The sequence below is a fragment of the Lepisma saccharinum genome, chromosome 2, assembly GCF_977018435.1.
Source record: "Lepisma saccharinum chromosome 2, izLepSacc3.1, whole genome shotgun sequence".
Lineage (NCBI taxonomy): Eukaryota > Metazoa > Arthropoda > Insecta > Zygentoma > Lepismatidae > Lepisma > Lepisma saccharinum.
Window position 1 is genome coordinate 170,326,560 of NC_139230.1, and position 72,089 is coordinate 170,398,648.

General features: G+C 37.7%; 1 protein-coding gene across 1 annotated transcript; it reads left to right on the forward strand.

The window, feature by feature from the left end:
- The first annotated feature begins 8,172 nt into the window (after window positions 1-8,172).
- On the forward strand, window positions 8,173-50,982 carry LOC145980587 (uncharacterized). The gene is made up of 3 exons (XM_083113624.1): window positions 8,173-8,416; window positions 37,904-38,058; window positions 49,937-50,982. Exon 3 carries the CDS (start codon window positions 49,938-49,940, stop codon window positions 50,727-50,729), a length of 792 nt encoding a protein of 263 aa, XP_082969750.1. The 5' UTR covers window positions 8,173-8,416; window positions 37,904-38,058; window position 49,937; the 3' UTR covers window positions 50,730-50,982.
- Window positions 50,983-72,089: the final 21,107 nt, after the last annotated feature.

Here is a 72,089-nt window from a genome sequence, read left to right on the forward strand (position 1 = left end):
GACATTCTGTGTTCCCTAACCAGTTAAATATTTGGGCTTTAATAAATGGAATTATATTTATATAAATAATCAATTTGTTTTTATTCTCCAGGAACAATCATTCGTTTTAGTGTGGTCAAATATTTTTCTTAATATTCTCCTATCAAATCTTAAAAGCTTCAGTACCTAGGTTTCTCTGGTCTAAAAATTTTCCAATATAATTTCAGTTTTGACTTATTTGACAGAAGTTGATTTTCTAACATATTTCTGTTTGCATACATGTACTTAGTATGTTAAAAGTAATAAAAATGTTAGGTTGGTGTACGGAAAGCTAATTATGTAGATCATGTTAAGAAAGGGAATTTATTACCTTACTGAAATTATCATATACTACATGCAATAAGAAAAAAACTCTCTTCAGAAACAATTCGAACATGTGATATTTAGATGAGAATTGTGATTTTTGAATACATGGGAAAAGGCAATCAAGAAGTAGTGTAAAAGAAAATACAGATATGGGTAGATTGATGCGAAAACTACAGAGCATTCCCTGACATTCGCTACGAGACTCGGCGGCAAGCGGGCCGGCATCAGCCCTCGTCTTTCCCGGTGAACGTTGTCCGTGACAGTCGGCTAGAGTCGGCTATTAAAATTACAGTTTTCATATTGTGTACTAACCTTGACTACAGAAGGTGTTGAAAATGATGTCCCTCTGCTTCAACACATTCCTGGCATCTCCGAAGGAGATTTACACGTGCAAGTTCGTCTACTGTAATTCTCCCGATTTCTCGTACAATACTCTCTTTTAACTCACGGATGGTGTGCGGATTTTCTTTGTATACTTTATTTTTTTAGATTTCCCCATTTTTCTTTCCACTTTTATTCAGAACTGACCCTGTTACTCTAAACTTTTTTACGAGGTTTAATATAGTGGTCCTATGTGGAACGGTAACACCAGAAAATTTCGTCGCAATACGTCGTCGCACTTCTCTACAATTCCTCTTTCCGAACCCGAAGTAACACTCGACAAGATAAATCCTTTGTTGTAATGTAAACTTTTGTGGTGCCATATTAAGCCACAATCTTCAACACATGGACACGACACAACACAACACAACTTCCGAGGGAGGATTATACTGGCGTCAGTCTGCAACGTCAACAGAAAGGGAAAGAGAGCGAAGGCAGGGAGAGTGAAAAAAAACAGACTGTAGCGTGCTACTATCACAGACCCCGTTCACCGGGAAAGACAAGCGCTGACACCGGGCCGTTTGCCGCAGAGTCTCGTAGCGAATGTCAGGGAATGCTCTGTAGAAAATGTATGCTAAGGTGAAATCAAACCACCTTACGGATTGGGCTTGAGCGATTATGAAAAATTTAAATGTGGAAATGTAAAATATCATCAATATGGAGAAATGTTCCAAAATACGGATATGGATGAAGTAGCTTAAGAAGTGGAAAGACTGTATGTAGAGATTGCCGTTTTGGTTTTAACAGGAAGTTTGCTACTAATATATGGTGACATTTTGGAGGGAATAAATGGTGTACGTTTATACGGTACTATGCATTTTTAAGTAAGTTCAAGTCGGTTATTTTCCATGTGCGTTCTGATGTACAACAATTTCTCCCAAAAGTTTTGCAAAACTCCCAAAAATGTTTATCGAATGGTTAATTTATGATAATTTTGTTGCTTTGCGCTCTCGCTCTCTCTCTCTCTCTCTCTCTCAACTAACTCCTGTGCACCAGAACGATAATCCCGAATAATTCCTGATCTGAAGTATGGGATTTCGACTGCTAAAAGCATTTGCTACTTGGTATTCCTAGTGCGTTACTAGTACCGTACGTAGAGCATTCATAACACCAGCATGACACGCAAGTTCGTGTACAGTTGTACTGCATGTTACTGACCTTGTGAATTGGTTACTTAGTACAGTTCATATGTGCATTTCCGAATGTCCATTATTCTTTGGTAAATATCTTAGTTTACGGGCAAAACACTGCATCGCTGGATACGGCTTCACACTTTTCCTATTCAAAAATAAGATACCGTACCAAGAACAGATACTTTTGTATGCAAGAGATGTTCTCAATGAAAAGACAAACATACTGAACGAGAGACATAATAAATACCTTATTGGGTAACGGGACAAAATTCCTTTGGCGGTAATTGAAACGTCTTTTTAAACAAGGTTGCCACCTATTCGTTTTCTGAAGGAAGGGTTGAGACTACCCTTTTTATATATTCCAAAATTAACACTCAATTCATGTATAGGTTAGATCTACACTTTTAGTCTGGATTAGTATTGCATAAAATTGATAGTCCTTAATTGTAACCGTGGCTGTTCTGTTTATACAGGGATGTTATAGTTGTGCGGTGAATTTTTGAAACAGCATATTGTAGTGGTGCTCTTCCTAGACCCAGAATTCCCAAATGAAGGTTGTAGTGACCTTATGAAGCTAAATTAATTGGGTATTTGTAAAAAGAAGTGTTGCGATAAACTTGCGAGGGTGTTGGGGTGTTTGAGGACGAATATTATACAAATGCTACTACTTACTATTTTTGGAAGGAAAGAGAGGATGGGAACTGTAAACTTTTCATTAAACGTATCATCGTAGCATCCACCTGGGACAACCACATGCAAGCTTTAGTCTCAGAACGGGCCAATCATGACACTTCCATCTGCGACCGACACAGTGAATACTTGGAGCCTTACCTATATGCTCGTATTTGCTCCAGATGAATTATTTTGTTATTGTAAATGCTTACATGGTGCAAGTAAGGTGGTAAAATAGGGTTCATTGTACAACTAATTGTTGAAATACGTATGTCTTAAGGAGAAATTGCACGTGGCGGCCTACAGAGGAAGGTGCTACGAAACCATGGGTCCTTGTTTAGAAACTGAATCGCGAGCGAAGCAAGAAGTTCCTTTCCTGTTGTTCTCTTTCGTAATCAATCTTGTTCACGAAGCAAGTATCGTTTTGTGCTTTCAAACATCATTACACCAACACATCTGACTATTGTGAAACTGATTATACTCTCAGCTTATAAAAAAATACTAAAATACCTAATCTAACAAGAAAATATAATCTTGTTTCGTCAGTCTCAAATTAAATACTTGCACAAAGAGGAAGAGCCCATGAACTATTTACGGATGTACTTATTAAATAATCTACAAATGTTAATGTAAATATTGGTGCTATTAAAACAATTATTGCTTTTGAACGATGGACCTAAATAAACAAATGATGCAAAATACAGTAAAAAATTATGAAAATTAAAATTCAGGAGAGCCAGAGATAATATCGTATGAGGGAAAAGCGCTCGCAAGACATACTTGTGAGAGGCAATTTGATTGTTGAGTTATTATAACTATTATATTCATGTATTATCTCGTTATTGTTAATAATACTAACAATATTAACACAATAATATGCCTTTATCTCCCCACAAAAAAAGTGGATATCCGTGCAAAATATAACATTTGCACTTCTGTTTATACCTGTATCCAAATGAATGCATCATCCCAAAAATGCAAGTCCTCCAAAAACGGCCTTTTGTATCCCATGCGTATAAACGTACGCGGTATAGATGCATGGTTGCTGACAAAAATACTGGATAAATGCTATGCAGTGGCGGCGATTGGGTTCCAAAACCGGAGAGGCAAGGTGCCAAAACTGGTGGGGGGGGGGCAAAAACTGGCGAAAAGTGGGACGGCAACTGCCCCCCTTGCCCCCCCCCCCCCAATCGTCGCCACTGATGCTATGAATATATAATTGATGATATACGCCAGCTCTTTACAGACTTTAAGCAGACATACAATATAATCTTTCGAAGAAAATTGAATGAGGCAATGGAAAAGCTAGGACAATGGCAACACTAAAAGTGGGCATGGTGGGCCACGGCCCTAAACTTCTTGGCTTCCAATACGCAGAAAACTTAATCAATCAAATATATTTGATGCAGCAGAAACGCATCGATTGGTGCACTAAAGTGTGTTGTTTGGCCCTTAGAGTTTGATGCATTTTTGTGCTTGAAAAAGTGCATAATTTGATGCAATCGAGTATTTCTTTCCATGTCGAGCTGTATTTTTAATGCATCGATTTATGTGCTTTTTTGATGCACCTTCTTGCATCATTCTCAAAGTTGCACTTAAACATTTAGTCTGAGCTACAGACTTTATGCATTTTTTTTTTAACTGATGCATCTACCAGTTTGTCCCCCTACAACCCTCTACTTTTTTATGGCGTCCCTACCGAAAGGAATCTCTAGTAAAGTAATAACACCGGTTAGAATTGCTTCAAGTGGTACAAAATGAATTATATTTAACGAGAGAAGATATATTGAATCAAGGCTTAAGGCAAAGAGATGTGCTTTCCACGATATTGTAAAATGTCATGTCATGAGGACTAGTTTATACTAGGCAACCGTTCTTAAACAATTGAGTCAAAACCTAGAACATGGACATGATGCCTCGAAGACTACAGGAATTGAAGTATGGACTCGAAAGATGAGAATACAGCAGGTAAAATAGAAATCCAGGTAAATCAAGCAAAGACTAAGTACGGGTTTGCAGCTCGGGAAAGGGAATTTAGCTAAGGCTTACACATACAGCTTAATGGGTGTGCTTGTGAAACACGCATAAGTTTTAAATTCCTGGGAATATATCATAGTAATGGAGAAACCAAAGAGAGGATATCTTAAGGTAACCGAAGCAAGTGTTCAGCTAAGTGTTCAAATCTTGAAAGTCTGAGCAGAAGCTTGGTAATGAAGGTATATCGGTAGAGGTAACGCTAGTGGCGATATATGGAGCGGAAACATGGCCTCATGTTCAGCCAGACGAAGAGCTTTAACGAAAATGGGTAAGAGGAATGGCGAGGAAAGCACTAGGTGCATTAAATGAAAATAGCAAATAGAAAATAAGAGAAATGATGAAATCAGGGCACTCGTGCAGGAAACCCAGTATTATAAGCATGAGACTGAGGTAGCAGGACCATTCAAACAGAATGCATGAACAAACAAGAGGTCAAGAAGGTCTATGAAGGGAAGCCAGGATAAAGATGATTAACAGAAAGGATTAAGAAAATATGATTGGAAGGAGTTAAGGAGGATCTTAGTACAATGGGTGTAAGAAGATGTTCAAAGTAGAAGCAAAGTAGAAGAGAGTAGACTATCATTGTGAGAGCAAGGCACTTTAAGGGTGTAGAAGCAAGGAGTAGGGAGGAAAGTAGAATGTGTGGCAAAACATCGTCGACGGGACGCGTCACCCAATGAGAACCTAACTCTCAAAGGGTTTTCACGCCACGCCCACAAATGTAATTTATGTCAAGAATAGATAATATTAGGGTGAAAAATCATTGACGACTGGTAAGGGAACAAGAACTTAACCTACATACACGCGCGCACGTTTTTTAAATTATTATATGATATACATATACATAATGTTATTAAATATAAAATAAATTACTAAATATTTAAAATTATATTATTAAATAGATAGAAAGAAATTAATTTATTACTTTTATATATATATCAGGTATTTATGAAGTAGCAAACTAATTCCTTTACTGAGCCTCCCGATGGCGCAGTGGTAGCGTAGTCGCCTTGTAATCAAGGGGTCCCGGGTTCGATACTCGATGGAGGCACAAGTGGTTCGGATCCCACTTTAAACTGTAGGTTCAGTCCCGATTAGCCTTACTGTGCATAAAGTGAACTTAAACAACATATCAATCAATCAATCAATAATTCCTTTATTAACTGGTTAAAGATGTCATTAAATTACAAAATAGTTGCAATCGTGGTTTTCTTATTGCTTTCTATTACTGTAAAGCAATTAGATTTCATACTTATATTTGTCTTGCATTCTTGTTTTACTTAATTGGTATTGGTGTAGATCTGTTAATGATCTCTTTAAAGAGCTAGTGTGTGTTTTCAATATTTTTATTAGTAAAGTTATTTGAAGTCAAAACTAATTGCTTACCTTTTTTTGTTAAAACAAAAACTCTCCCCCTCCGGAATTTTTGGTGTGGGGGTTGAGGCCAAGATTGTTTGTGGGGGGATATCCCCCTTCTACCCTAAAATTTCGCACCCTAGATAACATCGTAATGAATAATGAACGTATTCATAACCAAAAAATCACTGCAAGAATCATTTCCAGGAAAGTAAATATACTGGCGAGTCAAATGCTTATTTATCTTTTGTTGCATTTAGGTGCAATTTGATGACATAAGTGCAGAACTAAAGTAGGATACGTAACACACGTAATGGAAGAGGTAAGTAACTTTTTCTTCACCTGTTATGCAACAGCAAATACGTGCTACTTTAGAAGTAACGATGCATGCTGTACCTGTACAGAAACTGCCTGCAGCCAGAACCAGGCACTTTATCGATTCCAACGGTCTCTGTCCTGTGCAAACATAAAGACAATTAACTTCTCTCGTTTTAATGGTGGCCAGATGTATCGAAGTTTCTGCCTTTATATAAATATTATTTTAAATATATCAATATATTCGACAAAGTTCTTGCAATCGTTGATCTCATAATTTTATACTTGTAAAACAGCACATTTTTGGGTCTCTAAATTTTTGTACGTTTCGAGTAATTCTGCTACATTTTCATGTAACTTGCCTTGTTGACGAACTCAGTTAACTTCAGGAAGTAACTTTCCAGAGACTACACCTCGAAGATATTGGAAAATCCGTAAGGAACTGCGCTACAAAACTAATCTAATTCCTAATTTTGAATCCTCAGAAAGTCATTACTTTTTTTTAGTTTTATCTTTCTTATTTTACGTTGCTTCTTTACCTATTTAGGACGAGGATGACCGATGAATAGATGAAATTACTGAAAGAACACTTGCAATGGAACACCGATGTTCACACACACGATGTTCACCATCGGGAGCGAGACCCTGAATCCAGCGTACTCAGCAACGAACACGATTGTTTTTTGTCTCTCTGTCCGCTCCTTAATCATTTTCGCAAATTCATCATTAGAGATAGGATTTTTTTTGACCAATTAATTACAAAAAATGCCGTAAAACAATACATTTATGGTCTAAAAACTTTAAGGAAAGATCTAAAAATAATTTTCTCATATTAAATATGCTGAAATTTTGAACCAGCACACTCATAATTTATTATCTAAAATGTAAGAAAATGATTCTCAAATCATAGTGATTCTGTTATTACCACTGCAGATACTTTAGTTGCATCTTAGCCTGAGTTGCATCTGAGTTCAGTGTTTAACTTGGAGTTGCAAGATTTCATGGCGGGTTAATAAACAGTGGACTTCTATTTCCAGGATGGTCGGCCCATCAGGCTAGATATAGGAAGGAAATTCTATATTTTAATAAATCTTTAAATATAAAAATAATTGAGCTCCAGAAGTAAGAAAATGGCCAAAAATTACAAAAAATGCCAAAAAATACCATATTGGACCAAAACTGCTTTAAAAATGGTCAGAAGACAGTCTATTCATCGTTCAACCATTCATACTAGCCCCCAATTAAAAGATAACCCAACAAATTCATCTGAGAACCTTTATTTTGTCCGTCGTTGCCTTGTAATCAATGGGTCCCGGGTTCGATACCCAGTGGAGGCACATAGTGATTCGGGTCCAAGCCCCGATTAGCTTTTGTGCATACAGTTGACTTCAAACAATTCCATTGTATTCCTTTCCTTTGTCATAAAACAATTAAATACTAAAACAGGTAGGTTCCTGAATTACCAGAAAGACAATCCAGAATCACGATTAACGTAGAAAGGCAGAAAATACCCCAAAAAATGTTTGTCAATTTTATGCACATAGCCCCAGACTGGACCTGCAGTGTCAAGTCTGGTACGAACTACTTCTAACCCGGGACCCTTTAGTTACAAGGCATCTAAGCGATGTAAAGTAACCAACATACAAAACCAATTTGCCAACCAAATCATGAGATGCAGATGGCCATCCACCAGAGCTCATGTTTTGAGCTCTTCCATTGGACAAACGCCAAGCTCTTCACGAAGCGTATTGCTTACGGCTGAAACCTAAAGAATGAAGTGGAAGGGGGGAAAAGTCGGCTCCTGTCTAGGTCACGCAAGTTAGGTAACCTCAGCTTCCCTCCCCCTAGCCATCCGAGTCACGTGACTTATCGCTCTCGGCCAAGTTCAAGGCAAAGTGGAGAACCTCAGCGTTGTCCAGTTGGTCACTGATCATGGAGTGTTGGAGTCGCGTTATCTCAAGAAGTGATGTACGACATCAGTGGTAGGTGCCCCCAGTTTCCGACAGCTGCTGGACTCCACGAGAAGTACCAAGGTGTTTCTTTAGCCAAGCTTGCATTGTAGTGTTTTCTAAAAAAAAGTGTGTCGTAGACGTCTGCCAGTGCATTGATACGATACCGTGTGATTTTTTTTAAAGAGCTTCGCAGCCGGCGTTAGCATGGCATCTCGTAAGACTTAGGTAACGTAAAAAATTATGTATTTTACTTATAGTTCACTACCAGAAAATAGTTTTAACTTTCCTTGCATTTCTTGTTTCAAGTCCACTTTATACACAGATAGGATAGTCGGGAGTGAACCTACAGTTTTAAATGAGATCCGAATCACTATGTGCCTCCACCGGGTATAGAACCCGAGACCCCTTGTTTAACTTTCCCATGTAGCTACATATGTACTGATGATGAAACAAAAATAAAACGATTAAAGTACGACGACTGGAATTTTTGTACTTTTTGAATTTTAGTGTTAAAAATTAATGTGTATACTATTTGATCCCTGAATATGAAACAATTCCCTAATTCAAAAATACTACATTAGCAGTCATAGATTTCACAAAACATATTTCGTCGTCGCCTGTAGTGTTGCCCACGAGACGAGACTTTGGCCTGTCTCGTCTCGTGGAAATGCTGTCTCGTCTCGAAAATATTCGTTTGTCTCATGACGCATAGTCAATCTCGTCTCGTCTCGAATTTTTAAAATCCTGTCCCGTCTCGTCCCGTGGACAACACTAGTCGCCTGGTAATCAATGGGTCCCGGGTTCGATTCCCGGCACATAGTGGTTCGGATCCCACTTTAAAATGTAGATCCAGTCCGGATTAGCCTATCTGTGAATAAAGTTTACTTGAATTTAAAAAAAAACTCGACTCGGAAAACAACAAAACATATGGATAGTAGGGCACACTTAAATAAAATTATGTCAAAACAACTCAGTCAGTTTTTCCAGGAGTTCCACATCATAATTTCGGCACGTTAATGAGGTGTTACAATAACACAAATAAATTGTTTCGATCGACACCATTTCCATTTCAACACTACTAAAGTTAACATTGACCAAAATGTGGTATGAATCTTATAGGACCACGGCCTGTGTCGTTTTGTACAACCCCCTTTATTTTACAGTGTACAAAATTACATTATAACCAATTCTCAAACTGAGCAATCAGTGCGTTGTCCATGGATTGTTATTGAGAGCTATGATGTGGTCTTTAGTCCAGTTTTCCTAAAATTACGTATAATGCATGCGAATACGAATGCTGAAATGGGCTAAACGTTTAATGAAAGCTGTATTTATTCTTTTTGGAGACTTGATCAATCTTCGTGTTCATTTTTTTCCTGTTTGAAGTCTACTTTGTGCTCATATAGACTAATCGGGACCGGACCTACAGATATAAGTGAATTCTGAGCCACTGCGAAATGTGCCTTTACCTGGATCGAATCAGGTACCCCTTAATTACAAGACAACAGTGTTGGCACTACGCCGTCAGGGAAAAAATGCAGGCTGATTCTGGTCGCAAGGGATAACTTTACCGTTACCTTCAAACATTCTGATACTTATGATACAAAACAGACGGATTTGATTGACACTGTAGCCTCCTCTTGGAAAAGCTGAGTGGGGGCTAGCTGTTCCAGTTACGCAACGTTGACAGAAACTTGCAACCAATTTACTGGATGCGACATGTCAATGGCGTTTCCACTTGGGAAGAGATATTTTTGTATTAGGGCTATTTGCCACACACGGCTGGTTGTCATGGACAGGAACTTATTGTATGAGCTGAGTAATCCGAAATCCGGTGTTCAAATCCCTTATTTTCCTTTCATGCACCTCCTCTTGAAAATCAATGATTACTTCTATTGTCCTAGTCACCAAGTAGTAGAAGTTAAACCATAGAGCACTAATAGAAGGCAAGACAGGCTCTCAGCAATTTAAATATATCCTAAAAATTTTGGTTTATTATTAAGATGTTTTTAGCATCACACACACGTACACACATACAGAAATATTATACAGAAATATTCGTATTAATTCCAGGTCGAAAGCACAGGATGTCACCTTACAAAACCGACAAACTTGCACAGCGTGTAGAGGACATCAGGAGAAACAAGTATCTTGATAACGTTTTGCTCGTTGTAGTCTCGTTTCGACATAACGAGCCCCCGAAATATTGCATTTTCTATCCGGAGTGTATAAAGCCATACAGCACCGATTCAGAGTTGCCACTGGCAGTTATTTGTTTCTGTTGGGAAACTATACATTTTTAGTGTGCTGAGGACAAACTGTGTTAACAATCAATGTAATGGCCACCATGAGGAATGTGAATACCTCTGAAGAGACCTTACCAAGCCCTTTTGAAATGCAAGAATATGATACATATTTATGGATGGATTGAGTTGAATCAGAACTACTGCGCATTCCAAGTGATTTCCAATCCATTCAACATTTTCTCAAACTACCCTCTGAAACTGATGTTATCTACACCTCCCCACTATCTATCTATCAGTAACTGTCTTATATTCATATAGTGTGTCTGTCTGGGATATATACTATTCCATTTTTTTTTTTGTTATTTTACGTCTTATTTCTACATCTTGGGTTAATCGCGACGATGAGAACGCTAAATGATGATTGGACAAACAAAATTATATAACAAACACAGTTACATAATATGTTTCCGAATAGTAATAACTTTAACAGTTTTGTTCAATTAATTTCCTACATGTAAATTAAATTACGTTGAAGTAACTTTCGAGAATCTTAAATCTGGAAAAGACATTACAAATTTTGTGCAAATTTGCAAAGGTCTTCAAACTGCGTCACACGGAAATTCCCAAACACGAAAACACCTCTACGCATACGACCTAATCGGAAGTGCAGTTTTGGATTGATGCTTTAAGTCCACTTTATGCACAGTAAAGCTAATCGGGACTGGACCTACAGTTTAAAGTGGGATCCGAACCACTATGTGCATCCACCGGGAAACGAACCCGAGGCCCCTTGATTACAAGGCAACAACGCTACCACTGCGCCATCGTGGAGGCCTAGAAGTGCAGTTTGAAACACTGGAAGTTTACAGGGAGATTCGAACCGAGAACGCCTTTCTTCGATTCCAACTATTATGACAATTACGTAACACAGGAAAAAGGAGGACTTTGCCGTGGAGCTATTGGCTTAAACTCATTTTCTTCATTCTTAAGCATTCTTTTAACTGTTGTTCAAACAAGGCGGACAAATCTAACGGGATTCTGTGAGACAGGTTATTTCATTACGTACTGGCTTTGAATTTCAAGTCACTTTTATTGGCAGTGACTCCAATGCTCGGATGTGACGGCATCACAGACCCGGTGGAAACCAACAGTAATGTCCTGGCAGCTTCAACCCGAAATTCGAAAAACCTGTTCCTCACTTTTATCTCCTTTTGGCATTGACCTTAAGCTCTTGCTCAACTTCTTAGGTATGTGACCTGGCCTTTCAGTCAACACCTGTTCCATCGGCAATCGATTAGGTTTCCAATATATTTTCCGTGCACAACATTCATTGCGCAAGTTTGAACCCGGCTAGTAACTGATGATATATAATTTAAACGACATATGCTAGTTAATTAAAAAGCTATCGCTACTTTTGCATAACTTTCGGTACAGCCCGTACGTATAAAGCTATGATGTGCGTGTGTATCAAATATACTGTTGCAATGGGAAATACATATAGTGCTTTTTTTTCTGGCGGTACGCCAACCGGCGCTTTTTTACTGTTGGTGACAGTAAGTCTAACATCATTTTATTTTAAGGAAAGAAATGTGTGTGTATGTGTAACTTAAATTTTTAACTTTAGGGGACGGGTCGAAATCGTAAGACAGAAGTGTGTTGAGGGAGATAGAAAAAAGGCAGATAAGAAGTCACAGAGGGAGAGAAATAGGAAAGCGAGACAAAAATATGTAGGAAAGCGAAAGAGATAAAGAAATAGAGAAGGAAGGGATAGATAGAGAAAGAAATGAAACTAGAAAGAGACAAAGAGAAAAATAAAAAGTGTGTGTGTGAAGAAGAGAGGGAGAGAGAAAGATAAGAAATAGCGAAGCCAAAGAAAGAGAGAGAGAAAGAAAGAAAAAAAATGGAGAAGCCAGAGAAAAAGAGCGAGAGAAAAAGATAAGAAAGAAATAGAGAAGCCAGAGAAAAAGAGAGAAGGAAATAAAAGAAATAGAGATAACAGAAAGAGCAGTGGTGTAACCACAGGGGGGCATTGCTCCCCAACCTTGGACGGAAATAGATTATAGGGGGGCAAGGGGGGCAATTATTGACGATCAAGGGCACCTTCAGGGGGCACAGAGGGGTAATTGCTTACCTCGATTTCAAATTGTATGCAGAAATACTATTCGTAAATGTTATTGTTCGCTTCGCTCGCAATGTCTCATTTTCTCAGTGTTATCAAGTTCAGAGTCGTGGCTAGTGGGCGGAGTGGGTCGGGCCTGGGTGCTGAACGATCGAAAATTTAGATCATTCGGCGCCTAAGCCCGACAATAGGTTATTAAGACACAGTAAATAAATTTTCGAGCCCAACTTCGCGACTCACCAAACGCTCCCTCGGGACCCACGTCCCGAGGGGGTTGAGAAGCGATGCTCTAAATGAAAAAAAATATGAAAGAGAGAATGCTATAGCGCCCCGTGAAATTATTTGCATCCTATTAAATCAATATCGTTTCAAGTTTGCAGAAAATTTAATCCAAAAATTTTCTTGATCGCTTCGCTCGCAGTTTATCGTTGTGTTCTGTAATGCATTGCACAGTACCAGAGAGAGAATAATTTTCATTTGTTTTAAATGCATGAACAATTGTTTGGAGGAAAAGGAGCGTGCACATTTGAGAGAATTTATATAATTTATGCTGTTGATTTATTATGAGGTGGATGAATCGATTATGTAGTGTATTTAAATTATATATGTTGTATACATAGTTTGAGTTGGTGTTTTAAGTCCACTTTATGCACAGTAAGGCTAAGTGGGACTGGACCTACGGTTTAAAGTGGGATCCGAACCACTGTGCCATGTGCCTCCACCGGGTATCGAACCCTGGACCCCTTGTATACACAGTGTTAAAGAAACTTTGAATAGGTACGCAATTTAGTGTTAGAAAGTTGCATATGAATTTTCGTATTTTACGTTGCTCCATGTTGCATATGTGTAAAACATATGCTCTACATGAAAGAATTATATTCAGAATGTATATATCATGCATTTCCTGTCTTTCAAAAATACAATTTTGTGTGCTTGTTTTCCATTATTAATGTGAAATTTAACGTCTTGAAAAAAAAATATTTCAAATCATTTGTTCCAACACAAATGCTTCAGCACCAACCTCGACCCCTTTTTTACGTAATATTACGATAATATCGTCTTTGATACTACTACTACTGCTACTACTAATAATAATGTTGTTATTATTACTGTTATTATTATTATCATCATTGCTATTATTATTATTATTATTTTATTATTATTATCCTGGTACTTGCCCCCCAGACAAAAATTCTTGGTTGCGCCTCTGAAAGAGAGAGAGAGAGAGAGAAATAAATAGAAGAAATGGAGAAGACAGAAGAATATATATATATATATAGGTTAGAGAATTCTGAGAAAGTGAGAGAGAGAAAAGCGAAAAAAGATAAATATAAAAGCGGCAGAGATAGAGAAATAAAGAAGAAAATAGAAAAACGAGAAAGAAAAGAGAAATACAGAACAAAATCAGGCAAAAAGATAGAGTGAGAAGAGATGATCGCTAGAAAGATAAAATAAAGAAGAACTGACAGAAAATAGGAGGGAAAGCTAAGAAATAGAATTGGTTAAGAAGAAATTAAGTAAACTCGAGAAAAGGTTGAAAGCTAGAAAGAAGATATAAGAGAAGAATGCAAGAGGAAGCAGCTACAAGTAAAAGGGAGGGAAGGAGGAGAAGTAGGTAATTCCAGGGGGGGGGGGTCAAGCGGCTTCCACTTACCCTCCCTGCGGACGTCTACAAGTTCTTATGATGAACAAAATAACAAGCCAACCTAATAACAAACCAAGGTGAAGAGTACCGGTATATTTCTTCCCAGAAAAAAAGCACTGCGTACACATTATCTTTAACATACCGTTAAGTATAAAAGTAAATAAGGTTCTTAAAAATCGAATTTGTCTCCAATTCTATTCATTCCTTAGTATGCGCAAGGGGAAAATATCAAGTAAAGTTACAACCGTATGATTCGGTAATAATAATGATTTCATTAATTCTTTGTTTGTTAATGACTATTTGGATACATTCAATACATATTCAATGTGAATGTATTTACCGGACTCTGAAGTATTATAAAGAAACAAAAAGGATGTTAAATAATGAATATAAATATAAATATGTTCATACCATGAAGGGCTTTGATATGACAATTTCATAAAGATATGTTGTGATAAAGTAATATTGAAGCAGAGGTTTAAATTTTACATTACGCCTTTTGTGCCCAAACACGCATTTACATTCAAATAAAATATATTTTAAGAGCATGTCTAATTGAGATGATTGGATTAAATAACACTGCTCTCAAAAAGTACATGATTCGATTTCAACTGAAAGCTTGGAGTCATTTGAATAATAAAGAAGGACAGCATTTCAGAAACTACCGTACTTTTGTGATTTTGCATTAAGAAATAGCGCACCAATAGTGTTACAGAGTGTAGCAGAAACCAAATTTAAAATGGAAACATGTTTGAGTATGAACATAGCCAATGAAACTGTTTCATAAGCGTTCAAAAGTGATCAAGTAGTTGATAGGAAATATACCAAAAAAAAAGTGCTTATTGGCAGTAAAAGTATACTCTGGTCTCTCCGAAAGCGTAGTAGGAACGCTGTCGACTTGTAATCCAGGGATCTCGGGTTCAATGCCGATGAAGACACATTGCACAGTGGTTCGGATCACATACTAAACTGCAGGCCCAGTCCGGATTAGCCTATCTGAGCATACAGTGGACTTAAGATAAACTTTGACAAACGTATACTGTACATTCCAAACTTTGACACAACTATGTTTTAAATGTGTGAAATTCTGAAGCTGAGATTAAGAGAAAACTTGTCAGTCATGATGATGATGATGATGATGATGATCACACTCGTTCGCCAGTGTTTAGCAAGGTGAGGCGTGTGCATGTAACAATGCATTTCAGGCAATGTGCCAGAGTTCATACAGTTGCTGGGGCAAAGCTAAGCCCCAAGGCTAGACGGTTGAGCTAGATTTCAAGGAATACATTGCCGTAACTAATGCAAGACATGCTGTGAAGGGTACTATTGGAGAGAACATAAAATACTTTCACGTTTTAGCATTACATATTTGCATAATTTTGCTCTTGGAGGCTATGAGTTAATAGGATACAAAATGGGATCTCATAAATTATACTAGATGAAATAAAGTGTTAGAATAGAGAGTGGAGCGGCCATTTCTCCGTCATATTCTGTTATCCATGAACAATGCACTGTTCATATGCATAACAGGAAGTCTAGGTTTGGTTTTCAATATTATGTATTGGTTACATTAATTTTTAATGATTAGAAAAAGAAGAATTTGCATGTACTCTCATAAGCAAGTTTTCCTTTCATTTCTCTTCGCAAGTAGTTTGTAATTAAGCCTAAAAGTAAAAAAAAAAAAAAACATCTAAGAAACATATCCAACATCAAGGAGATGGTAAGGGAGAGTTTTTTAAGGACTCTAATGGGGATTTGGTAAGACAAGAACTGTTTATCAAAGGAGTACCACACATTGCAATTATGTCGTATGTGGAGGCTAGACACTGCATTATTTTTGTTTGTAATTGATTCATTTGATTACTTCGCTTTCCTGTCAACTTTGACTAATCGCAAAAATGGATATGAAAAGTGATAAGGTGTAAATGTACTTGTTGTGAGTCCAAACGCCAGAGCCTCGTTAGTCTGCAAGAATGCATTCCAGACTGCTTTCGAAGGCACTATTATTTACTGCAGATATTTTCTCGATACTGACTAAAAAGGGATCCCTGATATCGAAGCAGTGATAATTGTAATCAAGGGGTTCTGTGTTAGATTCCCGGTAGAGGAACACTGCACAGTAATTCGGATCCCACTTTGAACTTAGGTCAAGTCCCGATTATCTTATCTGAACATAAATCGGACTTAAACCTTGACTTCTTCAACGAATCGAGTTCGATGAACTAGGAAACGGTTCATAGATCGACCTTCTCTGACATGTGTTCATCTTCATATCATAGGATTTGTAAGGACTTTGTGCCGAAATCGAAGTTAAATTCCTAACAAACGCAAGTCTTCAAAACTAATATGCATGCATACTAGATTTTTAATTTTCTTGAAAGCTTGTGTTGCTGCAGCATAAACCTTCGAGTTTTGGAATGCTAGAGAAAGGGAAAGCGAGTGACTTTTTAGTATACTTAGCGTATAATTTTGATATCCTTACTTCACTCGCACGATGCGTGTTCAGGACTGTTATTAACAGGAAATTTTAGAGCTTTACTGTATTTATTAGTGTACATTTATTATTTCAAGTTTCCTAACTTTGCGTAAGTGACGAAAGAATAAATATTTGAAAATATAGTACGTAAAGAAAAGGAAAAAATGCTCTCCCTTAAACAACTTTCTCCAAACATAACTTATGGAGGAAAAATACAATCAGCGTAAATTAACACCAGTGGCTCGAACCCTGGGTCTTCAATATCGGAAAATTTACTTTGAGAATGGGGTGCTGGACATCATTTCATTTCTATAACGAAAAGCAAAATAAATCTACTTGTCATTCCAAGATGTCCCTTGATTTTGGATTTTTATATGCATTGATTTCCTTTGAACGGCACCCGCCTTGCAACTGAAAAGCTCCTTAAAAAGTAGAAACCGATTCTCTTTCACAGAAGTGCATTATATCGTACTGTTAATTTGAAGCGTAAATAGCTGAACTTTCTATGGTCGAAGGTACCATTAGCTAGCATCCACGGCATTGGGTAAACCAGTTACGGGGCGAAGCGCTGGTGTGGTGTTCGTCCTGATTTCGTCACAAGTACCGTAAACCTGACCTCCATACCAATCTTTGAAACAAACATCTTCCATTGCCTGGAAAGAAAGAAAAAAAGCAGTGGTTTCGTGGTGTGATGTAAAGGATCTTGAGGTGCATCGGATGACGCAAAGGAATTCCCACTTCTTGCTTCCTTCCTTTCCACTTTGAAGGGTGTGTATGCTTTATTCCATTAACCGAAAACAGAGTGTGCAGTTGACGAAGCTGAGTTAAAAGCATCACGTGCTGGACTCCTTTTAAAAAGGTGGGTGAACGATTAATTGAGGAAAATGATGATAGCATGAATGTAGAATGCGGAAGACGGCCTCACGAGAACTAATATTTGAAATCCGTACAAGGCAAATACCTTAAATGTCTTTCTCTTGAAATGAGTTGAAATATGGTCACGACGACTGTTAGGGTCAACATCAGATCGTCAAGCTCTTGGTCGAAAGACTCATTGTCTGGTGATATGGAGATCCGACATTCGATTCCCGTAGGAACTTGTCAAAGTTCATTTTAAGCTCACCTTAGGCTCAGATAGGATAATTGGGACTGAACCTACAGTTTAAAGTAGGACCCGAAGCTCTGTGTAATGCGCTTGAACTGGGAATCGAACTTGTAACCCTTTGATAAAAGAAAACTTCGACAGCCACTACACTATTAAATTAATGTACCATTCCAATTCAGATAATAGCATCACAAATACGTCAAGCAAACAAACAAAATTGATTAGTTCCTTTATTGAAAGCTTGATCACACACACAATGCAACTTCCCTTTATAGTTCCGGACTCATGAATATGTGGAGCTTTACCTCCATAAATATGGATGTGAATTCCGAGTCTGACCTCAGGTAAACAAGAACTCATAATTTGTATTCCGATTATGAATCAGTGGGGTTATGATTGATTTTGAACTACAGGCGTAAGAAAATCTTACAATTCCTGCACAAAATTTCATCAAATATAAAAGACAATGAATATTCCTCACGAAAAGGTCTTGAAAATTGCTGTATATTGGCCAGGAAAGTGTATTTGGAATTCTAAGAGAAATTTGTGGGATTTGAATTAATCTATTTAATACAATTATTGTATAGAATTATGAAACTTGTTATTCGGAGACTTTTTCCAGATAATGCCGCAAGCCAGTTTTCTGTATTTGGTGCATGTACGTACACACACACACACACACATATTTGTTGCAGTGAACTCGTCATTGTGGTTTTTGTGAGTCACTTTGTAAGAAGATCTTGGCTGGATTCCAAAAGAGAGACAGCCAACAGGATTTTCCTTGTTCTTGATCTACTAACTTTAAACACTATTAAGTAGTTTTAATAAAAAGGAAAACAAAAGTTAATCAGGAACATAAGGCTTAAAAAAATCGAATTTAATATTTTACGCTTTTGCTCGTGTGCTTTATTAATTTTCTACGACAGTTTTGTGAGAGTACAAAATCGGTTTCAATTTGTATCGCTCGTAAGGAGAACGACTTGAAACATGTAGGAGTTGAGGGTATTTAGTTTTACAAACAGGTATATTATTACAGTGGTGGGCACAAGGGCATGCATATATATGACAGCTACTGTGTCAAAATAAACAATGTGCATGAAAAATTGTTAATATTCTTTCGAAGACCCCGAGAGGAAAAAAATAATTCTTATTGCTCAAAAATGCAATTTCAATTTTCTTCTTCACAATTTCATGGGTTTGCTTTGTACATTTTACCTAGGTATACACAGATAGGGTAATCGTGACTAGGCGGGACTAGGCCTACAGTTTAAAGTGGGATCCAAACCACTATGTGCCTCCAACAGTTACCGAACACGGTACCCCTTGATTACAAGGCGACGACGTTACCACTACACCATTGGAGAAGCCCTGTACACAATTTCTAATAGGTGCAATTAAATCAAATTAATGTCCATCAATTTTAACCTGATTTGTTTCTACAGAATTATGTTCTTACCGTACACGAACAATTTAGCACTTCTCTAGTATATTTGCAATTTTAGTTAACATAATCATACATATCTATTGTTACATTAATTCGAACGATGAATACCATAAACTTGAATTGACTTTAAAAAACGTACATTTGTCCTTTGTAAGACAATCTTGCCATACTTCATTTGCAAAGAACTTATGATAATTTAAAACAGTTGCGATTTTTCCTTTAAAACGTTTCTTCGTTTGAAAATCTCCCTCTCAATACAGATGAAACGTCAAAAACATAATTCTTCCAATTCGTTAGATTATAGAAGCTGCACAGAGAAGCTACATTCATATAAAATCATTGCAAAATATTTGTAGCCTTGAACAAATTAACTGCATCAAATATACCATGCGCAGAAATATGTATTAGTACTTTGTAGTAAGTATATAATAATGTCAAGTGTTTTGAGGAATTTCCTTTGAGACATTACAAAATTGATTCCAATGGTTCAGTTTTACACAAAAATGGTTCCTGTGTAGTATAGGGGCAGCTCAATGCTTTAAACGTGTTATATCCTCTTTCATTCTCTCACTCCGTATCCGATTGCAGCGTAACCATTTGGCTTACTGCCTTAGCACTAAGAATGCATTTTACACATTTTCCTATAATTATATAATGTAAAAACTTTATTTATATATTTTAAAATTAGAAAGTTTAATATTTTAAGTATTAAATAGAGTGGTTTGAAATTTGAAATGACGGGTTGCTTCTTCATGAAAATCACCGTATTCGAAACATACGTGACGATCTGAACAGGCCTACTAGAACACATTAAAATTTTGTATGTAATTTGACGTTTGACTAACTAGCTTTAGAGTTAGAAAAAAGTATCCCACTTTAAAATTATTTCCTTCTATTTAAGTAAGTCGTGTCCGAGTTTGAGTATTAGCAGACACGCAATCTTGTTACTAGTCACACCACACGCTTCTTCTTTTATTGCATCTGGGGTTTAATTGCAATAAGGTCGCAATAAGGTCTTGTATTTTGACACGCTAAATGCTTCTGCAACACCAGTTTCAATGTCGTCTCCCCGTGGGAAAAAGTCACCACACAATTGTGCAGTCGCACAATCTTGCTTATTCTTCTTCTAAATCGCATTTCTTCTGCAACTTTTCTCTCTGCAGCAATAGAGTGGCAAGGGAGATTATATATATATATATATATATATATATATATATATATATATATATATATATACACACACACACACACACACACACACACAACACACAGAGCATTCCCTGACATTCGGTACGAGACTCGGCGGCAAGCGGCCCGGCGTCAGCGCTTGTCTTTCCCGGTTAACGGGTCACGACAGTCGCTAGAGTCGGCTATTAAAATTACAGTTTTCATATTGTGTACTAACCTTGACTACAGAAGGTGTTGAAAATGATGTCCCTCTGCTGCAACACATTCCTGGCATCTCCGAAGGAAATTGGCATTTACACGTGCAAGTTCGTCTACTGTAATTCTCCCGATTTCTCGTACAGTACTCTCTTTTAACTCACGGATGGTGTGCGGAATGTCTTTGTATACGTTATTTCCCCATTTTTCTTTCCACTTTTATTCAGAACTGACCCTGTTACTCTAAACTTTTTTACGAGGTTTAATATAAGCGACTGTCGCCGACACGTTCACCGGGAAAGACAAGCGCTGATGCCGGACCGCTTGCCACCGAGTCTGTGGTAGCAAATGTCAGGGAATGCTCCGTATATATATATATATATATATATATATATATATATATATTTTATTATTATATTTTAATGCATTTCACTAAATAATGCAGCTGGCAAGACTCGATCTGCATATCCAAGATGGAAGGAATTTTGGTGGTCAAACACAAGTACTCATTTTACAATGTTATAAGATGGACGATGAAATTCAGTATGTTCCAATAAATGCCTGCTTTGAGTGTTAATACTAATTTTCAGTGCGCATATTAAACGTTTTGCTTTAAAGGGGGGATACATTTCTAAATTCAGGTGTAAACTAGAAATGTGTATTCTTCTGCAGTAGCTACGCCAAGGGTCCCGGGTTCGAATCCCGCTCGGGCTTGGTTGTTTGTGAATGTCCATTCATCAATTTCATCATTTCATCACTCATCCCCATCTTCGCAAATTAGCCAAGAGGCACAAAACGCGAAGTAAAATAAACTAAATCAATCAATCAGTCTTCTGTAGTAAAATTTCACCTTTCTCTTCCCGGCACCAATGCATATGTGGGGTGCGTGTTCTCGCTCATATACTCATTATTAACAGATGATCGCAATAAACTGGAACTAGATACCGTGTGTGATTCTCAAGACTCTCCATTCTAAATTTGCATGTGTCCAGTTTCATAAATTGATTTCCAAAAACAGAAATTGCTTGAAACAATTCACAGTAAGAAGAAATATAGATATGTAGAAAAACAAGATGACGGAACCGATGTTGTCCATCTACTTCTACTTAACATAAATTTTCGTTATGAATTAATTACATTCCTACACATGAATCTGTAATGTTATGTACAAAGTAGTGTTCGAATTGTCATTTTCCCCCGCGTCCTTGAAATTTGTTTCAGAAATGCCTTACCATCTACTGCAGTTTCAGTGTAGAGCTGTGGTTCTCAACCTTTTTCATTCCGGGACCCACCTTGAAGGATATTACACTTCATGAGAACCATAAGCATGTGCGCTGGCAGAATTACTTCTAGGGGTGTGCACCCAGTTTATAATCATATTTTTGCTAAGATCGAGTACTTTAAGAAGCCCTCTTTTACACTTGCTTAAACGAATTACACATACTTCATTATGGAAAAACAATAATTTAAAAGACTAATTTACTCTAGTCTAAAACTACAGATATCCGATTCAGTTGAGTTAAACATCAGAGATATACCGGTAAAAAAGCAATGGTAAAGCGTGAATAACAGAAATGTAGAGTTTAGGCTATGTACAATATGGGCTGAATTAAAATTTTTCAAACAATATATATTAGTAATTTAAATGTAATAGGGTTTTAAGACCCAGTAAATGAATTTTCGATCCCAACTTCGCGACCCACCAAACACCCCCTCGGGACCCAGCAGTGGGTCGCACCCCATAGATTAAAAACCGATGGTGTAGAGTCCATAATAATTATGGTGTTCATACATAGTACTTTGTCGGGTCGAGGCCAGGGCTGTTAAAGGTCAAGGAACCATAAATTATAATGGGTTCTCCTGGGTTTTGTAACAGAACCGGAACCTTTTTTCTCGCACAATTTAATTTCGGTCCAAGTTGCGTATTGTTTCATTTCAGTACCGAACTTTGACCGTATTTAAATTGATCCAGAAAAAAATGTTCCGGCCCACCGTAATTAAGGTTCTCTACTCTACCTGGACCGACTTAAACTTGCGATCTTAAAGGGTCCGCGAGCACGTTTTATATTGGAATGGCACACACCACGGTTGTAGAAAACGCAGCGCAGGGAAGCAATGACAACGCTGTTATTGTCTCATGGACCACGTTCATAAACCTTCCTTGGTGAAGTATTAACGCAGTGAGTAGATCTGATGCAACCACAGTTGCATGAGACGAAGAAACGATACTTTCGCCAACAGACTGGACCGGAATTGAATTTTTTTACACGGACGGTAATAATATATTTTCTCAGTATTACGGTACCACATTTTACAGAGAAATAAGTTAGTACCGAATTGAATGTAACCTTTTTTGGACTTTTTTATTTTTTGCGTGATATTTTTGTTTCGGGACCGAACTCAAATGCTTTACAGATAAAAAAGTTATTTACGGTCCAGAACCCATTTCTTCAAAAAATATATATTTTCCGCTATTGGTGTGTTCTGATTTTTTTGTCACAAATTGTTATTGTATTTTGCAACACATGTAGCCATTTTCTTGTATTGCAACAAATGTTTAGAGCCAATGTTTACATTAAATTAATATATTTTGATATTTATATATTACTCGCTGAGAAGAGTTTGTTGTTACTTATTTATTATTATTTTGCGTTCCTTTTCATACACTCTGGTTGATTGATTTAATTATTTTACGTCGTTTATCTGTCAGTTTTAGCTAATCGCTACGAATAGGATACGTGATGATGAAATTGATCAAGGGACACACAAAGAAGACCCGTGACCTAGCTGGGATTCGAACCCGGGTTCTGGGGTACCGGACGTCATAGCGCGCTGTGTTAACCACTCAGCCACGGAGGTTGACTCTTCCACTCTACACTTAGAACGGAACATCTATGCCCAGAATGGAACTCGAACCCGAAACCTTGGGTGGTTAGTTTGCGAGTCAACTTAACGAGCTTGGTCAGCGAGTCAGCACTTATGGTTACAAGAATATATCCTCTTTTAATGCCAGGAGATGCCAGTGTTTACGTTATCTTTACACTATAGAATGTATATACCACTGCATTGATTCTAAGCTTTTCGCGCTTCCGTACACTTAGGTGGAACTACCAAATCCCACTTACCTGAAACTTCTGCAAACGTATGACATATGTCATTATGTGTGTGATTGTAAAGGTTTGTGTGCGAGTAAAGAATAGAGGAAGACTAGCAATTTCCTTGCACATCATTTATAATGGCTCTCGTCCATTGCGAACTTCGTCAGGCGCACACTGTAATTTATTCTCCGCAACTCGCGTGCAGCTGCAAAGAAAACATTACGTACGTAGTGCCAAACAATAGACATTCGTGAGAATTTCTTGCCCAACTTATCCATTTTACTGACTGATAGAATGCAAGTCAATGGTTACTTAACCTTTGTTACATTTGATGCTTTGCCCGATAGTTGTCCACTAATTCGCAAAGAGAAATGATGCTAATTTCTGTCATGCAAATACACGTGCCTGAATAATGTAAATGTTTCCTTTGCGTCAGGTAATTCTTGTTGTCAGAGGCGCAACCACGAACTTTTGTCTCGGAGGGCGCAAGTACCAGGAGGATAAACGTGTCAATAATAATAATTGGAATAAAAATAATGGCATTATTATTATTATTATTATTATTATTGGCATTTTATTCTGGTATTTTTTTAACACGTTCATTTTCACGTTAGCTAATAATGAAAAACAAGCACACAAACGGTATTTTTGAAAGAAAAAAATGAAGAATATAATTCTTTGTACATATGACATGCGTAACTTCCATGTAGAACATATGTTTTACATATATCCAACATTGAGCGACGTCAAATAAGAAAATGCGTGTGTAACATGTTAACACTAAATTGTGCACGTATTCAATGTTTATTTAATACATACATACATACATGTATATACATATACATATATTACATTACAAAATCAATTCATCCACCTCATAACAAGCTAACAGCAAATATGATGTAAATTGTCTCTCACATGTGTGTATTCCTTTTCCTCAAAACAATTGTTCATACATTTAAAACCAAACTGTTTAGCAGCAACAATATGAAGTACACGTACTCTGGTAATTTACAGTGCATTACAAGAAACAAACATACTGCGAGCGAAGCGATCAAGAAAATTTTTATATCCAATTTTTGTAAACTTAAAACAATATTGATTTAATAGGGCGCAAATAATTGCAAGTGGTGCATGGCATTCTCTCTTTTACAACTTTCTTGAATTTAGATCGTTCGGTGATCAGGTCCGACTCCTGCTGCCCCCTAGCTATGGCTGTGAAGTTGATGAGACTGTAAGAAAAGCAGGCATTACGAGAGAAGCTAGCAAGAAAATTTCACGAAACTTACTTTTATAAGGACAAAATTTGAAATGGAGGAGGCAATTGCCCATCTGTGCCCCCTGCAGGTGCTCTTGGCCATCTGTAAGAAAAATGCAAGAAATATATGAAAACTAATTCAATCTTGAGTATCATTTTGTCCTGCTACTCTTAGATTCTGCTAGCCTTGCTTTTCTTTACTTCATTGTTTTCCCCTCCCCTTGCGCCCCCCTAAAATTGGTTTCCGTCCAAGGTTGGGAGGGGGCAATGCCCTCCCTGTGGTTGCCACTGCTTGTTGTACGTACATAGCATAGAGCTATATGAGACTTATAGAGCGTAATCAGTGGGCTCTTAGGAACTAGAAAATAGGTTACAGTCTGTTTGAATTATTCGATTTATTTTACTTCACTTTTCTGCCACTTTTGGCTAATCGCGAAATTGGGGATGAATGGCAATAAGATTAAATGGATGAAGAGACAATCACGAACAACACACAACACGAACCCCAGGGGGGGATTATACTGGCCGTGAGGCAAGACGCCAAAGCCTGAAAATTGGTTATGTAACATCTCAATTAATTTTAATAGTTTGAGAAATTTTGAATATTCAATCATCCTCATTTTGTGTTTTACTCAAACACATCTTCTTGAAGAGAATAAAATCTTAACAAGAAAGAAAGACTATAATTTGAGCTTTAATTTTTTAGAAAAAGGATCAGTAACATCCAACAACATGAATTTGAGTAATTAAATGTGAAGTCTTCAATTTTTTGCGTTGTCTTTAAACTAAAAATTAATTGTACACTAAAAAAAATACAACCTTTGTTGAACTGTAGCTATTTTGTTTAGATGTATCTCATAACATTATATGTCGATTCATAAGATTCCAAAACTAGATCATAATCATCAACAACAATTTGGTTTCAAAACTTTACGTTTTAAAACGTAATATTGATGGAACCTTTTACACTTTATCCCTACATTTTATAAATAAAGTAAGACGGGGTGTAAATTTTTACCTTGGCAGCCACCTTCGTGTCCGTTCGTTCAACTTTGTCATAGTTTTCTGTTCTCTCACTGGATGCTTATTTATTTACTTATTGTATTCCTTTCTTTCAGAAAATCTTCTAAGGTTTTGTTTTCATGTTAGCGAAATCTGTGTGTTAGAATGTCTGTGTCCGTGTCCGAATCGCGTCGTCACGTTGTTCCCTGTCGCTTTCCTTAGTAGAAAAACCTACAGACAGACATGTATGATGTGGAGTGTTGAAAAAGCCTCGTAGCGAACTCAAAGAATTGTACCGCCCGACATACATTGTCGCAAATAATCTTGCACCTCGACTCGCACTTCTTTCTTCCTTTGTTCGTCATGTGATGGACATTTTTTTCACACGAGGACAGTTTGCCATAATGAGCAATTTATCTCTACGCCTGACACACCGTATTGTGGTCTCTTCTTTCACACGAAAATCATCACCTACACAGAGAGCACGGCCGTCGCGCTGAGACATATACCCTGTGACCACTGACCATAATTCTTAATTTTCACACGTAATATATCTTTTGGTCTCGCCACTACGAGTTTACACTGTTCCATTCTTTCCTAACTGTCATCTTTCGTTGATCGGAAAAGGTTGGTCTCGTTTCGCTCTCTTCAAGTAAGATCTTTCTTTCTAAGCTACTACAAGTCGACTTAAAGCAGTGCATGTCAAGAGAAAATAACAACAAAGGCTATGGTTTGACTACAATTCGCATCACCTATTGGTTTGTTGTGGGACCTTTTTCAGAATCAGACTTTTATGAAATTACATTGTATTTTGCATTCTTGTTAGCATTCTCTACCATGTTTGGCTAATCTCAGCGATGAGGATGCGTTATATGATATGATGAAGGGAGTCGCAAAGAACACCCATGTACACGCCGTGATTTCAACCCGAGAACTTCGGTGGCAAGATAGAAAGTCGACCACCGAACCGACACATTGTAGATTCTCCTGAAATTTTCTCTCGATTGAAACTTACCGCGCTTTCCAGAATTCACCAGCGTGCATCAGACTGGTGCACCAAAAATGACGTCAAATTCGGTGAAATTCCGAAAGCTTCATACTGAAACAAGTGAAAGTTAAATTCGGAATGCGCACGCATATCTGTGTTTATAAGGAAAAATTCACCATCAGTGACTAAATCACAGAAGATACTTCATGAATATTATATATTTTCACTTAACGACATCTTATTTTGCATGTACAGTACGAATTTAAGTGATATTCTTTTGTAACGATATCGAATCTTGCAAATGGATGCATTCCTGAATGTTGCAACAGAATATGGACGCATGTTTTGTTGCATCGGCATACTTTATTTCACTTTGCGTGCAAGTGAAGGAGTAATAGTATTTAAAATGTCGACATTTTATGTCTGCATCCAGTTTATTCGCCCTCCGTGCAACAAAATTGGTGTGACATTCCGTACTATTGCCTACAGAACGCATATCACGAATCAGAAGCAGCTTCAGTGCAGACGACGCCATTTTGATTCACCAGGCGCACCAGCTCTTGAGGCTGGTGTAAATTGATGACGTCATGGTTTAACCTGGTGAAAGCTAGCTCTGGTGCGCCGCGGTGAAAAGAAACGTTGCACTTCTTTTTTTTTTTACCTACAGTTTCAGATGCAATACTGAATGACCATTTTATACTGAAGCAGTAACAGCAGGAAAACAACAATTGTTGTAATGTACTGCTTGCACGCGTGCACACACGATCATATCATAGAATCCTGCACACAGAACAGGCTAGAGAGGCAACAAGGTCTAACGAGCCAAATAAAATGCAATCGAAGCAAAGAGTAAGCCAACGACGCGATACACAGTTAAGAACATTGTTAAATATCGAAACATCTGCTAGAGATAAAATAGCAGCGATCAAGTAAAAAATATTTACCACGAGGAAATGTAGGGAACGAGGTCCAGAACAATTTATCTGGCGAAATTTTAGCCACCGTGGCTAATAACAAGTTACGTACGGGAACAGGCTAAAGAGGCGACCAACAAAGTGACGGGGTACAGAAACGATTACCGAGTCAAATAGCAGCTACAGAAGAAATAGAGGGCACGGATACACTGAACATTCTAAGCGAAATAGAATCTAACGAGACAAATAAAAGCCTACTGAAGCGTAATAATTCTCCTGAGGTAAAATACAATGTAACGAGGCAAAAAGCATTAAGGAGGCACAATATTGTTTTAAAAAATATTGATTTGTATATTTGAGTTGCTTCTTGATCATTAATTTAATAAAACTGATATTCATTTTTCAATAGATGGAAATAATTAAGATACACTTACAGAGAAACATTCATACTTAGACCGAGACTCGAACCTGTAGCCCTTGGTGACGAGATCCACTGAATTAGGGTTAAACAAGCTCAGTACCGACTGCTGTGGCGACATAAAGTTAACAAGATGGACATATTACCGAGATGGAAATAATAGCAAACAAGAAGAGAAGCTAGCAGAGGTGATACACAAGTAAAGAGAAACAGACAATGAGGCAAAAAAGAAGCTGCCAATGCGAACTGACGGTTAAAGAGGGGAACAGGACAACCAAACAAAATATAGAGAATGAAGTGCAGCGATGCAAAATAAGGCTTTGGAGTCGAAGAAGCTAGCAATGATGCGAAACGCACGCCACAAGTAGATGGTGAAGGCCGTCACATCATCAAGGTTCCTAGTTTCGAATAGCGGGTAAAGCACATGCATTTATATGGCGCATGATTTATTTCATCAGTATCATCGCCATTAACTAAGAGCTACAGATAGACTATGTAAAATACTCAAAATAGAAGAATATTCCATTTTCTTCCTAGTGTTTCACATGGAACCTCACTTAAAATCAGAAAATTGCACCTCTCTCACTATCATTCTCTCAAAAAAGAACCTGTTAGTCATCTTACTCCACCTCTGATAATAACATCTTACAACAATTTAGGCATTACATTTGACCAATAATTATCAGAATAAATTGAAAGTGGAATCGATTCTTGAGAGATGAATGGGAGACGCCATATGGGAGAACAATTGAAGACTAAAATTGGTAAACGCTGTAAGTGCCACAAGAATTCAAACACCGTTTTCCACGTTAAACTGTGAAATGTGCCATGCTTTATAATGTGGTAAACGTGAAAAGTGTCTGGTAGCCCTCTAAGTAGTTCAAAGGGCGTGTAAAGAGGCACTAGTGTGAACGTCCTTATGGGCTGATGTGGTGAACGATGCGATTTCCCAACACTTTCGCTTTTGGCACTTACAACGTTTACCACTTTTAGTCCTCAATTCTCAATTATTATGCTGATGAATGTTTTGAAGTTTAGTTTTTCAGATGAGGGCTGAGATATCACTAATTTCAGTAAGCCTAAGAGAGGCATAAGCCTTATTTGTGGTGCAATGTATTCTTCAGGTATGAATTAAAATTCGACTTTCACTGTGTGCAGGGGTGATCATAATTCAATGGTCACACGGTGTGTATGTACGTATATACAGTATATATATATCATAAATAATTGAGGGGTTACAAAAAATTATTGCCAAGTAAACTATTGAACTTACGTTAATGAAACCAGTCCAGAACAATCGAGGAATGCAAGCAGTTTGTGTGTGTATGTTTTGTTAAGCTGACAGTTCATATCCCTGCCGCTAGGCGACACTCAAATCAAACACATCACTCACAGTGTTTTGCGCAATGTTTTGGTCCCCAAAATCACTGGACCTTACACCGTGTGACTTCATGGGGTTTCATGAAAGACAGGATATTCGTCTCACTGATGCCGCGTGATATCGCAGCCCTAATGGAGCGTATCATCGCAGCGATGGACACTATCGGCAGGCCCATGTTCATGCGAGTGGGGCAAGAACTACACTATCGTATAAGTGTGCCGTGTCATCCGTGGTGCACACATTGAACATTTGTGTAAAAAAAATGTTTGCGTTCCTCGTTCGTTCTGGACTGGTTTCATTAACGCAAGTTCAATAGTTTACTTGCAATAATTTCTTATAACCACCTCAATTATTTATGAAACACCCGGTATATATACATACACACACACACACACACACCAACATAGCATATGCCGGCCTCCGTGACGGAGTGGTTAGCACATCACTCTACGACACCAGGGATCCCGGATTCGAATCGTGGTCTGAGCATGGATGTTCTTTGTGAGTGTCCCTTCATCAATTTCATCATATCATCACACTATCATCTTCGCGATTAGTCAAAAGTGGTTATATACATACATATAGAAAGCCACGTGTCCTCGTAGGACGACATTCTGTCGAAAATTTCCGCATCCTGCGAGTAGCAAGAGAAGTGTAATTGTGCTCCTGGCGGTATGCCTGCTAGGTGTCAAGACATCCTTCTGACTCAGCAGTTCCTGTTGCAAGAGAACGGGAAAATGTTCCAGTTCACGCCCCTCCACGGCGGGCTATCATTATTAGCCATTAGACAAGTATCCAGACCTCCGAGGAATACTCTTGAAATGGAAAAGAATGTTGCATCCGCTCAACACTTGTCTTGCTCTGTATCTTTGACTTGGAACCATGGGTGCTTACCGCAGACGCACGCACGCCTCTAATTTTCTTCTCATGATGCCATCAAAGACAAACCTTTCATAGGAAACTAAAGGTCTGGAGGAAACGCCAGTCTCCGTAGCTGAGTAGAATAACGCAATTAAAAGATCAGACAATTCTACCTTTAAAATATGTTGTGTTCCCTGAGAAATAATTACCTTAGTTTAGCTACTCGTGCGAGATTTTACCTAATACGTGGTCACATTTTGTAACTTGCCTTTCGTAATGCTATTCTGTTCTGCTTTGTAGGATTTCTCCAAACAACGTAAGGGTAATGCTAGCGCCTTGTAATCAAGGGATTCTGAGTTCGATCTCACGTAGAGACACGGTACACAGTGATTCGGATTCCACTTGAAACTCTAGGTGCAGTCCTGATTAGCCTTTCTGAGCATAAATTGCACTTTTCAAAAAAGCTATTACTATGTGTGTGTGTCCTACTTTTTACTATTGTCGAATACAGTACGTACGTTACACTGAAGAGAAATATCTCAAAAGTGCTGAGTTAATTAGTATAAAAGTGCCTTTGTCACGTATCTTTCCTCTAATGACGAAACAGATCTTATCAAGCGTGTGTATGAAAACTGCGAGAGACAATAGTTTTAACTTACTGGTGCCACGTAGCAAGAAGTTTCCAAATTTCATCTATAACTTGAAAACACGTGTGTAGACGTTTCACAAGAAACGTCAGATTGCTTCGTTACAATAATCAAGGGTTTGCCAGGTTCAATTTTCAATTGAGGTGCCGTGTACTGTGGTTTGGATACTACTTTAAACTGTAGGTTTAGTCTCTATTACTTCATCTGAGCATAATGTGGACTAAAACTTTCTAATCCGTTAAAAAGTTACTTGTGTAATACTTTAAACTAACCGTGAACGCATATAGTAATACAGGCCTCCCCGATGGCGCAGTGGTACCGTCGTCGCCTTGTAATCAAGGGGTCCCGGGTTCGATACCCGGTGGAGGCACATAGTGGTTCGGATCCCACTTTAAACTGTAGGTCCAGTCCCGATTAGCCTTACTGTGCATAAAGTGGACTTCAAACACCAAACTCAACTCAACAACAGCATATAGTAATATAGTTATAATAGTAGTAATAGCAATAATGCTCGTGAAAAGTGATGGCAAGTTTAAAATCGAATCATTTCAACAAAGTAATTTTCAGAAAATAACTTAGAAGTTATAAAGATAGAAAGAGTATATACGCGTATATGTTTCGTCCCCTGTTTCTTCTTTGTCCATAACCCAATTATTGTTCACCTTTTCAAAATATAAATACCCACCAGTCGGATGGTTTAATGCACTCAAAACTAGTCTCCAAGATAAGGAGTCATACTAAAAGGTAGACTGGACTTTTCCCAACCTTTTCCAGTCACTGGATAGAACCAACTCCAATAATCCAAGCGTATCTTCAAAGAAGCACACCGGAAACCCCCACTGCTTCGGCAGCTACTGCAGTTACACCGCCTCCATTTCACTTGTTCGACCTTGCAAACAAATATGATACCATGGCCAACATAATTCGTCACTTAAAGGAAAACTTTACTGTCAAGCAGACGCCTGCCATGTCGCCATCCAATGTTGATCTATAGATATTTCGAATTATTTAAATCCTACTGTGACACCCATAGCATCCAGATCGCCCAGATAAAGTCGCCCTCCGTGGTCAGCTGATTGATATACCTGTCACCGCTATCCAGAGTGAATCTTCGACCTGGGTTGCACAGTTAAGTGGGTCATCCACATTCCAAGGCCGAATATGAGAATGTGAAGATACCCATCCCACTCTTCTTGGCTGATCTCCGGACGGGAGACTGGAAAACTACTTAACAATGGAGTGATCTAAACTTCTTAAGATTAAGGCAGAAGCCTATCGCTTTGCCACAATTCCACTGTGTTCTAGATGTTAGTAGCTCGGTGTCATAACTCTGAAACCTGCAAGGTTAATTTTAGCTGCGCGAACTGTGAGTAGAACCAACCACGTCAAGACAGGATGTCCCAAGAAGGTCCCAAATACCCACCCAAGTGTGCACTCCGCCGCAGGATAATCAAGGCAATGAAAGCTGCAATAAACAAATAGGCAAGATCATCTCAACTGCATCCGTCCCCCGTGGCGGAGTGTTTAGCACATCGCTCTACGACGCCAGGGCTCCCGAGTTCGAATCCCGGCCTGGGCATGGATGTTTGTGAATGTCCATTCATCAATTTCAACATATCATCACTCATCCCCATCTTCGCATATTAGTCAACAGTGGCACAAAAACGAAGTAAAATAAAGCAAATCAAGTCAATCATCTCAACTGCAATCTTGCCCCCGAGAGGACACCCAGATACCGGTCGATTCTGCAGACTTGCAACAACTTGAACTCGCAGAAACTCGAGATGAGATTCGACGAGTGTAGCGTCGGGAAGATTCGCTCCACACCCTCCATCCAGTACCGATATCACGCCATAACCGCAACACCCTCCACACTGTCCAGATACTCCGCTGGAATATCTCACCTCTCACCACTAAAGAGGTATCAAGACTCCGGACACCTGCATCCAGGAGCAGTCATAAAGGACTTCTTACTGCTAGAGATGACCTGGAATAGCTGTTTAGCTTCTTCCTGAGAGCAAGCTTCCAAATTATTTAGCACAGCTCAAGCAGAGATTTCGTGCAATACCTGAAGCTTCCAAAACATCAGCAATGATACGCGATGTCATCATGGAAATTACCATCAATGTAACCTTTAAAAAGCATGTATCCATTGTGGCTGAATACCAACGCCTCGAGCAGCAGTTCATGACGCCACCTTCACAGAAACTAATTGGCATCAATCACAGTTTTGTTCTCCAGATGTCCTCAACCACCCTAAGTTTGTGCATAATACGTACTATGCATACAGAGTACTACCCAGAGAAGAAACAGACAGATCAAGTCTCTGAAACCATAGAGTAAAAGCAACAATGGTGGTACACAGCTCGATCTCATTATGCATTAAGTATATAAGTTGAATATTCATTGAATTCATTTGCTTCACGTAAATTTATTTTTGTAAGTCATTTCAACAACTACAGTATATTACCCAATGTAACAACAAGACCTCTTTGCTTCCAATATTACTGGATTTTTAAGTATTTTCTTTGGGTGGAGCTGGAGGGGGGGGGGGCAACGAATGACGTGTTACTTTTTTAAAAGTCTTCTTTTTCTGGGACGCACTGTAGTAGATATCCATTAGTTGGAAGAATATTTTTGTAACTTCGGGAATAATATACCCAGAAAATAAACCAAGAGCATTTAGGGCGTACTATTACATTAGCCATTGTATGATGCTGCTTCATGTCACTAACCTCTTTTTACAGAGTTCAAAGTAACGAGGACAAGCATTTGTTTCTTCACGGTGCAAAATTGATATCCGTATTGCGGAGGCAAATTGCAAGTCATAAACCAAGAGCATAGTTATGTTCGTGCGTCACATGTTTATTCTTCAAGTGAGGCCTTATGCATAGCTCCTAATTGTGATTTTTATGTCTCTAAAGAAGGACAAGTCCCACCCAATATCCTAATGCCTACAATCTTCCCTAACCTAATTTTCACATACTATCTGTAACCCAATAAGATTGAACTGCAATCCTCATATTTTATTTTTTAAGTAAGCCATTCTCTTTGTAGCCACACTACCAAATATGTAGCACCCGTATTTTTCATGAATTATGTCATTTTCTGATGAATATATTCGTTGGCCTTCAGTACATACGAACGATTCGTACCAAAAATGCTATGTAGAAATTTTATTTGGACTAAAATTGTCCATTTTGGAAGTTAGTGGTATTTTGAAGTGGCATTCAGAGGACAAATTAAAAGTACAAAACCTACAAAAAGGCACTGGGAAAAGTGTTAAGCATTACATAATAACTTTAATCTACCGTGTGCAGAATTGCAGACAATTCCAATAGCGACGTGTTTTTCTTTTCATTTTTAAAAGTTATTTATGTTTAAAATAAGTCTTGCAATTCATTCATGTGCATTTTTGCAATCTTGGTTAGTAACTCCCAAATACTAAAAAAAAAAGGGATAGGATACCAATGCTAACAGAAAGGTTACCAGGAGGAAGCTTTTCTTTCTTCAAACAGAAAAACCAGAATCCATTATATGTATACCCTGTACCAGCTAACTCTGGAGCAAGGCCACGCATGGCGTCAGAGAAGGGGAGGAAATCGAGTGGGTAGAGCAAAGCAGTACACGTTGCTGAGAAGGCTGGTAACAGCAGTCGCTTCACCCCCTCCACGCAATCGATTTCTCTCTCGCGTGTTCATTGGTGGGCCTGTCTCGCGTCACTACTTGCGCATTGACTTGTTTTCGTTAGCCTGCTCCTGAGGTAGATGGGACATGGTATAGCAGGGTTGATATGGGAATAAATCCCCTTCAGTGAAGTGCTTGCAAGCAAATATCATGAGATGTGCGTATCAAAGAGACACGCTCAACAGATTCCAGATGCATAAATGTAATGATTTCTTGTGCCATTCTTCTTATGTTGGTGAAAATTCAGATATGTCTACACACATTTCAGTTACGGATAATTTCATACAGAGTCTGATGATGTAGATATAGACAGTACCCTTAACCTTGTATGTGCATGTAATTAGTACTAGTAGTTAGCCAGTGCCGGATCTACAAGCCGCAAAACCCCTCAGTGCGGGGCGCAACGGAGACAAGTAAGCCTTTCGGGAGCCTTCAGCCATTGACATAGTAGAGGGTTCGCGTATGTAAAAAATAAATGTAGTTACTCAGGGTTACAGAAACGAATACAATATATAGAAGTAAAGGTAAAGTTAAAGTTCCCTGTGTACATAGCACCTTGCTATTTAGGCACGTTTAGGTTATGTGGGGATAGGGACCCCAATGTATAACTTTCAATATATTACATAACTTTTGCACACAGAAATTTCGCACACAACAGGTGGAAAATTAGGCAGGATTCTGCTCTCAAATGCACAGAATCAATAATGTGGGACTATCACTCAGTTTGAATGTTTTTCTTCTTCCTTTTTCAAACCGAGAATGAATAAAGGAAAACGCTTGGTATATTATGAATGGTATATTATGACAGGGTGAACAGTTGGGGTGCCAACAATCGACCTCACCTGGATGAAAATTCTATCTTGGAGCTTCCTCTTTTTTTTCTTATCTTTGGTAAATATCTGTGGAGATATTAAACTCCTATAAAGGATTGTAGGAATAAGTATTACAAACAGAATATGATAATCAAATTCTCAGTCAAAAGTTACATGTAATGTATTATGTTGTATAAATACATAATCACAGTAGTACAGTGAATTTTTTGTGCAGCTAATAAAGATAGAAACAGAAAGAAATCAGTATTTATGCTTTACTCAGATTTGCCCTCCCCTCCAATCTCCGAAGAAATCGGCGCCTATGCACATCACCCCTTTCCTATTTAAAAAAATTGAGGTGAATTCAGTATAGTGGACGTCCGCTTGGAACACACCAATGTGGTTCTCCTTAAGCCTAACCTGTTTCTATCATGACCAATTGTACCCAACCTAACTCCTTTACTTTTTATAGGGGTGTTAAGAGACTTTTGAATCACCTGTAGGCCTTTTATGTGACTTTGTAATTATAGTATACGTGTGTGTGTGTGTGTGTGTGTGTGTATGTTTATATATATATATATATATATATATATATATACACACGCGCGCGCGCGCGCGCGCATTCATGTGTGTGTGAAGGTAGGTAGGTAGAGGGGGCCCTTTGATAACATTTTGCGGGGGGGGGGGGCGAACATTTGTAGATCCGGCACTGTAGTTAGCAGATTAAACTAAAAAGATAAGTTAATAATGTTACCCTTACTATGCAGCTTAGGTATACATGATCTGATCATGAAGATTTCGTAGATAAGTTTGAGTTTTTGATTTAAGCCCACTTTTTGCACGGATAGGTTAATCGGGACTGGGCCTACAGTTTAAAATGTGATCTGAACACCTATGTGCCTCCACCGGGTATTGACTTGTTTGGTTTTCTTGATCCACAGATTCCTGAGACAGAGTGTAGTTACAAGTCTCACGTACACAATAAACATAAATGGCGTTTCCAAAAAAGGATTGCAAATATACGAGAGAAAAACTTTACATTTTAAAAGACAAAGTCATATTATATAAAATAGCAGTCCATTTCTCACAAATTAATAACGTAACATTAAATGTCAGAGCTTCAGCTGATTTGAAGGAAAATAAGATCTCAGTAGCTTGTATGTGTATTTGTGAAATTTCGTTATTTTATACATGATTTATCTATATATCTGGATTAATCGCGACGATGAGGCTGATAAATAAAATAAGTGAACCAATACGTCGAAATCAAACCATTCAAGCCTTTCTCGAAATCAAGACCGCTTGCATCGTATCGTGTTCCGATATCCACCCGATTCAAAGGTCGCTATAGGAGTTGGTCAAAAGCTCTCTCTCTCTCACACGCGTTTATACCTGTATATGTAAATACATGTATATGTATATATATAACACGCAAATCTAACGTTTCAGAATGTGGTCTCATTAATATAAAAAATTGAAATTCCTTTCTACGTATTATAGATTGGTTGGTAGCACATGTTCATAAAAAACTGAATCTTGCTGCATAGCCCGTTTAGTGATCGTCTCACTATCTCGTCATTGAAGATTACAGTCAAACATGCCCGGATTTATATACCATGTGAAGGTCCGGGGCTAATACAAACGAGCCCCCATATACGATTTCATTTATATTCTTTACGCCAAGTTGAGTGAGATAATTATTGTTATTTATATTTTTAACACATGTCAAGTTGTTCATTTTGTGGCCCTTTTCAAAAAGAAATTCCCCACTGGAGGCTCCTTTGCAGGTGGAGGCCCGGGGCAGTAGCAACCTTCCCTCCGTCCTCTGGAGTCAGAATATGAGTATTGGTGTTCCGTTTCCCTTTATTTCCATCTAATCATCCTCATCGTTGCTATTAGCTTAAAGAGGTAAAATGCAACGTAAAATGAAAAAATACAAATCACGAAATGATTTCTATTTTAATATTCCTAAAATTTTCGATGAATAGACTGAATAGACTTATCGGAACTTAGTTTTACTATATTCTCATTCAAATAATTTCTAAAGATGATTGATATTTGGCGCTAGAAAATGTGCATTTAATTATTAGTACTAATTTTGCTTTGACATTATGAAAAATGTACTATATTGCGTTTTTGAAAGTGGTGTTTATTAGTCAAATGTTATTCATTACTCATGATTTTTTTTAAATATTTTCTTACATTTCTTCTTTCTTTCTTAATTAAAGATCGCCATGAATGGACATCGATTCTGCCATATCTTAGGTGTTCTGGTAGTTGAAAGAGACTTACAAGATACTGTAAAGAAGGAAATACGCCCAATACTGGTGTGACCACTGGATTTTTCACCCAGTAGCTTTGTGATTAAAAAACTGGAACTAAGGTAAGAACTAAATTGTTTCTCAACAAAAAAACACTAAGATTAATTACAATAGAACAAATTTTGTGTATTTAATATAAAATTAGCTAAGAATAATGCGTATTGACAGCCTTAGATTACAATACCTAAATTTAGATAGCCATAACGCACTAAGTATTTCCTGTAGTGATTTTTCTTGTTGTGATAAAACGAAATGTCGGTTGTTGTAGGTAAGTTAATTAGTTTAAAATATATTGAGCTAAGTGTAGCTTTAATAAAACTTTCCACAGAAAACAACATTTCAGGAGCTCGATCATGTAATTATTTATGTTGTATTTGTAAATTGTGAATGATAATTTAGTCATTGAATGATTTTATTGTACTTAAAACATTTTAGAACACATTCCATGAAGGTAATTTCAGCATCTTCATTGCTGGAGACACAGTATTATCGATTATGCTATTGGCATACATTGGCTTGTTTCGACATGTTTATTAACTATGTTCCTAATGCAAAACGAGAATACTTCTTCGATTTTAGATTAGGTAAATTTTATGATTTGCATAATATGAAAGTTTTGAAAATTTTCTAATTTTTCTGCAAAGACGTATATTTACTATTATGCGCCTAAATGTGATGAAAAGCAATGCTCAGATTCTATCCTTACAGTTTCAACAAAATGAAAATGCTTTTCCAGGTTATGCCTCCTCACTATCGTTCTTGTTCAAAGTGCATATTGCCACAGACTCAGAGAAATCTCCATGTGTAAGACATTACCAGTACAATTGCATGTACAGCAATTACACAAAAATATATTTTGGTTATTATTTCTTAATTCAAAACAAACTACACAGTAAAAAGTCCACATGCAAATTCTAAATTATTCTGGGATTTGCAAGATCGAAAATTCAAGCAAGGAAATACCTTTCACAAGACTCTCACTAATAAAACTGTGTCGACTAGCTAGACTAAGAAAGAGTATCTTGTTCAAAGATGAAAGGGAAAATCAATTTTATTGAATCACTTTGATGGAATACTCGCTAAAGTTGAGTGAAAAGCATATTTTGTGTGGCTATCTTCACATAATGCACACAGATATAATTATGATGATCTAGTGTAAATAAAGGGAAGTATTTTTACATAATGTGACCAACGTATTTACTAGATAACGAAGGAGCTTCGTTGAACATACAGATCTGTATCTGGGCAAATATTCATTGAAAACAAATTGATAGTATTTATTCATCACGTTCATCTAATCATAAATAAAGAATGAACGTGTACTCACTGTCACGGGATTATTGAAATATTACTTTGAATTCTTACCAATGATAGTTTCCACCTTTTATACAAATGAAGAATGCTTGTGTGTGTGTGTGTGTGTTTATATAGTTGCCCGTGTTTATTTGTAATATATGATATGATTATTATTGTTATATTTAATCCCTAACGGAAAATTGCTTTAGTCCGGAAGGGGTTTGAAAATATTAGTTTGTGTTATATCTTTTGAAAATCTTAATCGAAATATATGATCATTTCAGGTCGATTAGGATTACATTTTGAAAAGACAAATAATGATAAGTTTTATGAAAAATTACGTTCAGATCAATAATTATAGTGAATTTGCAAGAGTTTATTTCCTTTAGTTTGTTATGTGTGGACGGAAGAAGTTAGCATAGCTTACTGTACTAATAACAATTAGCCACAGAGAATCAAAATCTCGTTTAGGACTGACTTCATTTTTGTTTCAAATTCTTTATTAAAATTGCAATTTGATATAGTAATTACAGATAATTAAATCTCAATTTTGATATGAAAACCTTACACAATACAAAAATGTGCATCCTAATAATCATAATCTTCTGTCAGCTTAGTGAAGGTCATGTGTCATAAAGTTGATCTCTTTTTTTTTAACAGAAGTTTTTTCTTCATTTCGCATTATAGTGCTAACTAACTAACTCTCTAGTCTTCTTAAACCCAAAGGTTTATGGCTGCAGCAAAACAAGCCTTCCATCTGTCCTTATCCTGAACAAGATCCATCCAATCTTTTCCATCCTTACAGAATTCATTTAGGTACATTTCAATGTTATCCCTCCATCTTCGTCTTGGCCTTCCTACAGATCTCTTACTATCAGGTTTCCCAACGAGAATCCCGTAAACTCTTCTTTCCTCTCCCATTCGTGCCACATGGCCTGCCAACCTATGTCTTCTTGATTTAATTATTCTACACGTAATACTATCTGAACAGCAAAATTAATTAATGATTCAGAATTGTGTGTCTCACGGCATAGCCTAATACAGGATCGGTTTCGTCTGTAAATAATCTGCAAAGTTCGAGTTTTAACGTTTATTTTGAATAAAATTTCGCATCATTTGGTAACAATGTCTGGTAAGGAAATGCACTTCACAAGTATTGAAATAACCTAAAATGAACGTTAGTGTGTATTCTCATATTTCGTGTTTTCGTCAGAGACAAAGTATGTGTGTCCGTGTCTATTTATTACAATGTCATTAGTGGTATCCCCTGCACTCTCCCTGATTTTATAAAAATGCGTGTAATTTTACATGTGCATGACATTGTCACAGATGTCTGTTATAGATCATCTAATATACTTTAAAATGCAATTAGCCTAAACCATGCGTTAATCCAAGTAGAGATATATGCCTATATTATAGATCTTCACATATTTGAACGGCAGAATACTTAGTCTCATCCATAGGCGGGCACACGAGGGGTCAAGAGGGGGCAGTTGCTCCTCCTAATACTCCCAGTTGGAATTTTAGTGTAGAGGAATCTTTTCACGGATATTAAACAATATTGTGTTCTTTAAAAAGTATTTTCAAGTCGGAGAATATTCCAAGCAACTACAGACGGGAGGAAGGTGTATTATTTCCTATGCAATTGAACTATCCCACTTCATTATCTAGTATCTTTTTGATATTAATTCAGTGATTGATTGATTGATTTGGTGTTTTAAGTCCACTGTATGCATAGTAAGGCTAATTGGGACTGGGCCTACAGTTTTAAGTGGGATCCGAACCACTTGTGCCTCCACCAGGTATCGAACCCGGGACCCCTTGATTACAAGGCGACGACGCTACCACTGCGCCCTTTTTGATATTAACATTCCCACACTATTCGTTAGTTGTGTTACTTCTATGAGTTTGCAGAATAACTTACCAATGCATTGGAAATCAGTAGCGGCGATTGGTTGGGAAAAGTGGGGAGGTTGTCAAGGTCAGTTTACTTTGTCTTTGTAGACAAGGCTTAGCATCAAGATGCCGTAGTGCGGGAGCAAAAGTGTGGGGGGCAACTGCCTCACATGCTCCCCTAATTGCCGCCGCGGTTAAAAATTAATAAATTATGTGTAGTTGTTTTGAATTTGCTGTACGAAACCATATTTACTTGTAAAATAGTATCTGAACCACAGAGGAGGGGGCAAAGGACATTGGTGCCACGAAGTTTGAATTCTTCCAATACACTGATTTTCATTTGTTGTAATTAAAATATTTGAAGAATGTTTACGAGTAAAATCATTTTTTTTCATGATAGAACAATTTTAATGCGCCAATGAATTAATTTTGAACTCAACATGCACTGGATATTCCTCAAACATCTGCTATGAAAAAAAATCCCACAATGCAACGAAGTGTAAACAAAAATAAGATTCACAACACAGCAGCTCGCACATTCACCTCCGAGGAAGTATGATTGCTAACAGTTGTTACGAAAATTTTCAGTTTCCGTCGTTCTTGCTATGATAGCTATTATTACATTATGATACGGTATCTGGGCGTGTTCCTCTTTTTTTGTCAACGTTTCAGTTACTTGAACATCAGGGTCATTAAGCAACGTCTTAGTCGGTATAAGTTGAGGTTGAGGAGGTCACATAAGAAGTAGACTGTTACAACAAATAAAGTTCAGCTTGTTTTCGCAAGCTTGATATAACACAATTCCACAAATAATCTGATTTGGAATAAATATAAAGAAATAGTCATCTTGTAAAACGCAGATAAAACAACATCTGAATAAAATTTCTTCGCACACCAGGTACAAGGTGCTAAGCACAACTTGTAAATCCCCTATTCTCTTTTACAATAGGAGTATTGAAGATGCAAGACATGCAATAGTAGTATAACAAACAAAGGCTGGCAAGAGAGGGTTGGGTCTTTAAAACCTTTTAGTTAATAGTAATATAAACCCTGACAGAATATAGGGTAAACAAAGGTAATTTGGTGGCACAAACTATTGGTGAAAATTCTTCTAACGGATGTCACAGCATAACCTATGCATTAGATGAGATGGCTCGCGGTGCCCATCATGATGATGCATACGAGAAGATAGGCACCGCTCTCTTCCTTTGTTTTCCGTACCTTGGTATTTTCAAAATGTAGACTGTGGAACTGATTTATATTATGTTCTTCTCTCTGTGTCCATTTGATCCTGTCTCCTGTTAATGTTTTCATTTCTTTGTAGCTTTCGCAATTCACATCATTAGGGATTTATTTGATACATTCCATCCTCGGCCTGTCGATGTGGTTTCTGCCTCCTGTTTCTCCTTCAATTACAATTTCATCATTCGCTCATGCCTCGAAATATGGCCTACCATTGTATCTTCTATAAAGGCTCGATTTCCAAATGCTTCTATTGTTTACCTGCACATCCCAGGACAACTTCGTTTGTTAATCTGTTACTCTATTCATTCCTCTGATCTTCAGCATTCTGCGCTTGCACCACGTTTCATAGGCTTCCAACATTTTCCTTTTAGTTTCAGCCACTGCCCATATTTCGCATCCGTATAGCCTGTGCTCAAGACGAGTACTTTTAAGAACCTCTCTTCCTTCTATGTTCCTATAGATTAGTGTAGATTTCTTCTGGCAAAAAAGGAACACCTCTTTTCCTGTGCTATTCTCCTGATATCGCTCCTGCATCTTCCATCACTTGTTATTGTACTCCCAAGATAACAAGCCCTTCCATTCTATTCTTCCTCTATCATTATGTTTGTTCTTAAGGACCAAGATTTCCTACTACCATTGTTCGTTTTACATGTATATTCATTTTATAACCACTCTGGAAGACTTTATCCAATTCTTTTATTCTTTTGTTAAAACCGGCTTCATCCTCAAATATGTAAATCGGAGTATAGGAATTCCTTTTCATTAGACTTTAACATGATATTCTTTTTTCCTTTGCGTCATTCATTGCTGCCTCGAAGTATCAGTGGTGACCGAAAACACCCTTGCCTGTGTTCTTTCTTCAGTGCAACTTCCTTTCCTCATTCATTCACTTTGAACATGGCATTCCGGTTAATTCCTACCTTTTTAATAATTCTGTACATTATGTTCCAATTTACGTTGTCGAACACCTTTTCGCACCACAAACGATCTATGAATATTTCATTTTCTTTCTTCATCCTGGCTTCAATCTGCAGTCATAAGAACTACCTCTAGTGTCCCACTCCCCCTTCACAATCCAGACTGATTCTCTTAATAATATTTATTCTATTTGTTGTTTCCTTTTGCCATTGTATTTTGAAGCGTAGAATGCCAAGACTACGATGAATATCCAAGCATTAAAACATAGCAACTTCGTAAAATTTCATAGGACAGTTCTATTCTGTGAACTTGCAGTAACGGCATTTATCTGTATGAACAAAGCATTGAGTTGGGATATGAAACTTTTATTAGAAGTTCTAAGCTGAGAATATATGAAAAAACATTTCTCGTGGTTTTTAATCATAATGCGAAAGCGGCACTTTTACATACAAATCTTACTATGTGCGCGCCTTTAACATTCCGTCATGAATCACTAAGTGTAGGGTAATTCATAACAGTTGGCAATATAAAGTCACAAAACCCAAAACCATCTATGTTTGGAAAATCGTACCTAACCACTTGGCCAGCAATTCAAGTGGTTATATTATTATTTCCCATAGTCGTCACTTACAGAAGTTGTTGTAGGAATTACATACACTGTTTTACAATCACCCCAGAACTTTTAACAGCAATATAATTACTGTATAATTATTTTGATCACTCTCACTGCATTATATTCCATATCAATTGGATTATATTAAACATAGTTTAGTTAAACCAGTTACGTTCTATATTCCCTCAGTGAACTGACATCATTTTTATTTTGCAACGGAGAATGTGATGTATGGTATGTAGGGGCAGGACAATTCATTGTCCTCTAGTTTTTTATCAAAGCGTTAGTATGCGTTCCTATGTTGACGTTGTCCAAAAAGCGTTGGATGTATTAAGAAAGATCAGCATTTTCTGTTGTTGTAATGTTGATATTTAGCACCATGTGATAACGTCTGAAGGCAATGCAGCATACTATGAATCCAAAAATTCTTTCTAGGATTTTCCGATAAAGAAAACTAAATTGCAAGTAGTCTCTTCTTAATACTTGAGAGAAAATATTTCTACCAGTAGCTAATGTTAAAATATTTTTATTACAACGTATCATTGTAAAATTACTCTTTTTCGTAGTTGCTATTATCCTCAACATTAGCACTTCTGCACATGGCTTGTACGAGTACATACCAACAAAAAGCAATCAAAATGGCACATTCTGAGTAAAAATGTTATTCCAAACGTTTGAATATTCATTCGTAAGTGTGCGAGGGTCAAGCGTAGAAACGTTCGTCGAAGTGAAGCATTAATTTCTTATAAAAATAAAATAAACCTTCATCATATCGGCCAACGGCAGTAAAGCCATGTCATACAACTTTTTGTTGAATATTCATGATAAGTGTCATGAGTGTCATCAGCACATTTCCCTAGATATCTGTGCCACATTTTCTTAAAAGACTTGTCTGTTATTCATTTATATACTGTTATGAGATTTCCGTAAAAGAAAGTAGAATATCTAGCCAACTTAGCCAGCTGCAACATTCCATCACTTTCGGGCTGAATTTTAAAATCTATCTAACTTCGTAAATTTTCTTCGTCAGTTTCATCGTCTCCTTACTCAGTTTGCAAAACGTACAAAACATGAGTTAATTATGTTTACCTGACACGTCAAATATAATCAAACCGACTCACTGTAGAAACTGACTCAACTTATCTTAAAGTTTTTGAGCTATTTACAAGACAGCTATTCATGTTTCTAACACACGACAACAAACTTACAATATTAAGTCGGATAATTGCAATAAAATAAAAAATTATACATCTCAAAAACTCACAAAAGTATCTCCATTCTCAATATTGGAGTAGCCGCCTTGGAAGCAGAGTGCGTTGAGTGGTCGACTCACGATCTTTCACCCGAAGGTTGCGGTGAGAGTCTCGGCCTGAGCATAAGTGTTTCTTTATGAAAGTTGCTTCTTCAAATATCTCTAATCAACATTCATCGTCGTAGAAACCAATCAGCCCTGTCGTTCCACAGGGAACCGTCCTCGATCCACTCCTCATACATTAATGACATTCCTGACGTACTCACACATTGTAAATATTACATTTATAAAGACGATATTCAGTTGCATTTGCTCTTTTATACCAACAATATTGGAAAATCCATTCTCAACTTAAATTATGATCCAAATAAAAGTCAACTAACCGCAAGCTTGAATTAGTCCATTGAAAACTGTTATGTTATGTTATGTGTGTATAATCACAAGTTCCCCAAAATGCTTTCTGTGTTTGAATTTTCGCCCCTCCCTGCCATAAAGATGTTAGGGAAAGACATACAATTAACCAAAACAGTAAAAACACTGATCGTAATATTTAATCGACAACTTTCTTGGCCAAAACTAATATATTCAGCGAATAAAAGATCTTTCAGAGCATTACACGTGCTTGTCCGGTAAAACAGTTCTTACCTGTTAGTATGGAAATCAACTTCTACAGATGCTTGTTTGTCCACACTTGGATTACAGCGATTTTCACTACTCCAACTTATAAGGTATTATGCCCAACGAGTCAAAAACTCGTGTGTCCGCTTTATTTACTGTGAACTTGATTGGCTCAATTATTATTTGTTATTTAGCGTCAATTTTCTGCCACTTTTGGCTAATCACGACGATGAGGATGAATGATGATGTGCTGAAAGTGATGAAGGAACACTTACGAAGAACACCCATGCCCAGATCGTTTCGAACCCGGGACCCTTGGGGTCATAGCGCGCTGTGCTAACAACTCCGCCACGGAGGTCGGCAGCTAAAACTATATAACATTATGCTACTCTTAAGACAATTACATTAAAAGAACCTGTTTATCTCTGACGCAGATTCTCGGTCATTTCTGATCCCCACAGCCAGGACACCAGATGCTTCTTTCACTTCAAAACTCTGTTCTTGTTTTTTTTAATCTTTCACTGTCTCCCCTTCCCATCTATAGGACACATTGCTCTTCTAAATACTGGCAATATATGTTTTTAAGACGCAAGTGAAACATTTTTACTAGGTACAGACAGCTAATATTTTAGTTCAGGTGAACTCCTGGCACAACTTTAATATGCTTAATGGTAGAACAACATTGAAACCCATTACTTAATATAATTTTCAAATTTGGAAATGATTGTCAGAATTTTATGTCATTGTAAGCTATACTCTTATTCTTGCATGTAGCCCTTTTTTCCTAACGTAAGGGCCAATTATATGTAGTTTTCTCAATTTCATGTACAAAGCATAGATGTAAATATGTCTAATTGAAAACAAAAAGCCTTACAGCTTTGATGTCGCCGTGAAAAACAAGGCGAAATAAGTATGAAAATCGGGAGTAATGGATTAGATGGTTGGCTCTATATATTCCTTTATCCAAGACGCTTATAGCCGTAAATCAAAGCCTGAATAGCCTATTAGATTTTTATCCAAAGTCACAGAATTTAAAGTTGGTAACCGAATTCTAGGCTCTTTTGAAATTTGATGGGACAGAATTATCAGATCAAGAAATCACAAATTTCTAATACATATTATGTAAATTATCTCAATACATCCCTATCTCATTTCAACAAAATCTTCAAATAAATATAATTGGCAAAAAACCCATTGACATAGTTTTTGCCATGGCCAAAGTGAACGAGTGTGATTTTCAACATGTTCTGCACTCACCTTTCTCAGCTGATATGGATCCTTTGGATTATTAGCTCTTTCCTAAAATCTAGTTCGATCATGGTTTTCCACAGATAATGGCTTCATGGAAGCTGGACCTCTATTACACCTGCAAGAGGAAACGTTATATTTAGAATCTAGAAAAGTCAACTGATGGGAATGTGGTTTATGGTGTATGAAGGATACATGTCATGTTTCAACCCCTATCGCCCATTCATGGAAAGTCTCCTAACTTGTTTTCCCTCGCATTTTCACCGTCTTTAAAGAGTTTTCCAAAAGCAAGGACCAACTAAGCTAACCAGTACCACAACGTAGTAAATAGGTTTAGGGTAGTTTGAATTCGATTGGAGAGGGATATATTGTGAACAAATAGAACTACTTCTGTTCACCACAATGAAATAGATTCTATCAACGTCAGTCTCTTGTTTTTGTCAAATTATTTGAAGGAGTACAATGGCTACAATTCAGATCGAATGGTTCAAGGGCTATTGTATTCTCTTCCTACGCCACTGCATGAGTCAACCACACAACGCATTCGACCACCGAGTTCATATAAAACCACACATAATGAAAACAAAATGTGCTGTGAGGTCCAAACACGAATCGTTATTATTCAGATCACCTATCGGAACTCCAATTTAAAATACGTAGAAACAAACAAATGCACTGGAGGACAGCAATGTTAGTGCAATTTCATTGCAAATGCTTGTATATCTTTCTGATTGTTTTAAAATCAGGAAGAGAATGCATCGTGGTTCCCGGAAGGGCATTCAATTGGACTTCCAGGAAACAGCTCATAGATTGTTAGTTCGATGCGGGAGGTCTTTTTGGCTTTGTGATTCCGATTATACATTGATTTGATTGATTGGTTTGATATATTTTACTTCGTTTTTCTACCACCTTTTTTCTTTGCTAATCGCGAAGATGAGGATGAATGGTGGGAAGATGAGATTGATGAAGGGAAAATCAGAAACGCATGTGAATGGCACAACACAAGCTCCACAGAGGATTGTACTGGCTGTGATTCCAGACGCCAGAACCTAGCTAGTCTGCAAATGCAGTCCAGGTACATACACTACATGGGACGTTTACATTTGGGTGTTTTGTGAAAGGGTTACCCCTTTTACAGCTCGGAATAAATAGAAGTAGTGGAAGTTTATTCTAAAATAACAACGTATAAAGATATTCTGCATCCTATATTGTTTTAAGGAATGCTAACTAATTAATGCTGCTGAAGAAGATATGTAAAATGTGACCAATTAGCATCTTCTATGGAATCTCTCGATAAGTCCAAGTGCAGGATGAAATTTTCTTGCAAAATATTTTTTCCCGCGGTTTAGATGACGTGTTAGTAGTAGTTTGTCGTCACATAACACTATTTCTCACTGCTGGGTGAATCGTTGCAATAAAATCGCCAGGTCGAGATCATAATTTGTAGTGATTTTTAACAATCAGCAGACTTCTAGAATTTACTGCTAGCACATAGTTTCGTAGTTTCCCAGAGGTGGGGGGGCGCCTTCCCGATGGCGTAATGGTAGCGCCGTCATCTTGTAATCAAGGGGTCCCGGGTTCGATACCCGGTGGAGTCACATAGTGGTTCGGATCCCACTTTAAACTGTAGGTCCAGTCCCGATTAGCCTTACTGTGCATAAAGTGGACTTAAAACACCAACTCAATCAATTTCCCAGATCTGGGGGAGGGGCTGCATCGACAAGAATATTTTGCGTTGTATAATATTCTTAAATTTTGTACACGAGATCCTCTTTTCTTAATGTATTGTAATACTTCACAGAAGTTTTAATATTTCTCAATAGTAATGTTTGCATAATATCTCGGGTGTCTGGGAAAAAGCACTAGTCAAAAATGCTATTTTACAACAAACAATTTTTTTATGTTAATACTTATAATAGCAAACATTACAGACATAATATACATGTATGATCATCACTGTTTAGAATCTTTACACACACCCAATTTAAAATTATATTGATAATATTTGATTTAATTGATTCAGTGTGACTTGGATGAAAGCAACAGAAAATCTCAGTTTGTGACTTTTGTGGCTCTCCCCGAACACACTAGATATGATTTCAATAAGATATTATCACCAACTTTATAGAAACATATAATTTATATATCAGAAAATATACCACGAATACTCCCAGGAAGGTTGGGAAAATCCCGTAACCTACAAGAGAAATACATTTTTTTTCGAATTTATCTTTTTACCTTTTGGGGAATTTTCTCCTTGAAAATATGGAGCACATCATTAAGAACAATTTCAAATTTTGCCAGCAAGTAAGTGTCAACATAAATCACTTTCCAAGGAAGTAGTAGCATCCGTGAGTTGAAGGAGTAACCTTTTGAGGGGTATAGGGATAGAGTCGGATGTTCCAATATCAAAATGAGAGGATTACTTTTTTTAAATATTGAATGTGTTTAATTTGCTGGTGGTCTTTCAAATGAGTATCAAAATTTAACAGTAACTTGAGACACTAGTTTTATCTCATGTTGACAGTACTTTTCCTTTAGCTTCTTTTTGTGATCACATCGCGATCTTTTTGGTAGCTCGTGATTTACCTGTTTTCATTACAGACGCACACACACACTTATTGATTAGTTATTCCAATTTGTAATCAGAATGTATTATTTTTAACTTGTACATACATAATATGCAGAATGTGTTGAAGTCGCATCAATGTTTCATGCCTTATTTACATATATTCTAACATTTGCTAACTTATTGTGTATGAGACTTGTACTCACTGAATAAACCTTTAGGTATGATTGTCAACCTAGTTATCTTGATTTCAAATTAATTTTTTACTGGTTTCTTTTGTTTCAGGATGGATTGTATGAGTTGTAGAGTGGTAGCACTAGCAAGCCTTCTCCTGGCAGTGGCTGCGAATAAAGAACAGCAAAACCTGTCCTTTTCGATACCTGTTCAATATTCTCTTCTCTCTGCCCAGCATGGCTCTCCTTCCTATGAAACGGTAGGCTCATCATATCAGGTCGCAGCCCAGAATCCTGCATACCAGGCGGTGGACAATGCATTGGATACCAATCAGCAAGCTGCTCATCGTTATGCTGGAACAAACGTGGACTGGAGCAAATATGCTTCATCGTTGCCTCAGTACTCGCCAGTGGGAGCGTTGTATCAATCTGCCTCTGCAAATGCCTATCCCCAAAACACCGGAGGATCGTTCCATCCGTCCACCTATTACGGAACGTTACCTCCCAGTTACCAATCCACATATTACCAAGTACCATCGTATCGTCGCAATGCCGTACCGTCGTATCATCGCAATTCTCATTATCCAGCTCGTTACCAAACGACGCCTCCCACGTCAACCCCTTCGATTCTGGACACCCTCGACTTCTTGGATTATAAGTCACCAATGAGCAAACAGGATGTGATTGGGCACGACGAATCGGGTGTGAACCCTTCCAACCCACTCTATGCTCTTCTAGTTCCGTTGGTTCTTTTGGGTATCAGCATACCTGCGATTGGTTTCATGTACACATATTTGCATCGTCGGCGAAGAAGCATGGACCGTAGTCTCCAAACTGAAGATTTAGATTACTACTTGGAGTTATTACAGCGTTCTCTTCAGTGCATGGAAAAGAAAAACTGCTGATCAACCAGCGATCTGTGGACTATACACTTGTGTTTACCTAAAAAGACTGTTTGTGGGTACATAATTACGAGTTTATGGAAATGAGCATGCATATTTGCACTCTAGACACTTTATATTTCACTATTTTGTGCAAACTTGTAAGTTGAGAAGCACTGAAGCATTGTACTCATTCTGTGCTGCTACACATTATTTTCGGAAATGTACATACATATTTATTAATAATTTATCAAGTTTTAAAATAAAAAGTTGTCCAGAATAATATAAAGATAGTATATCTACTTCACTTAACTCACTTACTCAACACTTCCATGTATTATGTAATACTTTCCTTGAATGTGCATGACCTAAGTATTAACTTCCCGTGTTGAGTATAGTTTACTAATGATTAATTCTAAGAAATTTATAAGAACATTATGTCCATGAGAAACATTACCAGTTAACAATGCATTTATCAAGGTGATTCAAGTTTCTTTCTAAATGTGATAAGGTAAGTATCGTATATTGTATTTGCACGTAAGAAAAACCATCCATCTATAGTTTGAGGGACTTCAAAGTTACACAGAAGCTCACGAACATTAAATATTTTAAGAGATTTTGAGGATGTCCAAAATATTATTTTCCATCATAATATAAGAATTAGCATTCATGATGAAGACATATGACAGAACTATAACGGTAAAAATTGGGATCTCATGTATAGGACTGCCGCTCCACAACAAATTGATTTTTCGGTCCTGTTCTTCCATTTCTGATGCCCTTGGTAGTAAAACGCATACAATATGTTACAGATATAATCAACAAGTACATAATATAAATTGTTTCCTAAAATTTCAGTTTCTTAACAGTTACATTGATAAAACTTGAATTTTTCGATGTTCGCAGAAGGTATTGATTTCGTGTCACTACTACAATGTAAACCAAAATATCTGAAGTAAGAAGAATTAAAATGAATGAATGAATTCAATAATGTTAATATTACTGCGTTTACGATATATTTACCATGTGTTTAGATAATTGCTGTGAAGAGTTGCTATGGGAAACTAAATGAACAGCAAAGAAAATGCACAACGTAACATTTGAAAATTGTAACACTTCATTAATTGGACGAGGATCACTCGACTTCTTTTCAAGTGAGTTATACTGGTGAGGTAGCGGAAAGGAGATGCTTACAAAACCACGTTTTTGAAGCGAAGGACGGAGAATGTGATGGAATTTTTGATCCCTGAGAGCGTTTTCTTTGGCTAAGTGGGAAACATGGTCTTGCCTCGCTCCTGAAGAATACAGACACGACACAAGAGAAAAAAAGACAAAGGCGAGACGGACACTGGAGGCAAATAGGATTAAGCTTGGAGACATAAAGAGTTACGTAAGAAGCATCCCAAGATTTTCTTATGGCAGAGACAATGCGGTTGTCTTGGAGATGTCGAGACACCTTGAGAAGGCGTCAATGCACTTTCGGTGCTCCCATGGTGATCGGTCGCTGGCAGATAAAGCCCAGGATGGCTAACGTCAAACAGCACGATGGGCGATATCTCATAATCCGCCTTCTTTTAAAACACCTTTCCTGGATTGTCTTCCAATAAAATAACTTTTATAACGTTCAAATCAATAGAACAGTAAAAGATTCCACGGCAGTTACATTATGTTTCCTGCTCAATATCTCTCGCAGCATGCCATTTTTCAACAGCATTCCACCATTATTTTTTCTCCTATTTTATGAACTCTTCCATGTCTGAACGAAAATACTGACTTTATTGTATACAAAGAATCTAGACCACGTATGCCCAGTTTAGACACATTATTTACTCCCCGCGAGCAAAATATTTTATATTTGGTCTGATCTTCAATATAAATATTTTTTACGTGCAGGGCTCAAAGAAAAGTATGACTGTAACAAAACTCGAAAAATTTCATCAAAGATCAAAGATGATAGATGTTTTTATCCGCCTTGTCGGCAAGGAAGGCTGCCGATTAAAGAAAATATATATATATTTTTTTATTTGATTTAGTTTATTTTACTTCGCGTTTTGTGCCTCTTGGCTAATTTGCGAAGATGGGGATGAGTGATGAAATGTTGAAATTGATGAAAGGACATTCACAAACAACCAAGCCCGACCGGGATTCGAACCCGGGACCCTTGGCGTCGCAGCGCGATTAGTGTTGCCCACGAGACGAGACTTTGGCCTGTCTCGTCTCGTGGAAATGCTGTGAAATGCTGTCTCGTCTCGAAAATATTCGTTTGTCAAAGGGACACATGATCAATCTCGTCTCGTCTCGAATTTTTAAAAGCCTGTCCCGTCTCGTCCCGTGGGCAACACTAAGCGCGATGTGCTAACCACTCGGCCACAGGCTCGGGCGGAGAAAATATATCTGAATTTCTTTCTGAGCATTTAAAATATTCAAATAGGATAGCCCGGGGCTATTTCAACCAAGGGGCTATTCCGATCGATGAAAGAATATTCGATCCTACCGCATTGTTAATGTTCGGGTTGGCGAACTGCATGCCATGAGAGGAGAAGGAGAACCTACACGGTTGAGACGCGCACGACACTGATGCTGTTTGTAAATTGATGTGCCTGTAAAAAATTGGTTTTGAAAACCAGGTATGTACAGTCTTAGAAAAAAATACCTGGGCCACGGGACGTAGAATTTCGTAACGTCTTAAGCCTGTTGTTTATGCAACCCAAATAACAAAATATTCGCTTAAGTTTGCCTGGTGATTCTGAGTTCTCGGGAAGGCTTGAGCTTTGATAGCATGAGTCACATGACTCGTGCCCCAGCCACAACAAACAGCTGGGTGCTACGATGCCTCCAGAAGAAAATTTCAGGAACTGGTTTCTTGACGAAGCTACTCGTAAGGAAATACTATTCTTTCAAGTGATATTAGAGTCATTGTCAAGAAGGTTCGCTGAAATGATGGTTCTCATCACAGACCACATGCCACACGTTAATTGTTTAAGTCCAGTTCATGCACTGGACCTACAGATTAAAATGGGATCCGAACCAAATCCTCTCTATTTGGTATTGAATTCGGAAGCCTTTCATTACATGGCGAAGACGTTACCACTACGACATCAGAGAGGCAATGGAACCCCTTGAGAAAGAGATAAGCGAAAATTGCTACGTGACAAACCATATTTTCCCGTAAATTTTAAAAATAAGACAATATTTTGTACTGACAGTTTCGAACCGTGGGAGAGGCATATATTTTTTTGTACCATCGTCCATTTCACGAGTTTATAATTCTTCCTCACCGACACGAGTAACGCGAGTGGTAGAAGAAAAGCGAAGTAAAATAACTGAAATAGAAATAAAAGGAAAAAGCGAAATAAATTTTATTCATAATATTCTGCAGTCACTTGAGTTGTATTCACGGGATGCTATCTTTAAAGAAAGCCGTGGTCTCTTCCTTGTCTTTTTCGCTTCCTTTGTGCTCTTGCTTCCCCCGTCACGATTGGTCTAAAACTAATTAATGCGACGTTAATTAAACAATCCAAACAACGAAACAATGCACAATCAACTGCACAAAACAACATTCCAAATGTTTTCGAATCGGAAAACAATTGAGATGCTGTAAAATGACTTAAGATGCAGTAATAAAGTGGGAATTCGGTACCGTATAGAATTAAATCGGTAGAGATCATCGATTTGATTGGATGTTTGTTATTTAGATTTGCTATTCTTTCACTTTTGGCAAATAGCGACGATGAAGATGAGTGATGCTGTGATGAAATTGATGAAGGGACATTTACCAAGGACACCCACGCCCAAGTCGAAATTCTAACCAGGGACCCATGGCATCGTAGCGCGCTGTGCTAACCACTCCTCCATGGAGTGGACATTATAGCATATTTTGTGTGCTCAATTGGGATCAATCAATGGAATGAATAGGCATATTATATGATTAATAAATTCATATCATAATACCACGTCATATTATTCGGCACGAAGTAACATCAGAGACATTCAATCTTGCATTTTTGCCTTTCAACTAATTCTTTGAATTCAGGTTAATCACAACAATAAGATAAATTATGAAGCAAATGATAGTTATTACGAATTACCTGACAGAAACAACATTAAGCAGGCTCGGTGGTCAAGCTCATTAAGTGATTGACATTCGATATCGTCGCCAAAGTTCCCGGGTTTGAGTACCGTCCTTGTCGGGGGTGTTTGACTATTTCGTCATCAATTTCATGTAATGGTCACTCGTCCTTATCGTCGCGATCATCGAACAGGGAATAAAAATTATAAAAATAAATACGATGGAAGAGTACTTACTTCATCTCTCACGAAATCTCCTACAAAACCGGAATATATAAAATACATGTATATTCATTCACATACATTTTCGATTTCTATATTTAACTAATCGAGACCGAGAACGGGAGAGCAATTTTCAATTCGACAAACCGAGAGACGGAGAAACTGTCAAGTCTCGTTTCTTCTTGGCACCTCCGTAATCGAGTTGTTCTGTTTGTCATTGGCTTTGTATTGGCAATTATTGTCATTATTCTTTCCCTGCAGGTAAACCATAACGATGAATTATGATGAAATGAAGCAGATAAAAGGGCAAGAACAAGACAGTCATGCCTGTTCGGGACTCCAACCCAGAACCTTACGTAACGAGATTTGAAATTCTGGAGAAGGCGTGCGTGTTTCGCTTGGTTTTCTCTTTCCTCTACTTCCCTTATATTATCATACATGTATAATAAAAATGGATCTGATACGATATGTTGCGATTCATAATTGTGCTGGTTAGATGCTACAGATGTGAACTCCAACCTGCAATATATTATTCCCTTTTGTTTCGTATCTGGTTGAACATGAAATTTTCTTACACTGTGACAATTTCTTTCTTAGTTTTGGTTTGGTGCACAGATATGCTAATCTGGACTCGACCTTCAGTTTAAAGTGGGATACTAACCACTATGTGCATCCACCGTGTATCAAACCCGGGATCCACTGATTACAAGGCGACGACGTTATCACTACGCCATCGAGGAGGCCCCATGACAAAATGTTATTCACTCGATCTCTACCATAATTTATTTCAGCATTTACATTTTCGTTTTCTTCTTCTTTTTTCCTTTTGTTAACTACTCTTATACAACTCTTTTTGCGTCTTCGAATTTCTTCTTGTTTCAGGAAAAAATAATACATGCAGGCTGTATAAAAATCGCCCGTTCAAATAGATAAAACGTTCACTCTCGAGAACTAATTTACATGTTTATCACTAACGTAACCATTAGGAAACTATTGAAATGTTAACTGATATAACTGCAGATGAAACAATACTTACAGCCACTAACGAAATATCTATTCTTGTGTAGCCTCACAGACAACAAGTATCTGGTGAGTCATTCACTCTTGCTGACTACGGGCGAAGGTCACTGAACTAAAGGGTGGTGGCAAGCAAGCAGGCTTCTGCTCTACCAAAGACGAGGTCACGTGTTCCAGTTATCAATGGCGTACGAAATAAGGAGGAACACAGCTATCTGACGTATGATTTGGTCCCGTCATTGCACGTAGAACACTTTATCGTCGTGGCCTTGAAGTTCCCTCAGGGCACTCCTACGTAAAGGCTTCTCAGCTAGAAGGATATCTTCCCCATTGAGTGGAGGAAAAGTGGGTGCGTATAGAGGTCCTTCAACTTTCGTATTCTTTTTCATTTCAGAACCCGTGCTGTATCGTCGACTTAATCCAATCTATCCGATGTAGGTTTTAGGTTCTGTTTCTGTTCGGTTATTTCACGTTGTCTTCCTGCTTATGTTATTCGCGACGAAGGTTCTGGATTCGATAATCTGGACAATAACGGGATTGTGTTGGTTGCTTGATTTGGTGTCTTAAGTCCACTTTATGTCCTGTTAGGCTAATCATGAATGGACCTACAGTTTAAAGGGGGATCCGAACCACTATGTTCCTCCACCGAGTATCGAACCCGGGATCCCTTAATTACAAGGCGCCCACGATCCCACTCCGCCATCGGGGATTGTGTTCGCAACGAATGAATCAAATTTGAGTGATATGATATGCAACCATTGGAAGACTATTGAAAGAAAAGCAATGGGAACCTGCCAGTTTTTCTACTGCAGACAGGAAACCATAAACATGGAAGAGAAGCTTATATTCTATGAAACCTGACGCTATGTGCTCGAATACTGGCTAAATATAATCCATAGAGGCATAGCAACGTTAAACAACCTCTTATATGATACATATAGGTTTAAAAAGGTCGAAATACAAAGATTGTGTGCGCCTCACTGATGGCGTAGTGGTAAGGCCTTGTAATCAAGGGGTCTCGGGTACGATACCAGGTGATCGCACATAGTGGTTCGGATCCCACTTTAAACTGTATGCATTTCAGATTAGTCTATCTGTGCCGATGACTCAGTCGGTAACGCGTCTGACTACCATGCTATAGGCCCCGGGTTCGATCCCCGGCCGGTTCAAGCCCGGGAACTTTTCTAACGTTGGATGCGACCCCGGCGCCCACCCAGCGTCGAATGACATGGGTACCTGGGGGAAACCCTGGGGGTAAAGGCGGTCAGGGGCGTGATGCTGATCAAATCACCCACACTCACGAACGAATCAAGAAAGTGTGGGGCGGCGTGATGCTGATCACATCACCCACACTCACGAACGAATCAAGAAAGTGTGGGGCGGCGTGATGCTGATCACATCACCCCCACTCACGAACGAATCAAGAAAGTGTGGGGCGTTACCCCCACACCCCCTATACGACTTCATGGCGTAGCGCTAAGCACAGGTGAGAACTTTACCTTTTTTTTTTTTTGCATAAAGTGGACTTACAACAAAATTTAAACTTGCGATAAAGATTATGATAAGGTATTAAAGAATTGGGTCTAACACATTTTTTTATTGTTTACCAATGAAATTGTTAACTAATATTCTTAATTTCAGTTTCAAGATGAAATCGGCTACGAAATAAAAAGAGTGGGTTCATATTTCTGTTACGAAATTCCACTTTTGTAGTAGACCTGTGCCACACTAAGATGTGACATAATAAACAAATCTGAGACACTTTCAAAGTATTAAATTGCTATCTACGTATTTGGGAACAATCTTTCAATATAATACTTTTTTTGGACGCTCAAATCATAGTATTTAATTCCTGTTTTAGCAGCTTTAAGAAACCTGATTTTGGGGGGGGGGTTACAAATGCCCTTTCTGCTCCCATCAAGTTACGCCTATGACAAACAGGAATTCAAAGTAAAAGACTGTCCCGACTAAATAGGGAGACACGTCTGATAGATTTGCAATTGGGAAAATCATAATTAAGCGTGTAGTTGAAAACAACCTATTTTCATATATTGCATGCAGCTCTACTTTTTCTGCAATGTGGATCAAGAACTGGGGACGTGGAGAAGCACAACACTCCACGTAACCAATAGTCACGTGACCCTCTTTGCTTTCCTGCCATGTTGACCTTCGCGTGGAACACATTTCTCGGTGTTAAGACAGGCAAAATCACCCGATCATCGAAGGGTGCAATATGTGTTGCCTACCCTCCTGCATTACTTGCTCCTATTAAAGCCTTATGGGGAAGAACTTTTTTCCATGACTGTACTCTGCATGTGCATTTTCGCATAGTTAAACACATATGCTTTAGACCAGCTACATTATTAATAGTAAGTGAGTAAACTATATATGTAACAATAGGGTAGGTATATTAGTTGTTAGTCATACACGTTCGTGTTGCCAAAGTTGTATAGCGCAGTGTAGCCAACCAATGAAAGAAATATCGGCTTTTGGGGCTTTTACGATCATTTTTTCTGGGGCTATATCGATCAGCAGATTTTGTGATACTCCACTCCAAAAATTAATTACGATAACTTTTGTTGGTAAGAAACATTTCATTTGTAGAAAATGTATTTAGGCATGTGATTTTGCAAGTGATCAGAATAGCCCAGTCAATGATCAGAATTACCCCGTAGTTTTGGAAAATCTTGCAATGTGTAGTGTTTCAGTCTTTCCATTTTTACAACTATCAGAAATATAAACATATAATTTTAAATTGTGCACTTTTGTAGCCAAAAGAATGGTGTTTCAGAATAAATTAACAGTTTTGGGAGGAAAAGTTTTTTTCAATTTTTTATATACTGTTCAATATGAAATGATCGATATAGCCCCGGGCTACCCTAATACATTTTCATGCCTTATTGTATTCACTAAAATTTTACAAATAAAATCTTCAGTATTTAAACTCCAGCAACCAAATATCCCTGATCAAAGTATGGAATTTAACACTCATGTGCATTTATTCAAACAAGTATGACATACGAAGACTTGTCATTTTTTTTCATTTCTTTTCACTATTAGAAACCCATAGAAAAGAACAAATACAACATTTACCAAACTCTGACTACGAAAATTGTTTATTAAACGTACACTAAGTAAAGAGCAAAAGTTACATTCGACTGATTGATTGATTTGGTGTTTTTGGTCCACTTTATGCACAGTAAGGCTAATCGGGACTGGACCTACAGTTTAAAGTGGGATCCGAACCACTATGTGTCTCCACCAGGTATCGAAAGTCACATTCGAAAACAGTTTACCGGTATCAAGAAAAGGGTGCTCGATAAGTTGTTTCAAATTAAGAGGCCTTTCTAAAGAGACACCACTCGATCCCATTCCGATGTTAAATAAAAATACCACCCACCATAGCCGTAGCAAGTCTACCAAACGTATATGCTCAATCACTTGCGTTGATATGCAGTGACGTTGATAGTTCGTACATTATATACATATACATATTGTTGATCTAAAAATTTTAATCGGTTAACCGAATGCATTTAATCGACTCATTAATCGAATTTTAATCAATTTTAACGTATTTATAACTTGCAACAAAACCAACTAATATTACTTATTGTATTAATATATATATATATATATATATATATATATATATGATACAATGTAGTATTTAAAAACAACAATTCCATACACTAACAAAAACTACACACATATTTTCATTTATGTATATCACAACTAAATATCAAGTAACAATTGGCACTGATGAATTTGAGTCTGAGTTTTTGTATTTAGTCCACTTTATGCACAGATAGGAAAATCAGGACTGGGCCTACAGATTAAAGTAGGATCCGAACCACTATGTACCTCCACCGTGTATCGAACTCGATACCCCTTGATTTTAAGGCCATCGGCGAGGAACCAAGTACTGATCATCACTCATACCTTGTACCGACTATCTCTGGAGCAAGCAAACGAAAACAAATCTATGAGCAATTAGTGACGCGAGACAGCTCTGCCAATGAGCACGTGAGAGGGAATGGGATTGCGCGGAGGAGGGATGTGACTGCAGCTGCCAGCCTTCGCAGCAGCGTGCACTGCTTCGCTCTACCCACTCGCTTTCCCCCTCTTCTCTACCGCTATGCGCGCCTTGATCCAGAGATATCCGGAACAGAGTATAGTTCACGCTAATGTCCGGCCATTCATAGCCGAAGATAGATTTGATTGAGTGAATTGGTTTATTTACTTTTCTTTTCTTCCACTTTTGGCTAATCGCAAAGATCAGGATGAGTAATAATATGATGAAATTGAAGGAACAATCACAAAGAACATCCATGCCCAGACCGGGATTCTAACCCGGATCCACTGGCGTGAAATCCCTCCCCATCCCACTGTAGGATCCTCCGGACAGCAAGGGTAGACAACACACAAAATACGCCTTTCCTTTTCCACTTTTGGCTAATCGCGAAAACAATGAGTGATGATTAGATAAAATTTATCAAGGGACACTCACATAGAACACCCAAGTCAGGCCGGGATTTGAACCCGGGAATTTCGCACTCGGCCACAGAGCTGGCTAATTTATATCTGATGTGGTCCTCAGTCGGGTGACAGAGTTGCACTCTCCTTGTGCGCAATTTATCAACAATGCTTTTGATTTCACTCAAGCTTCGTGTCATACAATTTCAAATCAAAAAGTCGAAGTCGAAAATACGAATCCGCTATTGTAGGAAGTAGTGCAGGATGTTCCTTGAAGCAATGTTAGATATGTGCTCTACAGCTAATATCACTACATCCATATGATACATTTAATGACATTTATATTTTTGTATTTTGTTTATTTCAAGTCTGTTAAGCCGGCCCCCGTGGCGGAGTGGTTAGCACATCGTGCTACGACGCCAGTGGTCCCGGGTTCGAATCCTGGCCTGGCCTGGTATGGATGTTTATGAGTGTTCATTCATCAATTTCATCATATCATCACTCATCTCCATCTTCGCAAATTAGCCAAAAGTGGCACAAAAAGCGAAGTAAAAAAGAGCAAATCAATCAAGTGTGTTAAATACCACCATCTACGTTAATCTCGACAATAAAAATGAATGAAGAACTTATTTATTTGATGAGGAAAGCACAACCCATTCCTGTCTAATGGCATACGCGTAGTCGTATAGTGACATTAAATTGAAATAATAAGGAAATCAGAAGGCTTTCATCGTGATAGATAGCAAACTGTCACAATCTACCGATACAGGTGGTATGATATGCAGAAACTTCAAAAGTAATCAGAAAATAAATATTGATCTTTCTAACAAGTAATTACAAAACTTGTAGTATGTTTATAGCTTTGAGTGAACCTGTTCTTTCTACATTGTCTGTTATTTTCCTTGATGAATGAAGTGAAACGTTTTTGCCTGTGTTTTGTGTGCACGTCACGTCGAAACTGACCTCTTTCCTTTGTGGTCTACCAGCACTATTTGCGGTCGTGTATCATAACCGGTAAACTTCCGCGTTCGGTTCTTCTCATTGTATCTGTTCACAAAATAAGTTCCATAATTTGGAACTGAAGGTGATAGTGACCTCGCAACCACCACATTACGATCTTCATTTGTTCTGATATTTGATTACATGTATTTTTTAGAAGTTAACCAAGATTTCTGAGCGAATCATCGTTCTAAGTACCGCAAAGTACGCATGGAATCAAATGAGAGTTATATTTCCAAACCAAAATTACTTCGGTTGCGAAATCATTTATGTTTCAAGCCTTCTCTGTCGAAAGAAACAAAATTAGTAATAGCGCTAAAAGAATTAATATAATATTCAAAACTTAAAGAAAACTTTAAATAATTAAAAAATAGTTACATGAGATACGTTAGCGAAATAATTGAACCAGTGAGACCAAGAAGGGAAAGATTCCACTTTTTGAACAAAATGGGCTGAATACTTTGAATACATACTAGAGCTAAAATAAAGGTTTTAAAAACAAACCACTTATGGAATATTGTTACTATGGTTATGATGAATAAGTTTGTAATTGTAAGTTTCTTCATCCGGCTTTTAGTTTTGGTTTCTATGATGCTTTTTTTTATTTCCCGAAAGTAAGGTCGAGTGGAATCTTTCCCTTCTTGGTCTCACCGATTCAATTATGTGTCACTATAGTTTACTTTCTTTGATTGATGTAAGTTTTGGGTGCGTCATCACTTTAGGCTATTTACACCCATATCGATATACGGGATCAAAACACTTCACAACAATACAACTTAGGACACATGTTGCATTTTTTAAAAAAAAGATAGGTGTTTTAATTATAGTGAAAGTGCGGCGATATTAAAAATAAAAGTAATGAAAGTTTACAAGGACTACAATTAGAGTACACAAGTCCTCAGCACACACAAGGACAAACCACAGACACACAAAAGCTGTACTTAATTTTTTTTTCTGTATTTTCATATTTGTTAGATTATTTTAAATAAAGTAGTTACATTATGATTTGTTACACACAGGATGCACAACCTAGAAAATTTTTGCAAAACAGATCGTATTATACTTTCAATTAGCTGTATACGAACAAAACTATAGACGTACTAGTTAATTCTGTATCACATACCTAAGAATGGAAAATGACAAAATAAACTACTTTCTATGATCTGCGTCTTACTACTAACTATCTTACTATTATTTTATTGTTCAAACACTGAACAAATATAATTATGAATACTGTTAACAAGACAAGAACCCGCTTTTCTGCTCAGGGATTGTGATGTTTTTCTCTCCTTTTGTTCCTCTTAATCTTAACAACGGCATAACTGCCAGGACAGGCGAAGAAGGAGGGAAAGAAGGAGTATGTTGGCGAGACAAAAAACAAAATGAAGATGGTTCCACTCTACTAAATATACAGCTGGTTGATTCCGTAGATGGCCTGTAGGAAGTTGAAAACGCTTAAGGGAAGAAGAAGAAGATGCTACCAGATCATTATGGGGGTCGTTTCATTTTTCTTGCAACTACATAAAATTTTCGGCAGCAATATATTCGTTGTAAAATTTCAATCTGCAGGTCTTTGCAATAAAGAAACATGAAAAACGAAACAAATTCTGAAGATATATTTTGATCTCGTTCTAGTCATCTAGCAACCACTACGATGTTGGGTCATACTTTAGTTGTTTAGTTATGTGATGCTTTTTGTTTCATAAGGTTTACATTTGTTTAACGAGAGATTGAAGTATAATGCAGACTTGCGAAGAGGATATAATTTGGGGGTCAGTATCATAGAAGGTCATGGGCTCCAAAAAGCATTCGGAGAACGAACACTTGAACATTCATTAGCCCCTTGTTGTTATTCTTTGAATTTTCAGTGTTGAGTTCAGATAACTGTTATTGTAACAATGCTGTAATGATCCAAGCTGATTTTGAACAGCAACAATTAGCCTACTACTACGGATGAGGCTATATACTGTGTAATAACCCTTGTAAATATGTGGAAGCTCTCTAATATTTTTTGGTTATTACCTTAGTAATTGAATAGGTGAGAGAAAGAAGGTAAAGATTCCACATTTTGGTCAGTTTGAGCTGAGATAGCATTTTTTTTTACTTAAGCTAAGCTTCGTCAACTGGCACAGAGAAAGCAAACATTCTCCCTCTCAGCTCAGCTCAGTAGTCAGTAGGAAATATCATTGAGGGGAAGAGGAAAACATTCCTGGAATGTTTGCCTTTTAGCTCTCAGCACCGAAAAGAAGTAGCCAACATTTGAAGTAAAAAGTGTTGAAAATCAACAAACAATCAACTTTAAGCAATGGTGGCCTACTCTGTTTAAGAAGAGCACTAAATGCTTGCAAAGCAGAGAAGTGTTTCAAATGAACAAGTACAGACATCTCATGTAAAAAGAAAAAAAAAGGAATATGTTACAGCACACAAGTTTATAGACTGCACTAGAAGAAGTATTTAAGCTCTACAAAGATGGTGAGATTGTGATTGCTACTACTAATGTTTATGGTGGGCAAGTTCCAATCAACAGTAATATTTTTTTAAAAAAAAAAAATAAATTGAGGAACTGCCTAAAATTGTGCATTAAGCACCAGACGACTGCAAAGAGTTACTATATAACATCATTTTCTCATGACCTATATCCATGCAGTCTGCATATGATGAACATCCTGATAGTGACTAGCAGTGATGTGGAGAGAATACTTTTCAATTCATTACGTTCATGTTGCAGGATCACCACTATTTGAAGAAAATGTTGTGTTACTTAAATTTTATTATGGATAATTGTTAATGTAAACATTTTTTGGTCAGAACACTTATCTGGCATTCATAGTAATGCTAAATCAAATAATAACTGGGCTGTAATGTTTAAAAACTGCCTTTATTGTTTGCTACGTTCAAGTGAGAACCAAAAGGAAAACATTCCACGATGCTTTTATGACTGTGTCTATTTACATATGAACAATTTACAAAAGGTATTGCTTTAGAATTATTGTCAGAGCTTTGTATTATAATTTCACAATAGAAAGTTTTTTTAAAAAATTAATATAGTATTTTGAGCCCCAGAACTATTTTGTTGATTTCCCCAAAATTGCAGTCTATGGAACCTGTTCCTTCCTTCTCTCACCCATTCAATTATCACTGAACAACCGGTACACAGACAAGTGAGTGGAGTGGTCGATTCAGGATCTCGTCACTAAAGGTTCCAACGTTCTTCTGGTCTATGCATCATTGATTGATTTGGTTTATTTTACTTCCCATTTCTGCCACTTTTGGCTAATTGCAAAAATAAGGATGGGTGATGGCATGATGGAATTGATGAAGGGACGCTCACAAAGAACGCTTATGCCCAGGCCGGAATTCGAACCCTGGATCCCTGGCGTCGTAGCGCGCTGTGCTACAACTGCGCCACGGAGGCCGGTTGGCCTATGCATCAAATCACGATTAGTCTACTCAGGCACAAAAACTACGTGAAACAAGAAAAAATAACAAATACAAATACTAAAAACTGAAACAGTAGGTATACTAATTCTTCTAAAAAGAATGAAAATTTCTGGAAATCATACATGCAAATAGGCTGTTTCGCGTATCATAATAATCTAAATAATCAGTACTGCAAACAAGACCCTAACACGCCTATAGGTGACGAACGTAGTGTTCAGTGGCGTAACTAACGACACACAGCTCCCACGTCACGAGGAGCCCCGTCCGATACCAGAAAAAAATGAAAGTATAAATGGAAATAAAAACAATTTAATCATTTTTTCAAGTATATTTTACAAATTGCTATAAATTTTGAGTAGCTGCTTTTACATGTTCGTGTTACTATTATGAAAAATTACTCTGTAAATATAGCGGTGTATATACATAGAGAAAAATGTTTGTTTGGATAACCAAAATATAGTTTCTCGCAACCAAATTTTTGTTCAAACAGCCGACTAGCAAATGATGGTTCACCAGAACCAAATAATTTTAGTAATTGTCCACATTTGCTTGCAGTTACAAAATATTTAGTCAAAATTAACAAATTTAGTAAAGACTACCAATTCATTTGTTTGCGTTGTGGAAAGGCTTAATCAAGTCAGTTGTTTCTGTGTAAGAATATCAAAATTCTGAAAAATCTTTTAACAGAATTACACAGCTAAATGCACTTGTAATTGCAAAAAAAGCAAACACCATTTCAAAAGAAAAGGTTGGTAGCTTCAAAAGTAAAGGAAGGTGAGTCGACTTTTAAGCTGCAAAGTTTTGATCAGAAGTGTAAAAATGCATTGGAAACAATATAAAATCATCTCAAGAGAACCTTGTCAACCTAACAGACAGCCTTCGAAAGATGAAATTCGTCAATATGTTTAGTTACGTAAGTTTTCTTCATAATTTTATCACAGCTATACTATATATAAGAACCAGAAATTTGTAAGCTGACGAACGTATTGAACAAAATTTAGGTTGTAGAAATATATAGCACTTGGAGAATGGTAACGTCGTCGCCTTGTAATCAAAGGGTCTCGGGTTTGATACCCGTTGCAGGATTTAAACCATAAGTCCAGTCCCAATTAGCCTATCTGTCAATAACGTGCACATAAAAAGTAACCGAACTTCGTGGCGGAGTGGTTATCACACTGCGTTAAGACACCAGACGTCCCGGATTCGATTCTTGGTCTGGGCGTGGGTGTTCTCTTTGTTGAGTGTCTCTTCATCAGCTTCATCATATCATCACTCATCCTCATTAGCCAAAAGTGGCACAAAAGCGAAGTAAAATAATGAAATCAATCAATCAATTAAAACGAAAATTCAAACTTACCTAGGTACAATTTTTTACTATAAATGAAGAAAAATAAAGAGTTTCAAATTGGTCGTGCGTTCTTGTCCCAGTTACAAGAGCTCCTCATGATAGACCTTGCAGTGCCATGACAAGAATTTGCTTCTCCTGACTTGCGACACGTGACACCTGACGCTCACCTTCCTTGTCTCCAAAACGAGTAAACCGGATGGATGTAGGTTGACACCCAAAGCATCCGTAAAAAAGACACACATGAGTGGCAAGGTGCAGGAGTTGAACACAGTTTGTTTCGAAGTGGACCGTTGCTGGAATCACAATATGATATCACGTTTCCATGGTAAATGGAAATTCCTGCACGTATATGACGTGTCAAATTCAATCTGATTGTATGGATTGATTGATTTGGTATATTTTACTTCGCATTTCTGCCACTTTTGGCTAATCGCGAAGATGAGAATGAGTTATGATATGACGAAGGTGATGAAAAGACATACAAAGAACATCCATGCCCAGGACAAGATTCTAGACCGGGACCAATTAAGATTTCTGGTAGCTCTATCAAACAAAAAACATAATTTAGCAAATTTTCTGCTCTTTCATTTTGGTTATCTTCACGTTTTGTGTACAATGCACCGTTTTGGAGATATTATAATTTTTTAGTTTATAAGGTTAATTTTTGCCGCATTTTCCAAGATGGCGGATTTTACCCAAACATTTGGATAGTTGATTTTTAATGTATTATTCACTATACCATTCCGCTCAATTTGGCACAAAAAGCATTTGTGTTGCAATTATTTCCGGGTGAAATCCTTTATTTCATTTACTATTACTACTTCGAGCCTATTTACCATTTCCTTGGTCACAGACTATCCTAGAATGAACGATAAGCCGGCCCGCGTGGCGGAGTGGTTAGCACGTCGCGCTACGACACCAGGGGTCCCGGGTTCGAATCCCGGCTTTGGCATGGATGTTTGCGAGTGTCTATTCATCAATTTCATCACACCATCACTCATCCCCATCTTCGCAAATTAGCTAATAGTTGCACAAAAAGCGAAGTAAATAAATCAAATCAATCAACCAATGAACGATAAAATCTCTTGGGTTTGTACTACTGCTTTAACCTCTTCACATACCTGTTGTACGAGTTCTTGCTAATGTATCGCAGTTGTTGTTCCTGGAGAACTAGTCACGTGAGTTACCCTGCGAGAGCTAGTAGGCACCCTATCATGGAATGAGCAAAACTAAAGGTACGTTTCACTTACACATCCACAGAATTTCACTGCAAAAATTATAATAAAACCAAACAATAGGATTTCACTTAGTTCTAATTTCACCACATAACATAGGCGTGGGCAGACCGTCGGATTAGGGGGGGGGGGGCAAAACCTTTGATGAAAATTCAGTCGGAGCCTCATTCTATCTCACAGGTCCTTGGCCAGGCTATTTTTAGGAGAGGGTGGGGGCATCCGAGAATGTGGAACAAAGAGAAGGGCCAAAAATGTTGTTGGCTTGATTAAGTTAGGTTATTTTACGTCACGTTTCTGCCACTTTTGTCTAATCGTATAATCGTGACGATGTGGATGAGTGATAATATGATTAAATTAATGAAGGAACACTCACAAAGAACAGCTATGCCCAGGCCGGGATCCGAACTGTGGTTCCCTGGCGTCTTAGCTTGATACGATAGCCACTCTGCCACTGTGGTTGGCGAAATGCTGTTGAAGTAATAGATGTTACCAGCAATGCTATCGTGGTATTGCAAGAAGCTAAATGTGTAATTGTAGAGTTAAAAATTAGGACCCAAAATAGAGTTTGAAGTGGTTGGCAGCGTTTTTGGTTGGGCTTTCTCGGCTTTTTTCCCCCGAAAGTGTTTAAAATTGATTAAAATACATTACTTGACTTCATTTTTCTTGTTTCGCAGCTTTCATTTATCTCTCAAATGTAAAAAGACACTCGTATCCAAATTTAAAATACAACTTTCAACCTGAAATTCATAGCTAGACATAAGCAGTGTTTTTTTTTAATGGATGGGTTCATACAAGAGTTACTTCATATTTCAGTAGGCTTATTAAACAAATCTACATAGTACGTATATATACACATTCACATTATTCAGAGTAAAAAGTAACCCTATAGCGCTACAGCCCAATATTGGGCCAAGGCTTACCTACCGACTGCTGGCCTGCCTAACACGCGGGCCACCAAGGGGGCGTGGAGATCTGCAGCCAGACTAGGGGGACGGGTGGTCGGCCCGACCGACCCCCAGCCGTTGTAGGACTTCGCGACCGGATTACGCTCAGTCACTCGGAGCTCCCCAATTTCCTCACGATGGTGGGTTGCCACCGGCCCTATACACAGGCCGAAAATTCCAGGAGACTGAACCCGGGATCGAACATTTGATGAACATGATGCCGTCCCACAACCGCCGCCCAAAGCATGATGCCTTAGACCACACGGACACGGAGGAGGACCATTACTCAGAGTAGTTTTGTATATTTTTTGTAAATATAATCGAATAGTATACTAACATAATTTTCAATGTTTGAATTTGGCATAGGAACATGCATATAAAGTAAAAAGAAAAGAAGAAAGGAAGAAAATATTGCTACATCTTTTAACACAATTATCAAATGTACCCTCAGTTTTTTTCTTGAACTATATTTAAAATAGAAAATCTAGTATCAAACCCATTTAAATTTAAATTTAGCATAAAATATTTTGTATTCTGGCTTCCAAGTGTATCATGTATTGATGTAATAGTTGCTAAACCTGGTCACGGAGCAAGCCTTGTGTAGTGGTTCTCAACCGTTGTGAGACCAGAGCACGATTTTATAAAAGTCGATGCTCTGCTGAAAAAATTCTAATTTTTTAATTTATACATTAATATGCACCCATGAAATTAAATATTAATAAATAAATTATGGCATATAATATATGTCTAGGCTTGTTGACAAATATAAAATCGGGTTTCAAATAGTTGGCAATCACTGGAGCTAACGAATTCTCGCAGTCTGGTACCGGGCCACAGCCCGGCAGTTTATAAGACACTGCCAGTACACCGTGGCCCTAAGAGTGAGGCAGAAACTGAAATAGATTGGATACAAATGGCATGGAATAAGTTCATTTTAAAAAATCTGCCTCTCTCTCAGTAAAATTCTGTTTGTTTAAGTCCACTTTATGCTCAGATATGGACTCCCTGTAGAAGAAATGGCAAATGTGTCTATTTTGGCTGCTACACTATGTAAAATTATTTAACTAATTCTAAAATATGGCATTACGAACCTCTAAACTCTTTAACTAACACTGCAAGTGAAATTGGTTAGCCGCAATTGGTAAAAAGCCAAAAAAAGCCAAAATTTCAATTTTTTTTAAAAAAAGCTGGCTTTTTATCGACAAAAAAAAACAGTCCATTAAAAAAGGCCAGCTTTTTTGCAACTCTTGCCCAAAGTAACAGAAAAAATTCCACGCATCGGTAGACACCCCCAATCCGACAATCAGCAACACAGTCACTCGCATACAAAGGCTGTAACACAGCATACAGCTTAGTGTATATTGTTTACATTAAATTCTCAGAAGTATTCGAATAGTGCTGTGCTCCGGAAATTAACAGTGTTTTCAAATTTCCTTTAATTTTCTTATACCAGCACCATTGAACACAGCCATGAAAATTCTAGATTTAGAAAATAATATATTTATAAATTAAATTATACGTATTTGCAATGATTCTTATGATGAAGAATGTGTGTAATTCTGAGTTAACCTAAAAACGATGCATTTTCGCAACACCACTGCAGTTCAAAAGAAAATGACGGGACAGCGATTAAAAACAATGGACTGTCCCACTAAAATCAGGACGTCTGCTAGCCTTGCGCCAACGGTTATAGAACAAAAATTACTCAATATTGCAGACTGTAGAATCTATAGTCTGCCTCTCTCCACAAAACCATTCATTTGCGTATGCAAGGACGAAATCTAAAATTCTTTCAAAATTTGAAAAATCGTCAAAGTTATTCTTGCAGGATTTTATAGTTCACATTCTAATATTTCATAATTCGAGGGGAGGGTTATGTCCCCTCCCCTGGGTACGGGCCTACTATCTTACAGTGTTATTGTATTGATGGGATCGAAACACGGACGCGTACGTACCAAATGTGTTCAGACTCACCGAAAATCCCATTAGTGGAATTTTAAGCGTAATTATATCTCTATAAATAATCCATAATGTAGAAATGGGACCTACCAAGTAAAAGAAAGCCGAATCTAAACAAAATTCACGGCTCTTCTTAAACTAAAACTTTCACTACACACATGCTTGTAAATTAAAGACACATATTTTTACACGGAGCTATATTTACAAATATTGGATAACGTAAACACTGTTCGTCCAACATTAGAATGAACTTAAGAAGTCGTAGGAAAATATCCTTCACTGTTAGTCTTCTTTCAGTATTAGAAGAATTTTAAACACCTCTACTATGTCATTGACCCGTACGAGAAAATTTTCCTCAACATAAGGCAACAACTGATAATTTTAACTGTTTAAACATGCATCTGGTATTGCGCCATCTTAGAAAACACCCTTTCACACGAAGACTTGTCACAGGAAAAATGAAAAGGATTTTCAGCGGTGACTGTGATCGGATGCCAAAACTCGGGGGGCAAGAAAAGTTTACTTTCTCGTAGTACATGAGGCTTAGCTCTAAGAGGCAATGTTACGGGGGCAAAAAGGTGAAGGGGCAACTGCCACCCTTGCTCCCTAATCCTTGCCACTGATCTGCAGAATTTTAGAAGAAAAAAAGTACATGTCGCATTTGAGGTAGTATCAGAATCATTCAACCACCTACGTATGAGGGCATGCTAATAACAAGAAATTTTCTGGAATGTTAATAACAAGAAATTTGTTAGGAAATAAAGTGGGATAGTCCAATTACATAGGGTGCGTTCTTAACGAAACGAACGCATTCAACGAAAATAACTGGGCTCGTGAATCTGGTGAAACCAGTTATTTTACAGACTTACGGAACACTCTAAGCTAAAGCGCAGGCGCAGCGTTTTGTTTAGAGAAAGTTTCCGCATGGCGTCAGCGGAAGGAATGTCCTTATGGCAAAAATAAACTCTACTGTGGACACTGTTACACATTTTAATCACATTCTAAGAACGGTTATAGACACACTCATTTTGTGCATGTTGCTTCATATCGCTATCTGTTAAAATTATAATACATTTTCCGAACTAGTTCAGTTTGAATCCATCAGCACGCGCGTTGTCTGGAAGCAGCAGACGATTCTCACAGAACAAACCAGCCTCCTGGCCCGTGCGTTTGGTGAATCTCATTCTTGCACGAAACGCACGGAATGCGACTTTTGTGACAGCATAATGAAACTCACGAAACGCACGGAAGTACTTATGGGACAGCCAGTTACCATAACTCGTTTAACGCGTTAAACTCGTGCGACTTTCGGAACGGGCCCATAGTAAATAATATACCCCCTACGTAATTGCTTGGAACTCTCAATGACACGAAAATACTTCATTTCTCTTTAATAGTATAATATTGTTTAATATCTTTGATAAGATTTCTTTACACTAAATTTCTAATTGACAGTATTAAGAAGGGCAACTACCCCCTTGCCCCCCCCCCGTGCGCACGCCTATGCCACATAACGTACATAAAGATTGAACACACGTCATACACACTTTATGGGGCAAAACTCGCAGCACGATTTATTACGTGTTTCCCCTCTGGCAGCCATCTTTACTTCCCTATTCAATATACAGGCTCTACCAGGCCCGTACCCATAATTTTTTTTTATGAATCACGGATCTGA

Coding starts and splice junctions, on each gene's coding strand:
- LOC145980587 (XM_083113624.1), top strand. CDS start 49,938: ATGGATTGTATGAGTTGTAGAGTGGTAGCACTAGCAAGCCTTCTCCTG.